Here is a 70,951-nt window from a genome sequence, read left to right as displayed (position 1 = left end):
AAGAACTAATGTGAAAAAGCCTTTGCCCTCAGAATCTCACAGTACAGAAAGAGATGGACACGTATAACTTACCATAATACAAGACAAAATACAATAAAGTTGTTAACAGAGGAGACATACAAGCTGCACGGAAATTTGCTTTGGCTCAATCATAAAAGTGAATACTTCTTTCCCCTTTAGAGGGAAACTTCAAATTTCTCTTCTTTTTTTCAGATTCTCAGGTCAAGACAAAGCACAAACTATCAAGTCCCAGGGAAAAATCTTCTGAAGAAGAATTACAAGGACTAACTCAGGAAATTTTCCCAAGAGGCAATCCAGAGGCGTTTGAGTTTCAACAAACTTGTGAGACTGAGAAAGGAGCAGAACGTTCGTGGAAAAAATTCACAGTAAAGGCCAGGAAGAAGTTCTTTCCCCAAAAGAGAGGTTTGGGGCAAGTGGTCAGCTCCCTGCTTAATACCAATGCAGTAGAGAAATACCAGGAATGTAACAAACTGGACAAAAGCTTGTCTCTGGGCACAAAGCCTGTTGTACCTCATAGGGACAGGCCAGGAGAGAAAGCCAGTGGGTGGAGGTTGGGTGGCCAAGGCTTTCCATGTCAGGCAGGCCTCGGTGGACCCCAGACAGGTCCCAGTGGGTTGAAGACCCCGGGATGTCATGTGTGTGGGAAGTCTTTCAGCAAGAACTCCCATCTGATTCGACATCAGAAAATTCATACTAGAGAGAAGCCGTATGTATGTATGGAATGTGGGAAAAAATTTAATCACAACTCTATCCTTTTACAACATGAGAAAGTTCACCGTGGAGAGAAACCCTATGTGTGCAATGAATGTGGCAAGGGCTTTAGGGAGACATCGAAGCTTGCTAAACATCAAAGAATTCACACTGGAGAAAAACCGTATAGGTGTAATGAGTGTGGCAAAGCCTTTAGTGGGAATTCAAATCTTACTAAACACCAACTGATACATACTGGGGAGAAGCCTTATAATTGTCATGAGTGTGGAAAAGCCTTTAATCAGAAAGCAAATCTCATTAAACATCAGAGAATTCATACAGGAGAGAAACCTTTTGAATGCAAAGAGTGTGGGAAAAGCTTCAGTCAGCCATCACATTTGATTCACCACCAAAGGATGCATTCTGGAGAGAAGCCCTACAAATGCAATGAGTGTGGAAAAGGCTTCAGTCAAACATCACACCTGGTTGATCATCAAAGAATACACACTGGAGAGAAACCTTATGTGTGCACAGTGTGCAAGAGAGGCTTTATTCAGATGTCACACTTGATTCACCACCACAGAACACATTCCGGAGAGAAGCCCCATGAATGTAGTGAATGTGGAAAATGCTTCAGCCAGAGCTCAACCCTTATTAGACATCAGGTTATCCACACTATGGAGAGTGCATATGAGTTAAACGAACGTGGGCAGGCTTTCAGTGTGAGCTAGCCTCTCAGTCACCATCTCACAAATACTACTGGAGAGGGACTCTTCAATTCATATAGGAGGGAAAATCATCCAAGAATGCAACAAAGGTAGAAAACCTTTCGTTGTGGCTCTTCATACAATGTCAGAGAGTTCCTACTAGAGAGACCACCTGTGGATGTAGTCAATGTTGAAAAAGCACTTAGTAGGGGCTCACACATTATTCACTATGAGATGATTCATATGGGATGTAATGGATGTAAAGGCTTTGGTGCATTGGGCAGAAGGTGGAACTCTGGGTCCCTGCTGTTGTCAAACTGCCCCTGTCGTTTCTCACCCACGATAGTCAGGCTCTGTAGGCAATCTGTTGCTTTACACTGGGGTTGTGAGATGGAGACAAAGACAACCTTATTCCTGGCTGGGAATGCCAGGGGAGGCCAGTGATCTATGATGTGGCCAAACCCAGAGAGAAGCAGATAAATGAGTCCCCAAAGTGGATGCACAGAAAAAGGCAAAACTGCTAGAGTTTGTGTCAGCCCTGGAGCTGCTTTTTTATCCTGAACTGTGTGACTCAAGGTCTTCATGAAACCAAACAGAGAATAGCTGAAATAGCTTCCTACACCTCTGTACTAAATTTTTAAAACCTGAAAGTATGTAGGATGGGTGTCAGCTGCTACCCCCTGATATGTACGTTCATGTTTTTCATCAGAAAGTGATCCAGTGGGGGCATTGGTTCTAGTGAAAGCTTCATTCTATAAATCAAGGATGTGTTAAAGATGGTTTATTTCTAGTTCATACCTCCCCAAAATGATTTCGATTAAAATAATGATATATACAATAAGGTCATTAAAGTAGAAATAGAAAATAAATGATTATAAAGCCATTGAGGGCAAGAACAATTGATTTTGTGAACTTCATACATATAACTGAACAGTTGGTTGTTTGCACAAAATGGCTGTTGCAAAGTTTCCAATTAGATTTTCCCTCTAGGTATAATCCAAAGGGAAAGCGGAAAAGTGTGGAGAACAACGTGCTGTGAGATGCATCTGTCCTTATCTCCTTCCCACCAAACAGGTGCACAAACCGAGCCAAGCATCACCCTCTGTCTTCAGGGCCTGAAGTGCAGATGAGGGCCCCACACCTAGGCCTGGGCGAAAGAAGCAAGCTGTTGCCTCACACGTGTTAAAATGAAGGGGGTGGGGGAGGGCAAATTTCTCAGTCTTGTCCACAATTCTGCGGTCCTCACTTGGAACACATTCACATGCGAAAGAAAATGGATGATCTATTTGGGGTTTCTAGAAGTTGTTAGGCCCAAGGAAGGTTAGCTTTGGAGATTGAGTCATGGAGCTTGACCTCTTGTTTTTCTTCTTAGTAAGTAAAAAATTTTGATTTGACCTCTTAATTCTGACCTCTTTTTTTTTTTTTTTTTTTTTGACAGAATCTTGTTCTGTCGCTCTGGCTAGAGTGCAGTGGTGTCATCATAGCTCACTGCAACCTCAAACTCCTGTGCTCAAGTGGTCCTCCTGCCTCCGCCTCCTGAGTAGCTGGGACTACAGGCATGCACCAATATGCCTGGCTAATTTTTCTATTTTTTGTAGAGATGGGGTTTTGCTGTTGCTCAGGGTGGTCTAGAACTCCTGACCTCAAGTGATCCTCCTGCCTCAGCCTCCAAGAGTGCTAGGATTATAGGTGTGAACCACTACACCTGGCCAGTATCTGCAAATTTCCAGGTCTTTGTTTCCGTTTTCTCTCCTCTAAGGCTTAGAGTCTAAGCTGATGTCAGTTTCCTCAGTCTTTCTCTAATGAATGATTAGGTTTCTGCTCACAAAATTCAAATCCCATTCTCTTGCTCTCACAGGCACTAAGCTTAGGGTTCATGGAAGTTTAGAGTGACTCCCAACTATTCAGCAACATATTTACAGTCTCTTGTTCTGTCCCCATGGATGTTCAACCATATGAGAGTCTGTGGGTGGAGTAAAAAGAACATGGGTTTTTAGGGTGGGACAAACAGATCTGGATTCACATTTTATGTGATCATGCACAATTTGTTTAGTCCTTCAACCTCAGTTTTCTTATGTGTAAAATGGTGATGTTAATATCCACCTGGCCCATGTAGGGTACTTGGCACAACCTGGCACATAGCAGGTGCTCAATGAACGGTAGCCACCATGACCATCACAGTGGGGTTTACCAGGTTAATACTCAAAGGGGAACGTTATCTTTGAGGATTCTTTTTTTTTTTTTTTTATTTGAGACAGAGTCTCACTCTGTTGCCCAGGCTAGAGTGAGTGCCGTGGCTTCAGCCTAGCTCACAGCAACCTCAAACTCCTGAGCTCAAGCGATCCTCCTGTCTCAGCCTCCCAAGTAGCTGGGACTACAGGCATGCACCACCATGCCCGGCTAATTTTTTCTATATATATTTTTAGCTGTCCATATAATTTCTTTCTATTTTTAGTAGAGATGGGGTCTCGCTCTTGCTCAGGCTGGTCTCGAACTCCTGAGCTCAAACGATCCACCCACCTCGGCCTCCCAGAGTGCTAGGATTACAGGCGTGAGCCACCGCGCCCGGCCGATTCTTAATGTTTAGGAGATAAATGTTTCCTTAAATTTGTGACAAGACCCAGGTTTGGTTTTTTTTTTTTTTTTTTTGAGACAGAGTCTCACTCTGTTGCCCAGGCTAGAGTGAGTGCCGTGGCATCAGCCCAGCTCACAGCAACCTCAAACTCCTGAGCTCAAGGGATCCTCCTGTCTCAGCCTCCCGAGTAGTTGGGACTACAGGCATGCACCACCATGCCCGGCTAATTTTTTCTATATATATTTTTAGCTGTCCATATAATTTCTTTCTATTTTTAGTAGAGATGGGGTCTCGCTCTTGCTCAGGCTGGTCTCGAACTCCTGAGCTCAAACGATCCGCCCACCTCGGCCTCCCAGAGTGCTAGGATTACAGGCGTGAGCCACCGCGCCCGGCCAAGACCCAGGTTTTAACATGTTGCTTCTGGGCTCATGCAGCAGATATTATCATTAACCACAGCCTACCTAGAAGTACTTTGAAGATATCTACTTTTCCTACAGAGAAGTAAGGTTATTTTCCTACAGAGAAGTAAGGTTCTTTTTCCTACTTTCATTCCTTGGTTCTCATTCTCATGGACCCCAACAGTGCTCTGCAACATAGGGGCCCCAGTAGCCTCATCCCATGAGGGACCCCAAGTAACCCAGCCCCTCAGGCCTCTTGCAGTCCTCATCACCAAGGCACCCCGGCAGTCCTCATACCTCAGGATGCCTCTTCCCTCTTCCACTACTGCAAGGGCACCTCATCCGTCTCTTCAGGTGACCTCATGTTCTCCACTGGTATCTGCAACCATCAGTATGCCCAAATTTGTATCCACAACCCAGACTCTCCTGCCTCCTGTAGGTCCTGTCTTCACCAGGGATGTTCCACAGGAATTTCACACTGAGAACTGAACTCTCCTCCCTTCGGCACCGACGCCAGGCCCAGAGCTCTTCCTCAGAACCATCAGGCCCAAGTTGTTAGGTCAGAACACCTGAAGACTTACCTGACTTCTGTCTCCCGCCTCAGCAACCAATAGCTGAGTCCTACCCCTGCTGCCCGTCAACATCTCCATCATCCTCCCACTTTGCATCTCCTCTGCTCCATCTCGCCGCTGCCTTCGCCCCTCGCCTGGACCTTTGCCATGGACCCGCCACAGCCACCCTGTCCTGCCGCCCTGCGGCCCCCTCCCTAGCACAGAGGCCAGAGTGAGCTTCTCGAAACCAAACCGGATCTTGTTACTGCACCGGCCTTGCCACAAGCACGTGCATCCCGCAGCCCAGCCCCCACCGCTGCTGCGTCTCTGGCCCATGACGAGGCTGAAAGCCTTACTAGGGTGACCCTGCACAACCATCGGGGCGGCCACTGTGACCACTCGGCGTCTATCTCCCTCCATTCCACCGGGCCTGGCAAAGAAAAGCCTCTCCATAAATTCTTGAAGCAAGGGTTGAAAAGAGGAATGACCGCGGGCACTCCCAGTGGCCTCACTCCCCTTGCGCAGCCGCACCTGCCGGGTAGGAGAACCACCCAGTCGGCGGTCATCCACGCATCCCAGGGAGTGACTCTAGCGCGCGCCCGCAGACCCACTTCCGGCCTGCCCCGGCGCCCTCCAGGTCCTGCCTTCCTGCGGCCCTCCCGAAAGCGCGAACTGCTTGGGGCTCTTGGAGGTCTCGGGACTAGCCCCGCTGCCTGCCAAGTGTCACCTTCCAACACAGCCCCAGGGGCCTGCATCTGTGGCCCGTCCAGAAATGGCTGTGGGTGCGGTCGTGCCCGCGTGTGGAAGGGCCGCCGTGCCCGGAGGCCTACACTTTCCGGGGAGGGGCCGGCCTCGCCCCGCTAATCCGCACAGCCTAGCCTGAGGGCGCTTCCCTGTGTCTCCAGCCAGAAGCTTTCTGCTCCTGCAGCCACAGGGTAGCCCTCTGACCAAGCAAGGAAGGTGTTGACAAGGAGCTGGGTGCATGAAGATGGCAAAGGGCCTGAAAGAGATGGTAGAGCAGCATCTGCCTACAATATGCATGGTCCCGAGAAGTCCCAAAAGAAAGCCTCAGATTGATTTGAGAATCCTGTTTCTCTAGGTGCTATGGTTTGGATATTTGACCCCTCCAAACATGTTGAAACTTGATCCCCAATGTTGGCACTGGGGCCTAATCGGAGGTGTTTGGGTCATGTGGGCGGACCCCTCATGAATGGCTTGATGCGGTCCTCCCAGTAATGAGTTCTCCAGTTTCTGTGAGAGCTGGTTATTAAACAAGACTGGCACCTCCCTCCCTTCTCTCTCTCTCTTGCCTTCTCTCTCATCATGTAATCTCTGCACATAATAGCACTCCTTCCCCTTCTGCCATGAGTGGAACAGCTTGAGGCCCTCACCAGATGCAGATGCCAGCGCCATGCTGCTTGTACGGTCTGCAGAACTGTGAGCCAAATAAACCTCTTTTCTTTATAAATTAGCCAGCCTCAGGTATTCCTTCATAGCCACCCAAGCAGACTACGACTCTAGGTTTCACTTTTTTGAGGAAGGGCCAAACTGTTTTCCAAAGCAGCTGCCCCATTTCCAAAGCAGATTCCATTCTGCATCCATTCATACAAACAGCAACACAAGAGGGCTCGAATTTCTCCACATCCTTGAAACACCTGTCATTATCTGTGGTTTTGATCATAGCCATCCTATTTGTGCAAAGTGGTATCTCATTGTGGTTCTGCTTGGCATTTCCCTGATGACTAACGATGTTGAGCATCATTTCACATGCTTAATGGTCATTTCTATGTCTTCTTTGCAGAAATGTCTATTCAAATCCTTTGCCCATTTTAAAATTGAGTTATTTGAGTTGTAATAGTTATTTCTATATTCTGGATACAGATCCTTCAGCACTCTGCTGTGGGTTGTCTTTTCACTTTCTTGATGGTATCAGCTGTAGCACAGAAGCTCTTAGTTTTGATGTGGTCAGTATTTTTATTTTGTCACTTGTGCTTTTGGTGTATTTTTCAAAGGATCTGCTTTTTATTTATCCACTTTATTATTTCCATTTTTAAAACTTTCATTTTTCTCTCCTTTATTACTTTTTATTTTTTGTAGAGTCAGGGTCTCACTATGTTGTGCAGACTGGTCTTGAACTCCTGGCCTCAAGCAATCCTCCTGCCTCAGCCTCCCAAAGTGCTGGGATTACAGGTGTGAGCCTCCTCACAATGGCCATGTCCTTTATTATTTATTTCTACTTTCTTTAGATTACTCTAATATTCTTTGTCTAGCTTAAGCTGAACATTCAACTTTTTAACATATTAATTTTTTGTTGTTGTTGTTGAGACAGAGTCTCACTTTGTTGCCCAGGCTAGAGTGAGTGCCGTGGCGTCAGCTTAGCTCACAGCAACCTCAAACTCCTGGGCTTAAGCGATCCTACTGCCTCAGCCTCCCAAGTAGCTGGGACTACAGGCATGCGCCACTATGCCCGGCTAATTTTTTCTGTATAGATTTTTAGTTGTCCATATAATGTCTTTCTATTTTTAGTAGAGACGGGGTCTCACTCTTGCTCAGGCTGGTCTCGAACTCCTGACCTCGAGCGATCCACCTGCCTCGGCCTCCCAGAGTGCTAGGATTACAGGCGTGAGCCACCGCGCCTGGCCTTAACATGTTAATTCTTGATTTATAATTCTTATTATTACATTTTAGAGATGGGGTCTCACTCTTTCACCCAGGCTGGAGTGCAGTGGCACAATCATAGCTCACTGTAACCTTGAACTCCTGGGCTCAAGGGATCCTCCTCCTTCAGTCTCCCAAATATAATAGCTGGGACTACAGGCATGCACCACCATCCCCAGCTAATTAAAAAAAAATTTTTTTTTAATAGAGACAGGGTCTTACTACATTGCCCAGGCTGCCTCAAACTCCTGAGCTCAAGTGATCCTCCCACCTCAGCCTCCCAAAGTGCTGGGATTACATGCATGAGCCACTTCATCCAGCCTCTTATCTTTAGATCACATAGACTTAAGAGAGGATACTTGTTTTTGTTTATTTTAAAGCTTTTTTATTTAAACTATTTTAAAATTGTTAATTTTTTAAAATTGATAATAATTGTATCTACCTTGTATAACATGTTTTGAAATATGTATATACTGTGGATTGGCTAAGTTGAGCTAATTAACATATGTATTATCTCACATATCTTTTTTTGTGGTGAGAACACTTAAAATCTCTCTTAGCAATTTTCAGGAATATAATACGTTAACTATAGTCACCATGTTGTACAATAAATCTCTTGAACTTATGGCTCCTAACTGAAATTTTGTATCCTTTAACCAACATCTCTTTAAACTTTTTATTTTGAAATAATTTCAAACTTAAAAGTTGCAATAATGCAGAGAACTCCCAAATAACCTTAACTCAGACTCACCAATTCTTAATTTTTGCTATATTTATTTTACCATTTCTCTTTCATTTTTTCTTGAACCATTTTGAAGTAGGTTGAATATATGGCTTGAAAGGGTAGTTTTGTCTGTAATTTCCTTCGTATATTCCATCTCTCCCTGCATTTCTTCCTGTTCTTTGTCTTGGGAGGCAGGATGGGATGGGACATTTTTCTTTCTTTTCTTTCCCTCCCTCCCTTCCTTCCTTCCCTCTCTTTCTTCTTTCTCTTTCCTTCCTTCCTTTTCTTTCTCTTTCCTTGTTTCTTTTCTTTCCTTCCTTCCTTCCATCCTTCCTTTCCTTTCTTTTTTCTTTTCTTTTCCCTTCCTTCCTTCTTTTCTTTTTCTTTCTTTCTTTCTTTCTTTCTTTTTTTAGATGGAGTCTTGCTCTGTTACACAGGCTGGAGTGCCCTGGGTAACTCCACAGTAGTTGGAACCTCCGCCCCTGTCAAAAGCTGAAGCCCTAAAGGGCTGTAGCCCTTGTTTGATGGCAGACTAGAAAAAAAACCCACCAGCTGCACAAAGAGATGCTCAGTAGTGTCCATAAATTTAAGAGATGGAGCTGAGGCCGGGCGCGGTGGCTCACGCCTGTAATCCTAGCACTCTGGGAGGCCGAGGTGGGCGGATCGTTTGAGCTCAGGAGTTCGAGACCAGCCTGAGCAAGAGTGAGACCCCATCTCTACTAAAAATAGAAAGAAATTATATGGACAGCTAAAAATATATATAGAAAAAATTAGCCGGGCATGGTGGTGCATGCCTGTAGTCCCAACTACTCGGGAGGCTGAGACAGGAGGATCCCTTGAGCTCAGGAGTTTGAGGTTGCTGTGAGCTAGGCTGACGCCATGGCACTCACTCTAGCCTGGGCAACAAAGTGAGACTCTGTCTCAAAAAAAAAAAAAAAAAAAAAAAAAAGAGATGGAGCTGAGAGTCCTAGGAAGCCAAGGGAACAGAAGAAAACTGTAACACCCAAAACTAAAGTAAATATCCTCAAACAAGCACATGGAGATATTAAAAACATCTAGACAGATCTTTCAAAACTAAGAACAAAAACATCCCATCCCAACCCAGCCATGCTGGTGCACGCCTGTAGTCCCAACTACTTGGGAGACTGAGGCAGGAGGATCACTTGAGCCCAGGAGCTCAAGGCTGCAAGGAGCTATGACTGTGACACTACACTCCAGCCTGGGAGGCAGGGCCAGATACCATCCCAATAAAAAAAACCAAAGAAAGAAAGAGTAAAATAAAATGAGTGGATATGGTGAGGATATGATGTTGTGCTGTGGGATACAAGAATAGGAGTTATTCTCTTTCTGAAGGATACACTCTAAGTGGGGCAAATATTTTTATCCCCACTTTAGAGATGGGGAAAAAGAGATGCAGGAAGATCTGATTCTTTCCCTGAGGTCAGAATGAATCCATGTCAGAGGTGGGCAGCACCCTCTCCATGAACCTGTGCTCTCCACTCCCTCTTCTGTGCACATGCAGACCCATCCACATGGACCACATAGGGCTGACATTTCCCACACTCAGAAGGGGTTCTGTGTATAAGAATTTCAATAATGTAACAAGGGAGATAGAACATGAATGGGGGAATAAGTGCAGCAAGTCACAGGATGAAGGTCAGACCAGATGCAAAAGCAACCCCAAATTCTCTAAGAAAACACAGTGAAAATGGAAGGAGAGATTAACTAAGAAAGGCTCCTTAAAGGGGCTAATATTGGGCTGAGAGGGAATCAAAAGTGGATTGGAAAGAAGATTCTTCCAGGTGGAGTCTCAGAATTGAAAATCAGGATTCCAGAGGTAGTGATATCAGCCATTAAAGATTAACTACTCCAGTGTTTTTCAGACTTCCCGGTGAAATCCTTTAAATAGATGCATACTGATCAAACTACAGTCAATACGGAAAGCAAAGTAAAACCATGGATCCCACTACATCACCACTGAAATGGCTGGAAGAAAAAAACCTGACAATACCAGATATGGTGAGGATTCAAAGCAACTAAATTCTCATACGTTGTCAGTGGGAATGTATAACTGACTTTGGAAAACAATTTCTTAACAAGTTAAACATAAGCTGGCCATGTGACCCACCAATCCCACTCCTTGCTATTTTCCCAAGAAAACTGAAAAGTCAGGTTCACAAACAGCGTGTAGTTAAATGTTATAGCTGATTTATTCATAGTTGTCCCTTACTGAAAATACCCAAATATCTTTTAATGGGTGAATGGATAAACAAACTGCTCCATTCATACAATGGAATGCTACTCAGCAATAACAAAGAATGAACTATTGATATACACAATATAGAGGAGCCTCCAATGCATTATGTTAAGTGCAAGAAGACAGATTCTAAAGACTACACACAGTATGATTCTGGAAATGGTGAGGTTATAGGACAGAAAACCAGTGGTTTCCAGGGACTAGGAGTGAGGAATGGCTGATCACAGGCACGCACAAAAGGAATTCTGGGTTGTGACAGGAATGTTCTGTCTTGACTGGGGTGGTTGCTACACAACCCATAGAACTATACACTAAAAAGAGTGAACTTATTATATACAAATTATACAACAATAAACCTACCTTTAAAAAAATCTTATCAGTAATTAAGTTTTCAAAAGTGGAGCTACTTGGCAGCCCCCTGTTTTACTGGCCCCTGAGGTCCCTCCTCTGATGAACTGGACAATTCCTTAAAACTAAAAAATAAAACAACTTTCATTTTACAAATGTAAAAACTGGGGCTCCAAATGAGGAAGGAACTCCACCTGCAGTGACTCTGTAGGTTTGTGGGGGAGATGGGCCAGACCATCCTGATGGAATAACACTTGAGTCTGCCTGGCCTGCCAAAGTTCTCTGCACCACACCTGGAGGCAGGTGTGCAGGACTGAAACTGGATATACTCAGGTACAAGCCTGGGCTTAGATAGGAAAGAAGAGATAAGACTGGAGGGAAATCAGGTGGACTCACTTTTCATGCCCTCCACTCATATTTGAATGTAGCACTACATGGCTCACCTCCTGAGGAGAACAGCAACCTTAACACAGACAGCCTTATTTTCCAGAATGAATTCTCTCATGTTTACTTTCAAACAAAATGACTTTAATAGTCATCTGAAGTGTTTATTTTGCTTTGACAGTAATATTTAGACCTCATTTAACTTTCATTATGCCATCCTATCCAACATAAAATGAACAATTGCAAAATTGTTTTCCACATTTATCATATCAAAAATGTGATTCTTAGAAAATCTTTTTGATATGAATAAAGTATCTTTCAGATCCATCATTTAAAGGAGGTTTCTCTTCAACATGAGTTCGCTGATTTGGTGTGAGTTGCAAACTCTGGATGAAGGCTTTCCTACACACAGGGTGATAGGGTTTCTCATCAGTATGAGTTACCTGATGTTGAATAAGGGTAGAACCCCCACCCAAGGCTTTTCCACATTCTTGATATTTGTAGTGTTTTTCCTCAGCCTGGATTTTCTGATCTTCAAAGGGTTGTGAGGTGGGACTGAAATTTTTTCCACATTCCTTACATCCAAAGGATTTCTCACCAGTGTGAATTATCCAGTGCAGAACAAGGTTTGGACCATGGTTGAAGGCTCTGCCACATTTCTCTCCAGGGAGAATCTGTCCATCTGGTATAAGGCCAGAGCCAGGAACAAAAGCTGGACCACATTTTCTGCATTTACGAGGGTTCTCTCCATTGTGAATTCTCTCATGCTGAGTGAGGGTTGACCTCCGGCTAAAGGCCTTCCCACAGTCACCACATTTGTAGGGTTTCTCTCCAGTGTGAACTCGCTGGTGTAGGGTGAGCTGGGAGCTCTGGCTGAAGGCCTTCCCACATTCAACACACTGATAAGGCTTCTCCCCGGTGTGAACTCTTCGATGCTGAACAAGAGTAGAACTCCGACTAAAGGCTTTGCCACACTCATTACAAACATAGGGTTTTTCTCCAGTGTGAATCCTTACATGTTCCGTAAGGTGAGAGTTAAAACCAAAGGCTCTGCCACATTCATTACATACATAGGGTTTCTCTCCAGTATGAACCCTATGATGGAGAAAAAGGCTTGAGCTTTGACTGAAGGCTTTCCCACATTGATTGCATTTATGGGGCTTCTCTCCAGTATGAATTCTCTGATGCTGAATAAGGCTTGAACTCCGACTAAAGGCCTTCCCACATTGATTGCACTCATGGGGCCTCTCTCCAGTGTGAATTCTCTGATGCTGAGTTAACTGGGGGCTCTGGGTGAAGGCTTTTCCACATTCATTGCATTTGTAAGGTTTCTCTCCTGTGTGAATTATACGATGTTGAATAAGAGTTGAGCTTCGACTGAAGGCCTTCCCACATTCACTACACCCAAAAGGTTTCTCTCCAGTGTGAATTCTCTGATGGAGAAGGAGGTGGGAATTGAGCCCGAAAGTCTTCCCACATTCATCACATTTAAAAGGTTTACTTCCAGTGTGAACTCGATGGTGCAGAATAAGGCTTGAGTTGTGAGTAAAGGCTCGGCCACATCGGCCACATTCATAAGGCTTTTCCCCAGTGTGACTTCTCTGATGCCTATTTAGGTCTGAATTGTATTTGAAGATTTTGTTGCATATGTCACATTTAAAGATTCTCTCTCCTCTTTTATTTCTTTGACGTCTAACAACACTTTGGTTCAGATTCAAATTTCTATCAAATGCACTATACTCCTGGTTTTTTTCTCCTGGAGAGCTTTCCCTATCCACGACAGCTTCTTTTATAAAAACTCTTTTATAAAGATGGGGTTTCTTCAAACTCTGCCCAACAGTATTTGCCAGGTGCTCTTCTAGTTTATGCTCCTGGTCCCAAGCTTCCTGAAAATCAGGTGCCTGTGGATTACCCCTTACGAATCTTCTTGGTATAAATTCTGGGGTTTTTACTTCTTCAGAACATTTCTGGTTTAGAATGGACAGTTCCTTCTCCGTCCCAATCTCAGAATCTGTTACATAAAAACATAAATGAATTACTAGAGAAAACCATCCATCAGGGATTATATCCATAATGTGTTAAAAGCTCCGATAAATCATTATGCAAAACATAAATACTCCAATAGAAAAATACGTGACAGGCAGAATCCAGAACTAAAGATGGCCAATCAACAGCATAAAAATATTCAAGTCCATTGGTTACCAAAGAAATGGAAATTAAAACAAATTATACTTTTTCACCTATAAAATTGGCAAATTCATTCATTCAACAAATATTTAGAAAGCCAGCCATGTTCTAGGTAAGGAATATAATAGGAAAACAAATAGTGTCTGATTTCATGAAGCTTATGTTCCATTCAGGTAGATAATTAAGCAAGTAAATTTTTAAGAATGATAAACCATGTGATATGGAAACTATTTAGAAATGTGTAGAAATGCATCATGGCCCCGAACCTAGTCTATATGGTCAGAGAAGATTCCAGGAGGAAATGAAGTTCAAACTGAAGCCTAACAAGGACAAGTTAGCTGGGGCAGGCAAAATAATCACATTTAAGAACTAAAGAGCCTCATGATAGCTCAAGCAAGAAGTTTGAGGGGGAGAGTGGGGCAGCAGGAGCCAGGGAACAGACATGGAAGGCACTGTAAAAAAAGTGGAGAAGTTTGGACTTTATGCTAAAGACTTAAAAAAATAATAATAATACCCAGCACTGAAGAGAACTGAAGAAACAATCACCTCCATATACTGTTGGTGGAACTATAAATATATATGACTTTTAAAAGAGAAAGATGAGGGGTAGAGGGTTAGGAAACTAAAAATAAAAAAATAAAAGGGAAACTTGGCAATATGTACCAAAAAAATTGATATATTACACACTGTTTGTCTCTAAAATTATTCTTCTAGGAATTTACCCTAAATGGATAGTCAAATGTACAAAGAAATGACTACTATGAGCAGATGAAGAGCTCCTTATAATTTGTAGGGAGACAAAGAACACAAATGTCCAAAAATAGGGGGTAGTTTAAACCAATTATAGAATACTCACATAATGGAATACCATTCTGCCATTATAATTATATAACAGAAGGATATATATTAATTAAATGAAAAGTCTATGATATATTATAAAGTGAAAAATCGGGTTTTAAAATTATATGTACAGCATAAACCAACTTCTATTGCAAGTGTAAGTAAGATAGCTGCTATTTCTTTGTTAAATGTTTGGTACGAGTTGGTGAAGCCATCTGGGCTTCACATTTATTTTAAGGAAGGATTTTAAATCATGAGTCAATTTCTTTCTTTCTTTTTTATTATTATTATTATTATTTTGGAGACAGAGTCTCTCTCTGTTGCCTGGGCTAGAGTGCCATGGCATCAGCCTAGCTCACAGCAACCTCAAACTCCTGGGCTTAAGCAATCTTTCTGCCTCAGCCTCCCAAGTAGCTGGGACTGTAGGCATGTGCCACCATGCCCAGCTAATTTTTCTATATATTTTTAGTTGTCCAGCTAATTTCTTTCTATTTTTTTTAGTAGAGACATGTCTCACTCTTGCTGAGGCTGATCTCTAACTCCTGATCTTGAGTGATCCTCCTGCCTTGGCCTCCCAGAGTGCTAGGATTACAGGCGTGAGCCACCGTGCCTGGCCACGAGTCAATTTCTTTAATACTTAATGAAATATGTATTAACCTTTTCTTGTGTCAACTTTGATAAATCATATTTTTCTAAGATATTCATACATTTTATCCCAATGTCCAAAATTATTGGCATAAATGTGTTCAAAGTATCTTTTTATTATAGTCTGTAGTATCTGTGTTGATGGCTCCTCTTTCATTTTGGTTATTTGTTCATTGTCTTTTATTCTTGATCAGTTACATTCAGAAAATAAAATGAGATGATACATGCCCCAACTCCTGTTGTGAGGTTAATTAAACTCTGATACCAAAACTTGACAACAGTATGAGAAAAGAAAATTTAAGGCCAATTTCATTCACAGTTATGGAAGTAAAAAAAAAAAAAAAATCCCAAATAAAACATTAACAAGCCAAATCCAGTAATTTATAACAAGGATAACACATCATAAACAAGTTGGGTTTATTCCAGGAATGCAAGTTTAGTACAGCATTAGGAAAATCAATCAGTATAACTCACCACTCTTAGAGAAAAAATTTTTGATCTCAAGAAATGCAGAAAAACCTTTTGACAAAAATTCAACCACCCGTTTCTGCTTAAAACAAACAAACAAAAACTCTTAGAGAACTAGGACCTGGAGGAAACTTCCTTAATATGAGATTGGTATCTATAAAATGTTAATGACAAACATGACACTCCAAGGAAGGGGTGAGTGTGCAAAGCCCTGCTGGACGGTGGGTCTCCCCATCATCACTGCTCCAATCAACACTACACTGAGCTTAAAAGACAGTAAAAGACAACAAAAATAAATACAGCATATAAAGTTTAGGAAGGAAGAAATAAAATCATCATTCACAGAAAATAAAAATAATCTATAGGTAAATTATTAGAATTAAGAGTTTATCAAGTTAGCCAAATATCAAATCCAAGTATTAGTTATATTTCTATGTATAAAATGTAGTTAGAAATAGCTAGAAAATACAATTTAAAAAGGTATTATATAAACCCAAATAGGAAACTCCCCAAATGCTCATTAATAGCAAAATGAATGAATAAATCATGGTATAGCTACATCAGGGAAGATTATACACCAATGCATGAACCACAACTACACACAGCAGCATGGATAAATCTCATAAACATAATTCTGAGTAAAAGAACCCACACGTGAAAGAGTATATGCCACACAATCCCACCTATAAAAAGTTCTAAACCAAGTGAACTCAGTGGTTACCCTTGGGGCAGTCCTGCTTCTTGGTGCAGATGATGTTTTGTTTCTTAATCGGTGCTGGTTACATGGCTGGGTCTGACTTGTGAACATTCAGTAAGCGATACAATTGGTATACTTTTATGTGTGTATATTTCAATAAAAAGCATTTTTAAAGAAAAAATTAACATAATGCCCTGGCTATAATATGAAGGATAAATAAAAATAATTTACTGGAAAAATAAGGACAAAAAGACCATCTAAGATTAGCATCGAAAAAATACCAAACACCTAGGAATAAATCTAACCAAAGAGATAAAAGACCTCTTTGCATAAAATTATAACACATTATTGAGTGAAATTCAGACCTAAAAAAATGAAGGGATATAGCATGTTCATGACTGAAATATTCAGATTGTAAAGATATCCACTACTCCTCAAATTGATTTAACGCAACTCCAATCAAAATACCAGCTTTTTTCTTCTTCTAAACTAATATGGAAATGCAAAAGGTCAAAAATAGGCAAGATACCACTGAAGACAGACAGCAAGATGGGGTGACTTGCTCTATTGCATACCAAGACTTATAAATCTACCCCATTGCCAACAGTGACCAAGCACAAATAGACAATGGGAGAGAAATTATATACAAGTGTGTGTGTGTTTGTATACATGCACATGGGATATGTATGTGCCTGAAAAGGAAAATGTGGACCCTCCTCTCTTCACAGACCAGGGGTATTGACTCCCTTCTCCAGGACTGGCTAAACAGAGTGATCCCTAGGGGTTCTACCCTCAAGTTCACAGGGAGGCCTGGCCACGCTGGGTCAGGACACCCATGTTCTCCTACAAGAGGGTGTAGTGTGGCTGGTTAAAAACGAGGACTTGGCCGGCTCATGCCTGTAATCCTAGCACTCTGGGAGGCCGAGGTGGGAGGATTGCTCGAGGTCAGGAGTTTGAGACCAGCTTGAGCAAGAGTGAGACCCCGTCTCTACTAAAAAAATAGAAAGAAATGATTTGGACAGCTAAGAATATATATAGAAAAAAAATTAGCCGGGCATGGTGGCGCATGCCTGTAGTCTCAGCTACTTGAGAGGCTGAGACAGAAGGATTGCTTAAGCCTAGGAGTTTGAGGTTGCTGTGAGCCAGGCTGACGCCATGGCACTCTAGCCCGGGCAACAGAGTGAGACTCTGTCTCAAAAACAAACAAACAAACAAAAAAAAACCGAGGACTACAAAGTTGGAGCTGGGCAAATTTTTATCCACTTTAAGTCAGACTTTTCTGGGAATGGATGATAATAGTTTTCTTGAAGATTTTTATGTAAATAAGATATGAAATTTTTGATATTAGATAATAAAAATTACAACAAAAGAAGATGAAAAAATTTACATTTCCTAGTTTGAAAATGTCATTATCTGAAACACCAGATTGAAATAAAGAAAATCTCCATGGAAATTTAAGTACACTTAAAAGTGACTATGTTTTTCTAGTCCATGCTAATCGAACTGTTACTAGACAATCTAGACAACAGATATGTGAAATACAGATATAGCACATTTTAATGCATGGGTAGACCTGGCCTTTTCAAACCAAACAGCTAAAGCTGCTTATATTTCTTAAATTGGGTTTAATAATAAAGTGACCCTTATCTAAACTGGGATTTAATGCATGAATATGCAACATGAACATGAGTTACTACTAAAATGCGATAAAATTTTTAAAAAATGGTGCCCTTTATACATGGATTCTTATTACAAAGAAATCCCAACAATACTGTAAAATTCTGTAGACATATAAACATTGTCTACGTAGTCTTTCTGAGTACAATTAAAGATTTATATAATTTTTAAAAATTAATGTCTCTAAGGATTTTTAATATTAATTTTTTAAACATTACAGCTTCTGAGGAATTTAATGTTAATTTTACATTATATTTTGCTAGTAATGTGGTTACTTTTTCTGTCATTCGTAAATGATTCAGAGATATTAAGACTATTTCAAAACTGAGGTAATAAATACAGGCACACTTCAAAGACATTGCTGATTTGGTTCCAAATCACTATAATAAAGTGAATAATAATCACAATACAGCAAGTCATGCAAATTTTTTGGTTTCCCAGTACATATAAAAGTTATGTTTAAACTATAATGTAGGGCCGGGCGCGGTGGTTCATGCCTATAATCCTAGCACTCTGGGAGGCCGAAGCAGGAGGATCTCTTGAGCTCAGGAGTTCGAGACCAGCCTGAGCAGGAGCGAGACCCTGTCTCTACTAAAAATAGAAAAAATTAGCCGGGTGTGGTGGTGTGCCCTTCTGGTTGGAGCAGCCCATTGGGAACCCATCCACCTGCCACTTCCAGTATAGATGGTAAGCACCTCTCAGTATCACTTAAGGAACCGCTGGTCTTTGCCTAGTAACTAAAGACTTGCTAAAGCCCAAGGTTATAAAACTATCTCCCCCTTTCATAGCCCAGTCTGGCCTGTACTCAAACTCGCTACCAAAGTGCCAAAGAGTGGCGCTTTACCATTGATTACGGAGACTGAAATGCCCAAGTTTCTCCAATAAAGGCCCCTATACCTAATATAATAGAAATGACTGAAGATATTCAAATGGCCCCAGGCACCCACTTTGCAGTCCTCAATTTGGCCAATACAGCCAATGTGTTTTACTCTATATCCACTGACGAGACGTCTCAACTACAATTTGCCTTCACTTTCAAAGCAACACAATACACCTTCACTCGGCTTCCAAGGGGGTACCTGAGTAGCCCAGCCACTGCCCACAATCTCTGCATACAAACCCTAGATGAGGTGTATGGCCATCTCTTACACATGGCCATTTATGGTATTCTATCAGTGATCTCTTGTTAAAGGTTCCTCTGAAGAAGCCATTCACATTTACATATCATTATGGCCTATCCTCAAAATAAGGGTTAGGCAATCACCCCACACAAAGGACAGGGGCCAGTGCTTTCAGTAAAATTCATGGGCACTCTCTGATCTGTCAGGGGGCAGGAGAGCCCATTCGGTGTGAAACATAAACTACTGCCACTGACACCACCCACAGCTCTTAGGCGCAACATTCACGTGAATCCTTCATGTTTTGGAGACAACACTCCACACTTCACTCGAATACTCACGCCATAACCCATAAAGCGCCTACCTTTCATTGGGCGAGGCTCAAAATACAGCCCTTCACCCAGCCCAACAAGCAGTCTGATGAGCCTCACCTCTGGTGTCCCTGTCGTGGGGAAGCTCTGGTGACACTCCACTATGTCTCACAGACCCTATGGACCAAACGTGGTCCATGGGGTTTTGGACTAAATATCTGCCTCAAACAGCAGCTGGATGTACCCTCCAGAAAAGCAAATCCTATCTGCCTATTGGGTGCTACTAGAGACTGACAGCCCCTCACAGGATCAGAACGAGAGCTCCCAAGGGCTCAGATCCCTGCCAGGCCACAGGCACGAGACAGCCCAGCAGAGGCTCAGAACAGTAAACAGAAATGTCACCTCCAGGACCAGGCCTTCAACCTGACACAGAGGGTCTTTCCAAACTCCAGGAGGATGTGGCTTCCCCCATGCCTGGTCCCTTGCCCACAGTGTTAGAGGAACTGGCTGAGCTGGCAGCATTCACCTATCACTGCAACATGCCTGAAGTCCAAACTGATGTTGGTCCACAGATTTACAGTCTCCTAGGCCGTGGCCAGGGGTCTGGCCGAATGGTCAGGCAAATGGAAATAGATGGCTTCTCACTCAAGGCAAACCCTTACAGGGAGCCCCTGTTCAGAAAAAACTTGCCTCCTCAGACTGCCCCTCAGTCTGTGAGTGACCACACTTCCCCACACACTGATATTCACTTAGAGGAATCTAGTGCTATGACACTGCAGACGCCTGCAAACATGCATACCACAGTGGGGCACTCTCCCCTAGACACAGATGTTCCTGAGTTCTCCTGTCCTCTGGAGAAAGGGCACATTTGAGGACATGGGGGTGCCGCAGCCCTAGGTCAATGCTAGGGCTCACAGACAGGCATTCCCTGAACTCCTAATATGGCTAAGACAGTAATACAAAACTTTACTTCCTATGCTAAAATGCGACAGTGGAAAATGCCCAGGGGGGCCCGTGCCCTGTGCCCAGGGGAGATAGGCAGATTGGTTTCGCTGGTCCCCTACCCCTTCTTTGGGTGCCACTAGAGTGCCACCTGGGTGCTTTGGAGGTCCAGGGACAACTCTTGAGGAAGCGATCCAACAAGAATGGGAGGCCTGATCACAAGGAAGGCAACCTAGCCACAAACCAACATCCACAAGGCATCCCCTGGAAAGAAACCACCAGCATTGTAAGGTGCTGTTGTTCTAAATGATTGGGGCTTATTTGTTGCTTACCTGCTGGATGTAAGCAGGTAATGTTGGATTCACAGGGCTTAATAACCTGATTCCTGCTGGAATCGCAGTGAAATGGTCTGAAACTGCACCCCAGGGTGGAGTACAGGAGCTTGCACTGGGCCTGGATGCTCCCCACTCATTGCATAATAAACCAGTCTCGGTATCATCCCTGCATGATTAAAAACAGCGTAACAACCGGAAGATGGCCCGTGGGATGCCCAGCTTTAAAGCCAGGGTGGCTGAGTGCCCTTCGCGCTAATGACCCAACATGCATCTTCACAGGGCAAAGCCCAGATTGCAGGGAAATTTAGATAAAGTCATCTTAAACTAAGGTCATTTTTGTGCCCAAAGGTGGTATGCTTATGGGTAAACTACTCAGGCGGCACAGATATGGAAACTCCCCAATCCTTCACTAACTGTGTCCCAGTAGACCCCACAGCAGCCCCTAGATCTATGCACGACCAACAGTTTGGCCAATAAATGCAGCGCAATTATTAATACATCAAACAGCATCAGAAATGTGAAGAGGCTCCTGGTGAACTGCAAAGCCTTCCTGATGGGGACAGCCCACTGGGAAGAACATCCTCCACCCAGATGGCTCCCATCTTGTGGAAGACGGCATTGCCCAACTTCATCAAAATCATCACCAAAGACATAGATTCCTCCCCAGACTCCAGTGACTATTCCACGCACCTAAACTAGGATTAAAAGAACTGCCTCTGGCTGGGCGTGGTGACGCACGCCTGTAGCCCCAGCTACTGGGGATGCTGAGCGGGGAGGATCACCTGAGCCCAGGCACTGGAGACCAGCCAGGGCAACAGACTAAGACTCTGTCTCTATTTAAAAAAAAAAAAAAAAGAAGAAGAAGAAAAAAATAATTGCCTCTACCCTAAATATGGACTTGGACTTAGACTCCAACCTACAGGGCTGTCTATAAAATACAGACCCCAGGAACCCTACTGAATTTTATTTTGCTGAAATAGCCTATTGCTTGACATACGAACCACACTTGTATAAAAATGTTGCCAACTGTTGAGTACATTCCCTGCCATCTGTGTGGCAGCACAAAATTATACCTACCCACACCAGCAACCTGAACAATGCACAAGAATACCTCCCTCTCCATGATGTCCCGCTAGAGTGCACACAGTACCCCTGCCCTTCACTCCCCATCCTATGCAGCCCACTTAAAACCCTCAGCTAGTAGTAGTTTCCTGGGGGGCTGCTCCCTTCACACTTCCAACCACAAACCATCCTGCACCCACCCGTGTTGCCTCTACTACCAGAGGGGAATCACCCTAATTACCTCACCATGTCCTTCACCATATCCCCTACCAACCATGGCCAATTCATAAATAGAAATAACATTTTTATTAAGTGGGCAGAGGCTGGGGCAAGAGCTGTGGATCAGGCAACACTAGTTCTGCTTCCTCCTTGCATCTAAAGGCCTCTCTCAGCTCGTTCCTATCAACTACATAAGAGTGTCTCTCCAGGCCTACTCTCTCCTGTCCCTACAACTCAACTGCAGCCACCTGGGCCATTTTTGCATAATTTATGTAGTTCACTATTCCAACTGCATCAGGGGACATGACATATTACACATCTGCCCTGGGGTGAACGCACATGGACTCACACAGCCCCATCACTTTACCCACTCAACACTTGGCTGACATTTCCCAAAACACAGCAGGGAAGCACAGCAGACCTACCCCCATGGGAACATCCACAGGTAAATCACTTTGCTTTCCCAGCCCTCTTCATGTCCCCACTACCCCAGGAAATGCACACTGGTGTCCCCTGGCCTGCGACTACATTGTGATTTCTACCCTCCCCTCTGCCACACCCCTAAATATCAGAACAAAGGCACTATACTCCTACCCATCACATTGGGCACAGCCTTAGCCTCAGGACTGGTAGGAAAATGATAAGCATTCCACAACAAGCAAATTCAGGCTGACACCCCACCTATCTGCCATTCACACACATTCAAAACGTACACAGTGCTCTCTCTGACGCAAACTCCCTGGATCTCCAGCTCAGATGGCTCAGGTGGTGATTGCCTAGAGGAAGGGGCTGTGCCATCTGAGGCACCTCCTGTTGCATGTGTATTAACAACTCTGCCCAGCATAGGACCATCTCCAACATACATCTCAAGACATCCAGTTGTTTAATAAGACCCATGTAGTCAACTGCATTCCCAACTTCAGGAAGAACCACACTTTTCTCATGGCCAGACCCTTTCACATGGGGAAATGGCTTGACATGGGGTTTCAAACCATAATTTGTGCTTTAGCTAGAATTTTTCCTGTATTTTCTCTCATAAAATGAACATCAAATTGGTTGGGACAGAACCCCCGCCCCAACCTTTCATGTACCCACTGCCCAGGTCACATGAAGCTAAGCACCTCACCCTGTGTCCCTTTTCCTCATGCAGACCGATTTCCATGGCCTTCAAGTATACTACGTACCCCAGGCCCTGTGAGTAACAAAATCTTTATTTTCTATCTTGTATCTCTTCTGATTACTATTCTCCATAGGAGAAGAAAAAAAAAAAAAAAGAAAAAACCCTAGAACAAAGGGAAATTGTGGAGAAAGGCAGGTAGATCCCTCTCCTCACCCCAACTTAGAAGGAAACATAAAATCATAAATTGGAATTTTACCATCTTGTCCCAGTGGGAACAAATTTTTTTTCTGAATCTTCTCACATCTTCAGGATACCACAACAAGAATAGAATACAAAGAAAATAAACTTTCTGGAAAAAAAAAAACTACATTTTCAGTGAAAACACGAGGTAGTAGTCTCTGGAAACTGAGTTCTGTGGACGTGCTGGCAAAGGCAATGCCAATAGGAAAAACTGTCCCCAAAAGTTGTGAAGATGCCACAAGAAAACTGAGGCTCTCAAAAGTGTCCAGCAAATATTCCCATCCATAAGGAGCTAGCACCAGCCTGGGAAAGAACATCTGTGAGCAGGACCAATGTTCACAACGGCAGACCCCTAGGAGGTGCCGACACACAAGTCTCAGAAAGGGTGTGGATAATGCCAGCCAAATATAACTTGTAAAAGCACGTGCACCTGACCAACCGTACATGCTGATACACACACTCACACACAAACACTCACATATACACACTCTCATGCACATATATATACACACACAAATATACACACATATAAACAAATATACATCTACACAGATGCACAGACACACACATATAGAATCCAGAATCTCCATGCCAAAATTAGGAAACATACAAAGAACCAAGAAAAGGAAGTGCATTTCATGAGAAAAGAAAATCAATCATCTGCAATGAACTAGAAGTTGTAAATAACAGACGAGGATTTAAAAACCACTATTTTAGTTTCCCCCAGTGAAGTAAACCAAACATCAAAATCTCAGGGAGGTGGGAAGTTTCAGCAGATAAACAGAAATAATAGAAGAGAGCAAAATGGACATTCTGGAACTGAAAACCACAGTTTCTAAAATAAAAAATTCATTGATGGACTTAACAGCTGAATGAACACAACCAAGGAAAGAGTAAGTAAACTTGAATCTAGAGGAATAGAAATCATCCGAAGTGAAGGATAGAGATAATGAGATTTTAAGAATGAACAGAAACTTAGAGATCTATTAGATGATTCACATGGTCACTTACAAGTGGAATCTCAAGAGACCACAGAAAGAATGGTACAGAAAGAAATTTGAAGACATAATGGCCAAAAATTTTCCCAATTTGATGAAGGACAGAAATCTGCAGGATGAAGACACAAAAGGAACACCAAGCAGAACACACACAAGGAAGCCCATGCTGAAGTGCATCTCGGTCAAAGCACTGGGAACCAAACCCACAGAGCAGGAGAACAACCCATTGCCTACAGGGAACCAATGGTCTAGTTAATTGTTGAGTCCTCATCACAAATTATGAAGGCCAGAAAATGGTGAAACATCTTTAAAGGCTGAATAAAAAAAAGAAAGAAAAGAAAGAAAAATAAAGGTACTTTCAAGTGAAAGAAAACTAAGAGAACTGGTACAGCAGACTGCAGCACAAGAATAGTAAAAGTTCTTCAGGCTGACGGGAAGTGACACCAGGTGGAAACGCAGGACATGAGCAGGGAACAACAGCAGTGGAGATGAAAGTACTGGGGAAAGACAAAAGACTTTAAAAATTAAACTTTATTTTTTAAAGAAGTTTTAGGTTCACAGCAATATTGAGCAAAAAAGAGAGGGAGTTCCCACTTACCCCATCCCCACCTATGCACAACCTCCCCACTACCTACTTCCACACAGAGCGGTGCAACAACAAGGCCTCCACTGACACGGTGTCATCAGCCACAGTCTGAGAGTTCATGTTATAGCTCACTCTTCGTTCCACACTTTCCATAGGTTTTGACAAATGTAACTGACACGTGTCCACCACAGTAGTATCACAGTGTGGCTTCCTTCACTGCCCTAAAGTCCTCTGTGTTCCACTGCTCATCCCTCCTCCCTTCCCTAGTCCCTGGCAACCACTGATCTTTGTGCCTTCCCCACAGTTTTGTCTTTCCCAGGATGTCATACAGTTGGAATTATACAGTCATCCCTTGGTATATGTGGAGGATTGGTTCCAGGATCCCCCCCACACGTACCCAGATCCAAGCATACTCAAGTCCTGCAGTCAGCCCCGTGGAATGTGCTTATATGAAAAGTCAGTCCTCTGTATACATGAGTTTCACATCCCAATAATAATACTGTATTTTCAGTCTGTTTGGTTGCAAAAAATCCAAGTATAAGTGGACCCTCACAGTTCAACCCATGTTGTTCAAGGTTCAACAGCACAGCCTTTTCAGGTTGGCTTCTTTCACTCAGTGATACGCATTTCAGATTCCTCCATGGCTTTTTATGGCTTGGTAGCTCATTTTTTTAGTCCTGAATCAATATTCCATTGTCTGGATGTACCACAGTTTTATTTATCCATTCATCTACTGACGAACATCTTGGGTGCTTCTAAGATTTGGCAATTATGAAAAAAGCTGCTACATACACCTATGTGCAGGTTTGTGTGCACACACAAATTTTCAATTCATTTGGATAAATACCAAGGGACACAACTGCTGGACTGTATGGTAAGGGTATGTTTGGTTTGGTAAGACAGTCAAACTGTCTTCCAAAGTGGCAATACCATTTGGCATTCCCACCAGCAATGAGTGAGAGTTCCTGTCGCTCCACATCCTGGCCAGCACTAGGTACTGTTCACTGTTGTGGGTTTTGGCCATTCTAACAGGTGTGTGATGGCATCACATTGTTTTAATTTGCAATTCCTTAATGACATACGACACTGAACAACTTTTCATATGCCCACTTGTCACCTGTATATCTTTTTTGGTTAGGTGTCTGTTCAGGTCTTTTACCCATTTTTTAACAAGGTTGATCACTTTCATACTATTGAGTTTTAAGGGGTTTCTTTTCTTAATATTATATTTTGGGTAATAGTCATTTATCAGATGTGCTTTTTGCAGATATTTTCTCCTAATCTATGGACTATCTTCTCATTCTCTTAATGTTGTCTTTTGCAGAACAGAAAATTTTTATTTTAATGAAGGGCAGCTTGTCAACTATTTCTTTCATGGATCATGCCTTTCGTGTTGTATCTAAATTGATTATAAAACACAAGGTCACCTAGATTTTCTCCTATCTTGGAGTTTTATATTTTTGCATTTAGGTTTATGATCCATTTTGCTATAGACAAAAGTGTGTTCCCCCTCAACCCCCTGTTCATATATTGAAGCCCTAATCCCCAATGTAATGGTATTTGGAGATGGGGCCTTTGAGAGGTAATTAGGGTTAGATGAGGTCATGAGGGTGGGGCCCTCATGATGGGATTAGTGTTCTTATTAAGAAGAGATACCAGGCTGGGTGCAGTGGCTCATGCCTGTAATCCCAACACGTTGGGAGGCTGAGCAGGAGGATTGCTTGAGACCCAGGAGTTTGAGACCAGCCTGAGCAACACGGCAAGACCCAATCTCCACAAAAAAAAATTTTTAAATCAGCAGGCATGGTGGCACATGACCATAGTCCCAGCTATTTAAGAGGCTGAGGCAGTAGGATTGCTTCAGCCTGGGAGCTGGAGGTTGCAGTGAGCTCTGATTGTGCCACTGCACTCCAGCCTCAGTGACAGAGTGAGATCCTGTCTCAAGAAAAGAAAGGAAAGGAAGGAAAGAAAGAAAAGAAAAGAAAAGAAAAGAGATAGATTACCAGACAACTAACTTGCTCTCTCTCCACCATGTGAGGACACAGTGAGAAGGCAGCCATCTGTTTTACACCAGGAAGAAAGCCCTCACCAGAAACTGACCATGCTGGCACCCTGATCTCAGGCTTCCCGCCTCAAGAACTGTGAGAAAACGAATGTCTGTTGTTTAAGCATTCTGTCAATATCTACAAAATAACCTGTTGAGATATTGATCGAGATTGTGTTGAATCTACAAATCATGTTGAAAACTGACAATATTGACTCTTTTAATTTTTTTTGTTGGCCGGGCGCAGTGGCTCATGCCTGTAATCCTAGCACTCTGGAAGGCTGAGGTGGGCAGATCACTTGAGCTCAGGAGTCAGAGACCAGCCTGAGCAAGAGGGAGACCCCATCTTTTTTTTAAAAATAAAATAAAATAATTTTTTTTGCTACCATAGCAGTTGAATTCCAAATATTGACTCTTCTTATCCATGAAGACAGAATATCTCTTCATTTCTTGAGTTCTCCTTTGATAGCTTTTCATCAGTTTTGTATTTTTCCTCATATAGATTTATATATTTTGTTAGATTTATACCTATTTTGTTTTTGCTGGTGCTAATGTAAACTACAATATATTTTTTATTTCAAATTCCACGTGTTCATTGCTGGTATAAAGACAGTGACTGACTTTTGTATATTAACCTTATATCCTGCAGCCTTGCTAAAATCACTTATTAGGCTGGGCGCAGTGGCTCACACCTGTAATCCTAGCACTCTGGAAGGCTGAGGAGGGACGATTGCTTGAGGCTAGGAGTTCAAGACCTAGTTCCAGGAGTCTTTTTGTTGATTCATTCAGATTTCCACACAGATGATCATGTCGTCTATGAACAAAGACAGTTTTACTTCTTCCTTCTCAATATCTATACCTTTTATTTCCTTTTTATGTCTTATTGCATCAGCTAGGACCTCTAGTACAAAGCAGTGGTGAGAGGGCACATTCTTACCTTGTTCCTAATCTTGGAAGGAAAGCTTCAAGTTTCTTACTGTTAATTATTAGGTTATTAAGTATGAAATGTCCAATTTCCTTAAGTACTAAGTTTGACAGTTGGTATCTCTGTTATTTCACTTTGACTCTTGTTTTATTTTTATTGTGAAGGTACATCCTCAGTCTTTTAAATGCACATTTTGGCTTGTGATTATCTTTCACATTTTTTTAGGGCAATTTTTGTGAAACCATGGATAAGTCAAAAATTGGTGTTATTTTTTAATACGAGTTCTGTTATAAAACCAATGCAGCACAGACAGCTCGAAATATCAATGAAGCACTTTGGAAGGATGTGGCTAATGAACGCGCAGTACAACAATGGTTTGAGAAGTTCCATTCTGGTGATTTTTAATCTTGAGAATGAGCCTGGTGGGCAATCTGAGACCAAGGTAAACAATGATGAGCTGAAAACTGTACTGGAAGCGAATCCATCTCAACCTTCACGTGAATTAGCAGCAAGGTTTGGTGTTACTATTCCAACAATACTGGACCATCTGAAACAAATTGGCAAAATAAAGAAGCTGGATAGATGGGTTCCACATGAATTAATGTCAGAAGAGAAATTGCCACAAAGCTTGCCTTTCGCTGCTGTTATAACATAAAGGAGAACCTTTTCTATACTGTATTGTTACATGTGATGAAAAATGGATTCTTTTTGACAATGGCAAGCATTTGGCACAATGGTTGGATTAAGGTGAAATGCCAAAACAAAGTCCAAAACCGAATATTCTTCAGAAAAAGCTAATGGTATCTGGTGGTCCAGTGCTGGTATCATCCACTATGGCTTCATGAAAGCTGGTCAATTGATTACAGATGTTTACTGCAACCAACTGGACAAAATTGTGAGGATGCTTGTGATTAAGCAGACGAGACTGATCAATAAGAGACAGGCCAATCCTCTCAAGCTCAACCACATGTCCCACAAACAACACTGCTCAAACTACAGAAGCTAGACTTGGAAACTCTCTTGCCATCCACCATATTCACCAGATCTTGCATCAACCGACTACCACTTTTTCCAGGCTTTGGACCACTTCTTGCAAGAAAAAATATTCAATTCTCAACAAGCTCTGGAAAACGCCTTTTGTGATTTCATCACTACTTGCTATCCAGGCCTCTTTGTTTTTTTTTTTTTAAGACAGAGTCTCGCTCTGTTGCCCGAGCTAGAGTGAGTGCCCCTGGTGTCAGCCTAGCTCACAGCAACCTCAAACTCCTGGGCTTAAGCGATCCTACTGCCTCAGCCTCCCAAGTAGCTGGGACTACAGGCATGCGCCACCATGCCCGGCTAATTTTTTCTATATATATTTTTAGTTGGCCAGATAATTTCTTTCTATTTTTAGTAGAGACGGGGTCACACTCTTGCTCAAGCTGGTCTCAAACTCCTGACCTCGAGCGATCCACCTGCCTCGGCTTCCCAGAGTGCTAGGATTACAGGCATGAGCCACCGCGCCCGGCCCAGGCCTCCTTGTTAATGGCATAAACAAGATACCATTAAGATGGCAAAACTGTGTCACTAGCTTAGGCACATACTTTGATTAATTGTACTGCTTCTTGTTTGAGATATAATAAAGTTTTGATTGAAAATCTGGGCCGGGCGCGGTGGCTCACGCCTGTAATCCTAGCTATCTGGGAGGCCGAGGTGGGCGGATCGTTTGAGCTCAAGAGTTCGAGACCAGCCTGAGCAAGAGCGAGACCCCATCTCTACTAAAAAAATAGAAGGAAATTATATGGACAGCTAAAAATATATATAGAAACAATTAGCCGGGCATGGTGGTGCATGCCTGTAGTCCCAGCTACTCGGGAGGCTGAGACAGGAGGATCGCTTGAGCCCAGGAGTTTGAGGTTGCTGTGAGCTGGGCTGACGCCATGGCACTCACTCTAGCCCGGGCAACAGAGTGAGACTCTGTCTCAAAAAACAAAAAAAAAAAAAAAAAAAAGAAAATCTGACATTTCATATTTAATGATCTAATATGCTGTTAGCTACAGATTTTGTAGGTGCTTTTTAAAAAGTTGAGTAAGTTCCCTTGTACTCCTAGTTTGTTGAGTTTTTATCATGAATGGATGTTGGGTTTTGTCATATGCTTTTTCTGTATCCCTTGATATAATCATGTGATTTTTCTTCTTTAGTCTGTTGATGTGGTGGATTACATTGATTTTCTGATGTTGAACCATTCTTGCATACCTGGATAAATTTTACTTGGTCATGCTGTATAATTCTGTGTATGCATTGTTGGATTTGATTTGCTAATACTGATCGAGGATTTCTGTATCTATGTTCATAAGAGATAATTGTCTAAAGTTCTCTTTACTTGTAATGTCTTTGGTTTTGGTGTTTGGGTAATGTTGGCTCCATACAATGAAATCAGGAAGTATTCCCTTTGTTTGTATCTTCTAGAAGAGATCATAGAGAAATGGTGTAATTTCTTCTTTGAATGTTTGGTAGAATTAGTAAGTGAACCCACTTGAGCTTGGTGGATTGTTTTCAAAGGTTATTAACTACTGATTCAATTTCGTTAATAGATATAGACCTGGCCAGGCACGGTGGCTCACGCCTGTAATCCTAGCACTCTGGGAGGCCGAGGTGGGCGGATCGTTTGAGCTCAGGAGTTCGACACCAGCCTGAGCAAGAGCGAGACCCCATCTCTACTAAAAATAGAAAAGAAATTATATGGACAGCTAAAAATATATATAGAAAAAAATTAGCCGGGCATGGTGGTGCATGCCTGTAGTCCCAGCTACTCGGGAGGCTGAGACAGAAGGATCGCTTGAGCTCAGGAGTTTGAGGTTGCTGTGAGCTAGGCTGACGCCACGGCACTCACTCTAGCCTGGGCAACAGAGTGAGACTCTGTCTCAAAAAAAAAAAAAAAAAAAAAAAAAAAATAGATATAGACCTATTCAGATGACCTATTTCTTCTTATGTTTGAGAGATTGTGCAATTCAAGCAATTGGTTCACTTCATCTAAGTTATCAAATTTCTGGGCACAGAGTTGTTCATAATATTATTTATTATCCTTTAAATGTCCATGGGACATCTCTGTAGAGATGTTCCCTCTTTCATTTCCGAGATTAGTTATCTGTGTCCTCTCTCTCTTTTTCTCAGTTTAGCTAGACACTTATCAATTTTACTGATCTTTTCAAACAACCATCTTTTGGTTTTGTTGATTTTGTCTGTTGATTTCCTACTTTCAACTTCATTGACTTCTGCTCTAATTTTTATTATTTCTTTTCTTGTGCAAATTAAACTCCAGGTTTAATTTCTTCTTCTTTTCTAGTTTCCTGATATGGAGTGTAGATTATTGATTTTAGATCGTTCCCCTTTTCTAATATATGTAATGCTATGAATTCCTAATTATTGTTTTCACCACATCCTGCAAATTTTGATAAGTTAGATTTTCATTTAATTCAAAATATTTTAAAATTTCTCTTCAGATTTCTTCTGAAGACTCATGTGATATTTACAAGTATGTTGTTTACTGACCAAGTATTTTGGAATTTTCCAGCTATCTTTCTGGTATTGATTTCTAATTTAATGTCACTGTTGTCTGAGAGCAAACTCTGTATGATTTCTAATCTTTTAAATATGTTAAAATGTGTTTGATGGCCCAGAATGTGGTATATCTTGGTGAATGTTCCATGTGAACTCAAGAAGAATGGATATTCTGCCATGGTTGAATAAAGTAGTCTATAGTTGTCAATTACTTCTAGTTAATTGATGGTGATGTTGAGTTCCATTATGTCCTTCCTGACTCTCTACCTTTTGGATATATTTATGATAGAGAAATGTTGGAATCTCCAACTATAGTAGTAGATTCATCTATTTCTCCTTGCAGTTCTATCAGGGTTTTTTTTCTTTTTTGTTTGTTTATTTGGTTTTTGAGACAGAGTCTCACTCTGTCGCCCCGGCTACAGTGCAGCAGCATCATCACAGCTCACTGCAACCTTCAACTCCTGGGCTCAAGTGATCCTCCTGCCTCAGCCTCCTGAGTAGGTGGGACTACAGGTGTGCACCACCACGCCTAGCTATGTGGTGACATCTTGATAATGAGTAAGTATCCCGTGCCTCATCCACCTTTAGAAACGAAAGGCTTCATACAACCAATTATGAATCTGCACACATTTGGGATATATTATTTACAAGAGCCTTTCTGAAAAAATTGCTAGAAGACAAGCTTCTGCCAACCAAGAAATGATAAAGAAATTCTTGGTAAAAGGACTGGGGTAAATAATTAATACACTTAACTGCATATATAAGACAATAACAAAGATGGTGATATGAGTGATGAAGTGTTGTATGCTTTGACAGTGTAGAAACAATATAATCAACAAAAAATGGGAGAAGAATGAGGAGGAAAAGGTAGAAAAGTAGAACAAGCCTACTGATTGTAGCTGGAAGTCAAAGATAATACTTAGAGCTGATAAATCAAGTAGCAGAAGTATATTTAACGAATCAAAGGTAAACATTTAAAAAAGAATACTGGCCAGGTGAGGTGGCTCACACCTCTAACCCTAGCACTCTGGGAGGCCAAGGCGAGAGGACAGCTTGAGCTTAGGAGTTCAAGACCAGCCTGAGCAAGAGCGAGACCCCATCTCTACTGAAAATAGAAAAATCAGCCAGGCACTGTGGCACGCGCCTATAGTCCCAGCTACTTGAGAGGCTAAAGCAGGAAGATCACGTGAACCCAGGAGTTTGACGTTGCAGGGAAATATGATGATGCCACTGCACTCTAGCACAGGGTGACAGAGCAAGACTTTGTCTTAAAAAAAAAAATTAAATAAAAAAGAATACTATTGACTAAAATTGGGGGATGGAAGAAAGAATGGGATAAAGGAGAAAAGGACATGGCAGGGAACCAATAACTATTATCAAAAAAAAGAGGGAAAGAAATGTATTATATAAACAAGGGAATGAAAGTGTTATAAAAGTAATTGCTAAAACAAAAATATGATCTGATTGGAAGAACTATACATGTTTTTAAAGCAAAGTAAACAGACCAGCAAGACAAAGCCTTTTCAAGTATGTGCATGTGCTCACACGGGTATGGGGGCTGTGTCTGTCTGAGACTGCCCTAGGTGGAGGCCATGGACGTGCATACCATCACCCAGGTGGCCCCTCACTCGGAGCCTCTGAAGGCAGGATTGGGACAGCATGCCTGGGACTGGCTACCCGTCCACTCTCACCTTTCTGGCAGCTTCTCAAGACCTCTGGTTCCTTAGCTCCCAAAAGATCCACGACCCATAGCTCCTCCCCTTGCTCCAGCTGGGAGATCAGCTCCGGCTTAGGGACAGGGAATCCTGTTGAGAGTGAGGACACTGGGTGAGCCAATGTGGCCTCTAGGCCAGGTGAGTAAAGATGTGCCGTGTGTGTGTGTGTGTCTGTGTGTGTGTGTGTGTTGGTCAGGGGAGCCCATGTGCTGAAAGTGAGTGAAGGAAAATCCACTCATTAGTTCTCCTGCCCCTGGAGACACCAATGGGGCTACTGGCAACAGGAATGAAGTCCCTAGAATTAGGGAGCAAGGCAGAACCTCCCAGGGGGAATGTTCCTTCTGCAGAGATGAGACTGGTACCTGGGGACAAGTGGCAAGACCCTCTTTGGGATCCAAAGCAGCCTCCCAAGCTCCTTAGAGGCCCCCCACTGCAAACCAAGGAGGCCAGGCACAGAGAGCCTCACCCAGAGAGGCCACGTTCCCGTAGTTCTCCAGCATCACATCCCTGTACAGCGCCCGCTGCTGGGGGCCCAGCTGCTGCCCCTCCGCCTGAGAGAAGTACACGGCCACATCCTGGAAGGTCAGCGGCATCTGCTCCTGGAACAACACATCGTCGCTGCCCCGGGCCACACCCACTGGGTCGTAGACTGTGCTACGGGGGCCTTGGCCTAGTGGAGCCCCACCACCCAGAGCCCTGCTGCAGTCGGTATGAACCTTGTACTAGCAGGTCCCTGAAGAGAGCTAAGGACTAACTGACTTCAGCCATGAGGACCCAGCTGAACTCAGAGCTCCTCTCCCTGGGGGAGGCTGTGAGTCTACACCTCAGAACCCTTTCCTTGGGGGTGCTAGACTACCTGGCTTTACCAGCTGCTGAGCTTACAGCTCCAGAAGAGAGCAGCTTCTGACTGGGGGATGGGATGAAGATGTTGGAGGGGGAGGGTAGGCAGGAAGCTTAACTCACCTGAGGCCCTAGAAGCTGCCATCTTGGGCACAGTGGCCACTGTGGGATCTGAAGGAAGATAAGAGGCTGCCCTGGCCTGAGGTCCCCCCACAACTTATCCTCTGCAGGGAGGGAAAACCAGAATCAGCCCCAATCAGCAAGTGATGTGGACGGGTGGCCAGGAGGTAGAAATTGATTCCTAATGTGGCCTCCCTGGTGGTGAAAAAAGTTACTTATGTAAGTTATAAAAGGCAGGTCATTACAGAACATGAGCCAACATGTGCCCTATTGCCCAGCTATTCCCGAAATCCTGGGACTGCGGGAGCGAGAGCCCCAGTGAGGTCCAGTGACTCCCTGCTAAGGAGTGAAACCTGGCAGCTTCAGTGGTCCACACCAGCTGAGGGCCCTGGAATTAGGAAACAGGATAATTCTAGCTTCCTGGACCAACCTGTGGCAAACAGCGACATGAAGGTAGAAGGTTGTGCAGCCCCCACCCAACGGGGCTGAGGATGAGGGAGGACGGCAGGTGGGGTGAGCTACTGAGGGTCCCTGGCTCTAGGTGAAGACAGAAGCCTGCTGTCATTCTCAGTCTGTCCTCTCAGCCTCTTAGGTCGGCCTAAGCTGTGATCACCTACCTCCGCATTCTCCCAACAGCCTCCTCCTCCCGGCCTCTCCAGTTGGTCGGTGGCTCCCCAAGGCACCGAGGACTAAAGCCCCTCCTGGACAAGGCCGCCAGCCTCCCCGCGCCCCGGGCACTTTTGCACGGCTGCCCCTTCCTCCAGTGCCCCCAGCATGACCCAGGGACTTGAGCTGAGGCTCCCCAAGGTTCCCTGCGGCGACCCACCTGCGTGCGGGCCCCTTCCCTGCCCGCCCATCAAACCCGCCCTCTCGGCCCTGGATGTCTACGGTCAGACGCCATCCCACCTGCACGTTCGGGCCCCGGCCGCCCACAGCCGACCCGGTCTGCAGGCGGAGCCGCGGGGAGCCTCGCCTCCGGTCCCGGGCCCACCAACAGGGAGAGCTCTGCAAGCGCTGCGCAGCCAGGCTGAGCCGAGCTCGTATACCAGCAGCTCCACAGTACCCGGCCGGACCACAGCGGGCGAGCCTAAGCGTAAAGGGGCGGGGCGGGCGCCCTAGCCTGCGCCGGCGTGTCGCCCTCCAGGACTGTCGCCGGAAACGGGCTGAGGCACCGCCCCCACGCTTCCGGGGCTGCTCTAGGATAACGAGAGGCCACACTGTGTATGGTCGGCGGATTGTGGCGGCGGGGGTGCGCGAGATGGGAGGTGGGGAGGTGGGGAGGAGGGGAGGGAGAGCCGAGGAGTGGAGGACGGGAATCGGGGAGGAAGAGAAGGAGAGAGAGGGAAGGGTGGGATGGAGGGGAGGGAAGGCCGGCAGGGAGGAGGGGTGAGGAAGAGAGAGAGAGAGCGGGTCAGGGTTAGGGAGGAGTAGGGGGAAGGAAGGGAAGGAGGAGAGGAAAAAGGGTGGGGAAGGGGGAGGGTGGGGTTGCGGACATAAGGTGGGGAGGAGGAGAGGGAAGGGAAGGAGAGGGGAGGGGTTGGGGTGGGCTGGGGGGAGGAAAGTAGGAGGGAAGAGACGGAGGAAGAAAGGAAGAACTAGGTGGGGGGGAGGGAGGGAATGAGGCGGGGGAAAGGGTGGGGTAGGGGGAGTCAAGGAGGGAGGAGGGGAAGGACAGAGGGTGGGGGAGGGAGGGCCAGGCCATGGCGTCTGTAGTCCAAGCCTCTTGCATGCCTCTCGCTGGGCTCCAGCCTCTGTCCAGTCTGTCCGCCACACATCATATATATTCCTCTTCATCATAACAGCAAAAAAGTTGCACATGAAAATGTTTTAGTAGAGCGTGATTTTTAAAATAGCACTTGGTAAAGTTTAGGAGGCAGCGACTGTGGTGGTCGAATAAGGGAACGAAGCTAACGGAGATTTTCTCCCATACGCTGTAGACTGCGAGAATCAAGCCTCAAATTTTAGGTCTGAGCTTAAGGTAGTGAAGATGGAGACTGTCTAAAAGTCTAAAATAAGCACCATGCAAATTCAACACATGATTAAAAAGCTACCATACATCATTAATATTCAGTGCTGGGGAGGAGATGGTGGGAGTGTGATTAGTACAATCTTGAAAATCACTCAAGCTGTATATAAAGATCACTTGAACACATAAAGTAATCTAGGAATCAACCCCAAGGAAATAACAAAAGTTATATACGAGAGTGACCATCTCAGAGTTGTTTTGTTTTGTTTTGTTTTAGAGACAGGGTCTTGCTCTGTTGCCCAGGCTGGAGTGCACTGGTGTCTTGGGAGGTGGGGAGGAGGCTCACTGCAGCCTCCAACTCCAGGGCTGGAGCAATCCTCCTGCTTCAGCCTCCCAAATAGCTGGGACTACAGGCGTGCATCCCAGCCCAAGAGTTTTTTCCTTTTTAATAATGGGGAGAATTTGGAAAATATTTATAGAGGGGGAAACTTGGGAAATACTTTTCTACAGTAGAGGAATAGATAAGTCAATTGTCTTTTGTACCCTCAGTTGACAGTTGTACAGCCATTGTATGTGGGGGTGTTTTTGTTTTTGTTTTTCTATTTGAGACAGAGTCTCACTCTTCCCCTGGCTAGAGTACTGTGGCATCAGCCCAGCTCACGGCGACGTCAAACTCCTGGGCTCAAGCAATCCTGCCTCAGCCTCCTGTTTAGCTGGGACTACAGGCACACTCCACAACGCCCAGCTAATTTTTGTATTTTTAGTAGAGACAGGGTCTCGCTCTTGCTCAGACTGGTCTCAAACTCCTGAGCTCAAGCGGTCCTCCTGCCTGGGCCTCCAGAGTGCTAGAATTACAGGCGTGAGCCACCGTGCCCAGCCAACATGTGGTTTTTAAAGAACTTTTATTGGCAAAGGTAATGCTTATGCGATAGAATGTGATACATAGAATGCAAAGTCATATGTATGATAAGTCCTTAATTGTATATGTGGGTATGTAAGCTAGTTAGAAAGAAGGTTTTGACCAGGTGCAGTGGCTCACACCTGTAATCCCAGCACTTGTGGAGGATCCCTTGCACCCAGGAGTTCAAAACCAGTCTGGGCAACACAGTGAGACCCTGTCTCTACAAAAAAAAATTTTTTTTAATTAGCTGGGTGTTGTGGCATGAGCCTGTAGTCCCAGCTACTCGGGAGGCTGAGGCACGGGGATCACTTGAGGTCAGGAGTTGGAGGTTGAAAAGTCAAATCAGGGTTAGGGTTAGTACTCTGGGAGGCCGAGGCAGGTGGATCGCTCAAGGTCAGGAGTTCGAGACCAGCCTGAGCAAGAGCGAGACCCCGTCTCTACTAAAAATAGAAATTATCTGGCCAACTAAAATATATATAGAAACAATTAGCCGGGCATGGTGGCGCATGCCTGTAATCCCAGCTACCCGGGAGGCTGAGGCAGTAGGATCGCTTAAGCCCAGGAGTTTGAGGTTGCTGTGAGCTAGGCTGATGCCTCGGCACTCACTCTAGCCCGGGCAACAAAGCGAGACTGTGTCTCAAAAAAAAAGAAAGAAAAGTCAAATCAAATAAAGGAGGGAAAGCAAATCCTAAAATTGAACACATAGAAATAAATGAGCTTAACTATATATAAAGTTGATAACCATACAGACAAAAAGAATTGTTTCAACTAAGTTTTTAACACAGTGCCTCGACTATGCATGCATAGTAGCCTGTATCCTAAGGATAAAACTATAGGGGAGAAATAAACTGTTCTGTGAGGAATCCTCAGATATACGAAGAGCTGACCACTTGGTGGCTTTTTATAGACAGTATCATGGAAATAGAAATTATCAAAAAGTGAGGGAGGTCTGTTTCAGATTAAAAAGTTTTAGAACAACCAGATGATGCATGGACTATGGTTGTCGATCCTAGCCTGGAAAAAAAAAAAACTTTACTAGATGTTTTCGGGACATTGGGGAATTTTGAATTAGGGCTGACTATTAAAAGAGGTTACAGAATTACCATTAATTTTTTCAGATGTGGTTATGTGAGGTGGTGGTCTTATTCTTAAGAGATGCCCATTCTGGTATTTAGGGAGAGGTGGCGTGACAGCTGCAAGTCACTTTCAAGTGATTCAGCCAAAATAAGTGCATGTAAAGAGCAGTTCAGAGAATAGGACAAAATATTAGCAGTTGTTGAATCCAGGTGGATAAGTGGTTTTTACTATTCTTTCAATTTTTCTCCGCATTGAAAGTTATTCTTTTTTTTTTTTTTTGAGACAGCGTCTCACTCTGTTGCCCAGGCTAGAGTGCCGTGGCGTCAGCCTCGCTCACAGCAACCTCCAACTCCTGGGCTCAAGCGATCCTCCTGCCTCAGCCTCCCGAGTAGCTGGGACTACAGGCATGCGCCACCATGCCCGGCTAATTTTTTCTGTATATATTTTTAGTTGTCCATATAATTTCTTTCTATTTTTAGTAGAGACGGGGTCTCGCTCTTGCTCAGGCTGGTCTTGAACTCCTGAGCTCAAACGATCCACCCGCCTCGGCCTCCCAGAGTGCTAGGATTACAGGCGTGAGCCACCGCGCCCGGCCTGAAAGTTATTCTTAATAAAAAGTTGGGGGAAAAAAAAAGTGGTAGGAAGCAGGGTGAACTCTGCAGAAGCCAACTGCACTGCACCAGAGGGGCCGGAAGGCCAGCCAGGCCTGAGCTGCTGCAGCAGTGGTGGTTTGATACCTGGCATTCCAGAGGAATGGTCAAAAACCATTATCTCAGAAATGGCAGGAAGAAGCCTGGAGGGTTTTCTCTAGAAAAAGGCATTCCCACCAGCTGGCCTTCCATCTATGAGCTGGGACAGGGGACTCTGGGTTTAGCACGTTGCTCCCAGGCCTCTTCTCAAGTTCCAGGTTTACATAGGAGGCCTCATGGACACCTGTCCGGTCAACAGGACCTGAAACTTGGTTTGCTTTCCCGTGGTTTGGGGTGTTACAGGGTTGGGTGATCTGGTCAGTCCATCACAGCTGGAGGTGAATTAACCTGGCTTGGGTGGTGTAGTCAGGGAACAGCAGTTTTGTTCTTCTATCTGGGATTTGGAGGCAGTCGAGGTAGGTGTAGAATGTCAGCACTAAAGTTGTGATTGTGTCTGCCCTCAATGATTCTCATTACTCATCTTGACCTCAGTTACAATTTAAACTCCTACCACTTATTGAGGGCCATGAATCCTATAGGTTTATTTCTTTGGTACGTAATGTAGTTCTTTTTGTTTTACTTAAATTGACCTCGAGCAGTGCCTTTTAATTTTACAATGCAGGACCTGCCTTTTAACAGTGTCACAGAGTAACCATTCCCATCCTTTGGAGGTGTCACAGCTGTGTTAGTCCTTGTAAGAGAACTGTCCAGGGGAGCCAGCACCCTTTTCTGCGGTCATCTTTAGTCCATATGCCCTCTGACCACCTCTTTTAGTGCTTACGCATCCACAGCTGGACAGAACTCCCTCCTTATCCACTTCCAAGACAACATGCAGGTGGCTCTTGGCTGCCATCAAACAGAGGGTCCTTAGGGCAGCAGGGACATATTTTTTCAGGGGTTAATGACATTTGAACATTTGGCCATGTGTTACACAAGGAAGGAATGGATGTGTCTAGCTCTTCACCAAAGGGATCCGGACAAGGATGTGAATTATGGGAACTTGATGTGGCTGGGTAGGTACTATTCCCCCCTCCACACACCTCTGGGCTTTCAGAGTGCTTGGGTTGTTCAGAGCTGTGGAGATTCCATATGCTTTCTAGACCTAGAAACAGGATCCTTTCTCCAGGTAATAGGCCCAAGCTCCACAGAAAGGAAGGAGGCTGGGCCTGAGGCAGCCCCTCTTTCTGAGTTCCCTAATGATTTTGTACCAATCAATGTTTGGAAGCCAGCTCTGGAGAGGAAGGCAGAGCTGGGGATACATTAGAAGGCATCATCTGAAAGAATAGAGAACTGTGAGGACCAACAGATGGGAGAGAACAAGGGAAGGGAGGAAATCAGGGTCCCAAGGGTGGGGCCTACATAGAACACAAAGGATGTCCCTGAGAAGCCAGTACTGTGCCTTTGAGAGGGCAGGGTGGGAGCTGGGAAGCATTCTGACAATGGCCAGGCCACAGCCTGCAAGTGAATGCTCCAGTGAGTGCTCGATGGGGAGGGCCTGACCAGGAGCTGGAAGGGGAGGTAGGTGCTTTGTGTTTTCTGAGTCACTGGGGTGGGCCCAATGGGAACTTCTGAACCACTCTTCCACACTTTTAGCAGTTATTCTACTTGAGCCTTTCTCAGGCCCTCACAACCTTCACTCTTCTTTTCTCTCCCATTTCCCTGTCTCTTTTAGTTCTGAAAACTTCAGCTTGTCTCTACCACTTCTCTTAGTTAAATCCTGCCCCTCCACCCATTCCCATACCTTTTCTTCTTGGCATTTTCTCCACCTTAATCACTACTTCTCCCTATCATCCTCTATGGAGATCAGAAATCATTTTTGCTGCTTAAATATTACTGTTAAGTGATGGTCCTTGTCCAATGCCTGCACAGTCATGTTTACATTTTCTTTTCCTTTTTTTTCCTTCCAGATTCCTTAGTGGGGAGTAGAGAGAATGAACAATTCTTTAAAAAAGATTTCTGACATAGCCACACATGGAATATTAGAAACACTACTTCAGGATTTCCCAAGATCTGAGGCCAATGAGGATGACAGACAACCATCAGGAAAATGCTTTGAGGAAGTCTCTAACTTAGGAGAAAGGTTTTGGTGAAATGACCATATGCCAGGAGGAAATGCTGACCTGGAAGAGTGACTGGCAATGTAATGAATTTGGAGAAAACTTGAGTTGGAAGTCAAATCTAAATAGAAACAAAAAAGGCCCAGGGAACCAGGCGGCAGGACAAACCGTAGGCGGAGCCTGGGACCTGCTGCGGCCGCCAGGTTCCCAAGGTGCAAGCAGCTTGGTCAGGGCGGGGCCCGGCGGGGCGGGGATAGGGCCTGGAGGGCGGGACCGAGGCCGGGCGGTGTCAGGGAGCACCAGGGCTGGGCTCGGCGCCGCCTCCGCTCAGCCACTCTGGCTCGCGGACCACAGAGGGGCAGGTGGGCGGGCCCTCCCGTTTTCCTAGAGCGACCCGGAAGTGACTCTGGGGCGCTTCCGGGGACTAGGCACCGTTTCCGGCGGGCGCCGTGTAGCTGCTTTTGGCTGGTGCTGTTCCTGACCCCTTTCAGCAGGTGGGTGGGCGGTTACACGCGGCGTGGTTGTGTTGGCGTGGAGTGGGGCGGGGGATGGCGGACCAGGACTCGGCCCCTTCGCCACCACGTCCAGGGAGCTCTGGAGACTGCCGAGCTTTTTCGCGGGCGGAGCGCGTGCCGGAAGGTTGACCTGAGTTGCGGGCGGGGGCAGACGGCTGCCGAGCGCAGACCTCGACTCCCTTGCGCTGGTGCCCCGACGCCCCAGAACGGTGGTGCCGCAACCCTTTTAGAGCCGAGGGGACGGCGTCTGGATGCGAGCCCAGCCTGCCTCCAGGCCGCCGTGTGACCGGAAGAGGGGCAGCGCGAAGGCCGTTTTCGTGGGAGGCCAGACCTTCCACGAACAGGACTGGAGCGACAGGACACCTGATACTGGCGAGGCAATGAAGGAGTTGGCAGTAGATGCTCCTTAACTGCCAGGGTAAAGGAGTCCAGCCTTCCCGGCAGAATAGGGGGCAGTGAAACCCGTGGAGAGCTCTCTGTGCTTCCATGGCTCCATCAGCGCTCCACGCGCCCCAGTCCCTCTGTGCTATGGGTATTCTGGGCGTGACAAGTGCCTTGGGGACAGGAGCTGTGCTCTGTTGATCTCTTCTCCAGCACCTGGTGGCATTGAGGTGAGCAGGTGCACTCTCCTCCCGCATAAGCAGGTGCCCAAGATGTTCGTTCAGGTAATGTCACAAGCCTCTTCTTTAGACGCTGCACATACTTCTGTTGCCACCCCTTGCTCAGCCCCTCTTGCCAAGGGAGTGGGGCTGTGTGTGGATCCCAATTCTGTGGTGAGGCCTTCTCAATAGACAGGTCTAGCCAGGTTCTAGTCCTTGACTTTGGCAGTTGTGTGTGGAGTCTTGATTTCCTCATCTGTGAGGTGTGAATAATATTGGTTCTTGCAGAGCTATTGTGAGAATTTAAGGTTGAGTGGTTAAATGGTCTCAGTGTGGTCAGTGGTGGCAGCTGCTGTATTTCTCTGCTCCCTGGAGCTTTCTCCTAGTTCATTTTTTCATCTGTTATTTATTTGGAGAACTTACGTGCTTCTGTTTCCTTGTCGTCCTCCCCTGTTCCCCTACTCTGCCAACTCCTGCTTGTCCTTCATGTCTCAGATATCACTTCCTATGGGAGGCTATCACTTCCTATTGGGACTGACGTGGTCCCCTCTGCCACCTGCTCTCAGGGACACTGTCCCAGCACCCATAACATTGACTGCCATTGATAGTTCACACTGTCAGCATCCTAAGGACAAAGACCACATCAATGCTCATTCATTGACCCAAAGGACATGGGAGTCACTGGTCTTCTCTCCCCACCCCCAGGCACCTGCATTTTGGACCTCCTTTCTGGGCTGACTGATCAAGGAGGAGGAAGCAGCAATGTCTGCCGTGGGGGTTGCAGCTTCCTACCTGCATCATCTTGGTGACAGTCACAGTGGCCAGGTGAATTTTCTGGGGGCCCAGCTCCCTCCAGTGGTGGCAGCAATGGCACGGCTCCTGGAGGACCTGGACAGGAGCACGTTCAAAAAGCTGCTGAAGCTTGTGGTCAGCAGTCTGCAGGGGGAGGACTGCCGGGAGGCAGTACAGCATCTTGGGGCCAGTGCTAACCTGCCAGAGGAGCGGCTGAGCACCCTGCTTGCGGGTTTGCACACTCTGCTCCAGCAAGCCCTCCGGCTGCCTCCCGCCAGCCTAAAGCCCGAAGCCTTCAAGGATCAGCTCCAGGAGCTCTCTATCCCCCAAGACCTGGTTGGGGAGTTGACCAGCGTGGTATTTGGGAGCCAGCGGCCCCTCCTTGACTTTGTGGCCCAGCAGCAGGGGACCTGGCTGCCCCACATGGCTGACTTTCGGTGGAGGGTGGATGTGGCAATCTCCACCAGCACCCTAGCTCGCTCCTTGCAGCCAAGTGTCCTCATGCAGCTGAAGCTTTCAGATGGGTCTGCACACCGCTTTGAAGTCCCCACAGCCAAGTTCCAGGAGCTACGGTACAGTGTGGCCCTGGTCCTGAAAGAGATGGCGGATCTGGAGAAGAGGTGTGAGCGCAAACTACAGGACTGAACCCTTACTTGGCCAGTCCTATTCAGGTCAGCTGGGGAGGACAGGCTTGGACAGGTGCCTCAGATGGTGCCAAAGTGCAGAAAAAGACAGCTGTGCCTTTCATTTTTTGGAAGTAAAGCAAGTATAAAAAACATGTGTCTCTAGGTGGGTTTTAAACTGCACACCATCCCCTGGCCATTGGTCTTTGTTGCTGGGTGTGGTCCTGAGTGGCCAGGTCAAGGTCTGGGGTCCAGGTCAAGGCCTTTTGTGGACACCATGAAGTTTCTCAGCCTGGCCCCTTGTACCATTTGAGCTTTTCTGCTCATTTGTTTTTGTGAATGCTGTTTTAGGGTGGGCATTTTCATTCATTCTCCTGTACTGAGTCCTTGCCCTCATGGAGCTGACATTCCAGTGGGGGCAGGGAATATTTATTTTTACATATCATTATTACAAAATGCATAATAAAAACCTAGTATAGCTTGTCAGAGGATGATGGGCAATGCTGTAAATAGAAGAGACTCTAGGTGATGGAGTGGCCTTCCTTGAAGGTATGACATCTGAACAAAGACTCCAAGGAGGCAAGGGAGGGCAGGTCAGGCAGGGGATGGCTAATGTACAGGCCACCAGTGGGGGGAGGCCTGACGTGGAAGGCCAAGTGGCTGCAGCCAAGTAGGAAGAAGTCTTTGGAGGGAGGTGAAATTGGAGAGGGTCAGGGCCTGAGGGCCTTTGTAAGGGCTTTGGCTCTATTCTCAATGAAATGGGGAGCCCTTTGAGAGTTTTCAGCAGAGAATAGACATAATCTGGTGATTGTTTAAAAGGATAACACTGGTTGCTGGGTGCGGTAGCTCACGCCTGTAATTACAGCACTCTGGGAGGCTTAGGCAAGAGGATCGCTTGAAGTCAGGAGTTTGAAACCAGCCTGAGCAAGAGTGAGACCCTGTCTTTACCAAAAATAGAACACATTAGCCAGGCATGGTGGTGCCCTCCTTATAGTCCCAGCTACTCAGGAGGCTGAGGCAGGAGGATTGCTTGAGCCCTGGAGTTTGAAGTTGCAGTGAGCTATGATGATGCCACTGCACTCCAGCCAGGGTGACAGGGTGAGACTCTGTCTCCATAAAAACAAACCAAACAAGGATAACACTGGCTGCTGTGTTGAGAACAGCATGTAGGGGCACAGGAAGAGGTTGGGAGCCCAGGGGAGAGACTGTTGCCAGGGTGGAGTAGTTGGGTGCCAGGGACTTCTCCCAGGGATCGTGACCAGCTCTGCAGCCTCCAGTATAACTGTGCTCCTGGTAGGGACCTGGGGGTTTTGCTCCCTGCAGAGCTGTTTGCTGAGTGCTGTGTTCCCTTTGGCAGTATCCCTGCCTCCATGGAGCATTTCTCTGGTCCACTTGTGGTCTGCTCTCTGCTGGGAAACCAGGTCCTGAGTCTCAAGGAAGTCAGTAGACCTGAAGTGCAGGAACTTCCTCTGAAAACAGTTAACAAGGTTTGGCGCCTGCCCTGTCTATCTTGGAACCCCACCCCTTCCCACCTCTGGGCTCCAGGCCAGGCCCTGTTGCCTACCCAGGTTGTTTACAGAATGCTTGGGCTCCCACCATCTCAATTAAGGCCTTTTCCCTTTAAATGAGGGCCATGGCAATTGAGGTGTGGCCAAGGGCAGGGAAAGGAGGAGTCTGCCCTTCAATTGCTGAATACAAGGAGGAGAGCTGCCCAGGGATGCCACTGCAGGGCTCAGAGACTGGGCCCAAGGGTGGGGCCGAGGCATGGCCAAGCCTCCTTCAGCCTCAGCCAGAGTCCTCAGGTCCTGCTTCCTGGAGAACAGAAGCTAGACTGGACCATCCAAGCTGTCCGTGAACCCACCCAAGAGGGAGTAAGGAGACAGATCTGAAAAAAGGACGTGCGCAAGTAAAGTGTGTGCCATGAGGGAGCTCTCTATGTTACATATTTCAGTTCTCAACCTTCAGGATATTCAGGAATTTCGAACTCATTATGACACATTTGGGAAAACCCAAAAAACTAAAAACAAAAGTTTTTGTAAAAACTAAAAAAATCTCTTTGCCCATAGGCAGCTGTGAAACATCTTGACGTATCTCTTTCCGGTCTTTATACTTACACTATATGTCTATTTTCATGTGTTAACACAGCTCTGTTCATTTAACTTTTCTTGTGTATGACAGTCATGTTTCATGGTTGCAAAACATACACCCTGGTGGGTGTGCTACACTTAGTCATTCCTTTATTAGTGGGCTTCTGTTTTTTTCTATTAAAAATCAGAGTGATGTAACTGGTCAAAGCATGCTCTATATTAAAACTCTTTAAAGTAAAAACAGCTGAGTGTGGTGGCACATGCCTGTAGTCCCAAGTACTCATGGAGCCAAGGCAGGAGGATTGCTTGAGCTCAAGAGTTCAAGACCAGCCTGGGCAACATAGTGAGACGCCGTTTCTACAAGAAATAAAAAAAAATTAACGGGGTGTGATAGCACGCACCTGTAGTCGCAGCTACTGGGGCGGCTGAAGGAGGAGGATCGCTTGATCCCAGGAGTTCAAGACTGCAATGAGGTATGATCATGCCACTGGACTCCCGCCTGGGCACTACCGCAAGAACTGGTCTCTAAAAAAAAAAAGTTAAAAGTAGGAACAGGGGAGGTAGTGTGAACATTTTAAAACCTGTGTTGCTAAGCTTTCATACCTCAGTAGGTACTTTTCCAGTGCCTCCTATGGGCCAGGCCCTGGCAGTGCTGCTCTGAGCACAAACAAGTTACAGGTTTAAACAGAGACAAGCTCATGCTGGGCACTAGTCTAAGCACTTCACGAATGTCAGCCCACTAACTCCCAGTAAGGTGACAGGTTCCTCCTTCACAGAGAAGCACAGGGAGCCTGCCCAACATCACACAGCTGATGGGAGAGTTGATGTTAGTGTTCATCTTCCTGCCTCACCTGGGCAGGGCTTCCCACTGACTCGGTTCATGGCCCGTGTCTTAAGACCGTGGAATGTGCCATCCTCAGGGGAGGCCTCAAGCCCTGAGAGAGGAGACATGGGAGCCAAGCCAAAGTTGAAACCTGCCCTCAGACCTGGATCTAGGAACACATTTGGGGATGAAAACTACCAAGACTGGGAAGCTTCTGTTGTGCAGGATTATTGCATCAAAATCTGGCCAGTGCGACCCGAAAGTGGAGACTTGAAGACCAGCTTGGTGGCCCTTCTCACCCACTTCCTCTCAGGAGTCAGCAAACTTCCTGCGAAGGGCCAGAGAGTAAATATTTTAGGCTCTATAGGCTATAAGGATTCTGTCAGCTCCACCATGGCTCAAAAGCAGCCAGACAATAAAATGAATGGGTGTGGCTATGTTCAAATAAAGGGTTTTCTAACCATTTAAAAACCATTCTTAGCTCCAGGCCTGAACAAAAGCAGGTGGCAGGTGGGTGGTGGCTCTGCTGTGCCTCCCTCAGCCCAGCTATTGGGGTGAGGCTAAGCCTGTGAGCCTGCAAGACTCCCCCATACAGAGCAACTGTCCATTCCCATCTGAGGTCAGTCTCCACCACCAGGCCCGGACTCCTGGCACTGTCCACCTTTGCCCCAGGGCCTGTACAAGGCCTTGGACAGAGAACAGATGTCTGTGTCTGGGGAAATCACTCCTTTGGTTTTGTTGGCCTTATTTAGTTCTCCATGGAAACATTTTCCTGGTGGATTTCCCCTTCCATGGGTCTCTAATGTCCTGAGCTTGAAGCCCGGATGCTCCCCCAAATGCAGCAAACATTCCTGGCCTCTGGGTGGGGGCCACCTGTACTGACTGGGACAAGGGATTTGTGACCTGACTGGGCCTTGCCCCTCACTCTGTCCCATTTTGTTTTTGAAGCTTCCAGAAAGCTCAAGAGTTCCAATTCAATGTCATAAATCAGAGATTACTCTGATAATTGATATCAAAAGCAATTCCAGGTCAAACTTAGGGGTTTATTTTAATTTATTAGCTGTCTCCAAAATAGAAATCCAAAGTGTTTTTATATCTATTCTGAAATACAGTTCTAGAAATTCTTTTTTTTTTTTTTTGAGACAGAGTCTCACTCTGTTGCCCAGGCTAGAGTGAGTGCCGTGGCGTCAGCCTAGCTCACAGCAACCTCAAACTCCTGAGCTCAAGCGATCCTCCTGTCTCAGCCTCCCGAGTAGCTGGGACTACAGGCATGTGCCACCATGCCCGGCTAATTTTTTCTATATATATTTTTAGCTGTCCATATAATTTCTTTCTATTTTTAGTAGAGATGGGGTCTCGCTCTTGCTCAGGCTGGTCTCGAACTCCTGAGCTCAAACGATCCGCTCACCTCGGCCTCCCAGAGTGCTAGGATTACAGGCGTGAGCCACCGCGCCCGGCCTAGAAATTCTTAAAATCGGTTTACTGTTACATTTACTGAAGGCCAAACTGGGATAGATACCTTGAAAGGATAAAAGAATATTCCACCATGTGCACTACCCCATGAGCTGCCCTCTACGGGTCTTGCCCTTCTTTCCCTCTCAGCAAAAGAACCACCAGCCCACATGCCAGCCAGGTGGGGGTGAATGTTTTCCATGTCTTAGATCTCAAATCCAAACAGTAGCTTCAATTTAACATGTGTACTCAAACACCCTTGCCTCAGGGCAGGACCACAACTATCATGTGTCTTTTTCACATGATGAAGCTAAAAAAGGACTCCTCATCCTTATGAAGGAAGAATAAAATCTTGGATCCCCCAAAACTCATGTCAAAAGGGATACTGAGCCTGAGAACTGAATCATGCAGCACTGCCATCCTTACCCCAAAAGAAATAGTGTTTTCCACATAAGCCGGGTTCCCACAACAAAGGTCCTTTGCCTTTCCAGATGGCTCTTCACAGATTGAGTACAGGGAGTTGCCTAGTTAGTCCTAAATTTTTTAGGGTATATGGCCCCTATAAAACATACACATGCCAATTATAAACTTGGAGCTACAACCCAAATAAATCCTTGGACCTGAATTCTGTTAAGTTTCACACTGACAATGTCAATTGCCAGTTTCTCCACAGATGTGAGTCAAAAACAGATGAGATTGGCCACTCCTCTGCCTGCTCTGAAGCAGACAACATAATTGACTTTTCCCTACTCCCTTTTTGAACATTTAACTTACGTAAAATATAGATTTACTGAGCACTAGAGCTTCACAAGTATGTAATCATTTGCCATACTGCCTACCCCCCCCCCCCATCTCCTTTCTTTTCATATAGCCTTCTCCGTTAAATACGCTGTTCCCAAATCCCTGGATGGAGAGCCCAAGCCGCAGCAGGGAGTCAGCTAGTGTGAGACACCTTGCTGCTACAGAAAGAGTGGGCGTGGCCGAGTCTCAGAGACACTTTGCCCACTGAAAGTAGGTTTTAATGTAATTTTCAAATGTCACAAAATAGTCTTCTTTTGTTTGTTTATCTATTTATTTATATGTATGAATGAATGAATGAATGACAGGTTCTTGCTCAGCTGCCAGGCTGCAGCGCAGTGGCACCATCATAGCTCACTGCAACCTCAAGCTCCTGGGCTAAAGTGATCCTCCTGCCCCAGCCTCCTCAGTAGCTGGGACTACAGGTGTGCAGCACCACACCCGGCTAATTTTTAGAACTTTTTGTAGAGACGAGGACTTGCTGTGTGGCCCAGGCTGGTCCCCAACCCCTGAGCTCAAATGATCCTCCTTCCTCAGCCTCCCAAAGTGCTGGGATCACAGGCATGAGTCATCGTGCCTGGCCTACTAACTATTCTTGGAACAGTTTGGGGAACAGTTATTTAAAGGAAGTTTTTGCCTTTTAGAGTTGGAAAGGACATTAGAGATTATCAGATCCAACCCCTTTAATTTACCCATTAGGAGCTAAAATCCAGAGACAAGGAGGGATTTGTCCAAAGTCTCACAGCTTGAAAAGTCTAGGTCTGACTCTTCCTTGGTGCTTCACCATCCTACCTTAGCAGTCCTTCCCAACCATTTAGAAATGTAAAAACCACTCTTAGCTCTTAGACCATAGAAAGCAGGCAGCAAAGCCCTAGTTTGCTGGACTTTGATCTACGACCATGTTCCTCTATGGGCAGGTCTATGCAAACCTACCCCCAAGTCTGAGGAAGCTGAGAAGCTGAAGAACATGGCTGGCTTATCCAGTTTCTCAGAAAGAAACATTTAATAGGGACTTATGGACAGAGGCCATGTCAGGGGCCTCCGTGAGATGGTGGATCCATGCCAGGACTTAACACCCATAAGGAGGGGTTACGTATGACAATTGAAGTCAATCTCTCAGGGAAAGGCAATAATGCTACCTGAGTCTGCCCAAGGGCAGGATTATGGTCAAGGTTGTTTGGGGGCAGAATTTACAGTAAGAGTAGATAAGTAGAAATCTCAGAGGCATTCCTGAACAGGGATTAATCAGAAGTCAACATGGTGAACAAACCTCCAGAAACCATGTCAGTCCAAATAGAGAATCCAGGTGCTGAAGCAGAATGAAGTTTGAATCTCCTGCCCCTTTTTGGCTACCTGATCTTAAAGAAAAGAAAGAAGCATCATGCTCAGGGCACAATCTGGGATTTTCAGAACTTCTCCAAATAACCTACCACTTTTGTACTGATCATGAACCAGGAAGTTGCCTCGCAAAGGACCGAAAAGAGGCCGGGGAGGTAGAGTCAGATTGTTAATGAGCAGCATTTTGGAGAGGCCAGTACCAGGTGTTGCGGGTAGTGGGGATTGTGTCACATTCACTGGGTACCTTGACTCTTGTCCTGTTACTGGGTGGCCCACAAAGCCTTAAACTCTTACAGCCCATTACCGAAAAAGTCTGCCGAATCCTGTGTTAGATATGAAGGGGACCTGAGTGCATTATCTGCCAAGAACCTCAGCAGTAGCCCACAGGCCAAAGCAGGGACATCAGGTATGTACTCCACAGTGTGCAAGCAGAAGGCAGCTAGGGAAGGGGCACAGTCACAGCAACTGAAGTGGATGCTGACTTTCTGCCCAAGGAGAGCCACCATCCTGGCACACTGGGAGCAACCCCCAACGATGCAGGTGTCGGTGAGGGGACAATGATTAGAGTTTTACCCCTGGGACTAACACTGCAGCCTGGGCACACACTCATGGCATGCCCAAGTTCAGCAGTAGAGGCTGGTGATCACTCAGACCCCCATCCACAGGCTGTAAAGACAGAAACTCATGTGGACACAACCATCCTGGACTCTGCTGTGCCCCCTGCCACCAACGAAAGCCCCCAAACCTGGAAACACATAGACCAAAATAACCTGTTTCAATCTGATACAAATTTATAAGTTGCTCTTAGGTAATGCCACGCATAGTGATTGAGCCCATGGCTTCTCAGTGGCCCTGCCTGGTGTTTTTTGCGGTGTTTTGTTGTTTTTTTTTTTTTTTTAGGCAGAGTCTCACTCTGTTGCCCAGGCTAGAGTGCCGTGGCGTCAGCCTAGCTCACAGCAACCTCAAACTCCTGGGCTTAAGCGATCCTACTGCCTCAGCCTCCCGAGTAGCTGGGACTACAGGCATGCACCACCATGCCCGGCTAATTTTTCTATATATATTTTTAGTTGTCCATATGATTTCTTTCTGTTTTTTTTTTTTTTTTTTTTTTTTTAGCAGAGATGGGGTCTCGCTCTTGCTCAGGCTGGTCTCGAACTCCTGAGCTCAAGCAATCCGCCCACCTCGGCCTCCCAGAGTGCTAGGATTACAGGTGTGAGCCACCACGCCCGGGCTTGCCATGGTGTTTAACCTAACAACATGACCTGTGTCACTCTGGGCTACACATTAGTATATGGGAGAATAGGGCCACAAAGTATCTGTTAAGGAATGGTGTCTTTCAGGCCCAAATATTTCTCTGTAATTACTGGCAGACACCAAAGATCAGCAGGTCTTCTATGAGTCATAACAGGTGGCAGACTGTCTGAAATAAGGCCTACCAGTCCCCTTGCAACTGGCTGACAGCTGAATGACCAGGACTTTGCGGGTAGGGCTGAGGTCAGCACTGTCCTTGGCCTCTTGCTGCTGCATGGGGCTTGTGGATAGTGGCTTTAATTAGATGCTCTCTGAGAGGATCAAATGGATATAGTAGTCCCAGCTGCTCTTAGGTTAAAGGTGTGGCTGATGGAGTTGCAGATTTGTGCCAGAATTCAATTTTAGCCAACAAAGCATTAGGCCTTGAGCAGATCACTGAGAGAAGTGATCTGCCGTCAGCCAGGCTTCCCTACATGTTCTTACTGTGTGCAACATGAAGGCCTTACCATGCTTCACCTGGGCCATTTCTCAAGGCTGTGTTGGCAGAAAATCCAAGGGATGAGGCAATGGCCCTTAGCTCCCAACAGAGCAGGTTTACTCACAACCTGTGAGTTTCTCCACTGACACACACTCTGTGTATGTACCTGCAGGGGCTCTCTGCATCACCCAGTGGGACGTTGCAGGTGAGGGGAGTGGATGTGGCCCTGACCACCACTGTGAGTAACCCATCAGCCATCTCCTGCCAGATGAAACAACAGGATTTTATTAGCCTGTAGAAAGGATAAAATTTCAGACCCTCATAGTTCTTGACAGCTTGTGTTTTAGGCTTAAGAATTTTGGGGATGGCCGGGCGCGGTGGCTCACGCCTGTAATCCTAGCACTCTGGGAGGCCGAGGTGAGCGGATCGTTTGAGCTCAGGAGTTCGAGACCAGCCTGAGCAAGAACGAGACCCCATCTCTACTAAAAATAGAAAGAAATTATATGGACAGCTAAAAATATATATAGAAAAAATTAGCCGGGCATGGTGGTGCATGCCTGTAGTCCCAGCTACTCGGGAGGCTGAGACAGGAGGATCGCTCGAGCTCAGGAGTTTGAGGTTGCTGTGAGCTAGGCTGATGCCACGGCACTCACTCTAGCCTGGGCAACAGAGTGAGACTCTGTCTCAAAAAAAAAAAAAAAAGAATTTTGGGGAAATTTGTTATAGAGCATAAACAATACACATCCTGACCTCTCTGGGTGGCTTCCTCTGTATAGTGGGGTGACAAGACCAATAAGACAGCCATCCAGCCTGAAGGTCTGGGTCCCTGTGCTGGGGTGTGGCTGGAGATGCTGGCGCAGACTGGGGGGTGCTTGAATTCATTCAAGTGATCATTCTCTGCCAGACACACTTAAAGCAGCATTCCTGTATATGGTTTAATTCTTATCACTACCGTGTAACAGTGCGTATTTTCAGATAAGCAAATAGGCTTTGAGTTCCAGTGAGGGCAGTGATGTCCTTGAGCAACATAGCAAGACCCAGGTATGACTTCAAAATCATTGCCATGACACCAGAATGGTTTCTGTGCCTAGCACTGATCTGTGCACAAGGAACACCAAACATACCAACAATGATGGCATGTATTTATTTGCTCACCTGGCCTACCTCTCTGAAGAGAATGGGTCTGGGACCCTTTGGTCCTGGTTGATGAGTTTTAAGAAAAGGAGTTAGGTGAAGAAGTTAGAAGGGAATTCTAGGCACTCCTCTTTTGGTCTTCCTCTAACATGAGCTAATACATCTCCTTATTGTTGAAGACAGTGTGAGCAACTGATCATTGAGGGAAAACATTTTGGGTAACTTCTAACTTATTCAGCCTGACAGAGCCCATAGGGCCTTCCTTGTGGCTCTTCCATATCCACAGGGACCTGGGGTCTCCCCTCTGTGAACTCAAAACTCTGCACATTACACCCTGAGTGCAAGGGACACAGGCTTTATTGAACAGGTTAAGGTCACACATTCCAGCAAATAAACACATTTTGCATGAATTTGGATACTCTTTCTTAAGAGAGGAATTCTGAATCATTCCCACCCAATATTGTAAATTTTTGTCAGTATAAATGAACACATATAAAATAAGTTAAGGCTATAGGTTTATTCACATTTATACAGGTAAATGGTCTATCCCATGTGGATTTTCTGATGCTGAGTAAGCCTAGAGCTCCGATTAAAAGCTTTGCCACAGTCATTACATTTATAAGGCTTCTCTCCGGTGTGAATTCTCTGATGTATAATTAGATGTGAGCGCCACCTGAATATTTTCTCACAGTCATCACATTGATGCAGTTTCTTTATAGTATTAACTTTTTTCCGGCTCACAAAGTTGGAACCTTCCAGAGTATTCCCATATTCATAATACCACTGGGCTCTAGTGTGTATACGCTGGTGTTCAATAAGATATGAGCTCCGACTAAAGGCTTTTCCACATTCACTACACTCATAGGGCTTCACACCTGCATGAATTATCTGGTGTTGGAAAAGGGTGGAGTTTTGGCTGAAGGCTTTCCCACATTCATTACATTTGTAGGGCCTCTCTCCGGTGTGCACCCTTTGGTGTATTGTAAGTTGTGTGCTCATACTGAAAGCTTTTCCACACTGGAGGCATTCATAGGGCTTCTCTCCCTTATGAATTCTCTGATGGTAAATAAGGCTGGAGCTCTGGCTAAAGGCTTTTCCACAGTCATTACACACGTAAGGTTTCTCTCCAGTATGGATTCGCTGATGCTGAATAAGGTGTGAGCCCTGAACAAAGCCTTTTCCACACTCATCACACTTAAACGGTTTTTCTCCAGTGTGAGTTCTCTGATGGCGAATAAGCCGGGAGCTACACCCAAAAGCTTTTGTACACTTGTTGCATTTATAGGGTTTTTCCCCAGTGTGAATCAGCTGATGCTGACTAAGACGAGAGATCCACCTAAAAGCTTTCCCACACTCATCACACTTAAACGGTTTCTCTACAGCATGAATTCTCTGATGTGCAACAAGGCCTGAGCTATCTGAGGCTCGGGGGATTTGAGATTTCTCCCCAGCGTGCATCCTCTGATGCTGAGCGAGAGTTGAACTCTGGCTGAAGGCCTTCCCACATTCTTTGCACGAGTAGGGCCTCTCTCCAGTGTGAGTTCTCTGGTGTCTGACCAGCTGTGACTGCTGACTGAAAGCTTTCCCACACTCACGACAACCATAGGGCCTCTCTCCTGTATGGATTCTCTGATGGTGGATGAGGCTTGAGCTCTGACCAAAAGCTTTCCCACACTCCTCACATCTATATGGCTTCTCTCCAGTATGAATTCTTTGATGTTGAATAAGTTTTGAGCTCAAGCGGAAGGCTTTTCCACACTCAACGCATTTAAATGGCTTCTCTCCAGTGTGGATTCTCTGATGCTGATTAAGCTGTGAGCATAGCCTGAAGACTTTCCCACACTCCACACATTCATACGGCTTTTCCCAATGGCAGTTACTTGGACTCAAGCAGTCAGGTAATCTTTTTTGGCATTCATGACATCTGTTACGTTTCTTCTGAGTATTAATTTCCCAATGCAAAGTCGTATCTGAAGTGGACTTGAAACCTTTGCCACAAACCTCACATCTCTGGAGAGTTCCTTCTGTTCTCTCTCTCTGAGTTTTTTCAGACTGGCAATCCAGGCCACTGGCCCCCAGCTCCTTATGTCCCTGGACACTGTCCTTGGTGAGGGTCTTATGAGCCACAGTCTGCTCATTCAAACAGTTTTTCTGGAAGACAGAGCCCATCACTCTCACCCCAGGACTGCTGAGATGACTCTCTGACCAGAACTCAGAATCAGAAATGTCTCCAAAGCCAGGAGTCTGAGGAAAATCCTGGGGGTGGCTTTTGACCATCTTCCTGGGGGATTCTGATTTTAGAATGTCCATGTCCTCACAGGCCTGTTCACTGCCAGTCCTAATTATATAATCTGAAATAAATGGGAAATAGAGAGCTCTTATGTCCTGTGCTCAGAGAAAGGACAAAGACTACCGGGTATGGGGGTCAGGGGTCATCATTTCCCAGGACAGACTGCATCGAGCACTACCATACACCCCAAGTGGAAAACACTAGGAGGTAAAATGCCTCTGGCAGTTCTCAAATTTTGGTTTCATTTATACTTTTTATTTTGTTCATTCATTCAACAATGAAGTGCTCATTATGTACTAGACAGAGTGCTGAGAGCTACGCCCTAAATGGGTACATGAGCAACGAAGTCCATCCTATGGGGAACTGGCGTGAGGCAAAGTCTGTGAAGCAACAGAGTGAGACTAGACAAACCAAGCCTGAGAGGATGGGACACTTAACAACAGGGGACCACAGGCTCCCAGCATCCTCCCGGTTGAGGGAGGAGGACAGAGGGAGTCTGAACTGTGAACAGAGGGGATGGGCAGGGGTCAGAAAGACGGAGGCCAAACACCTGCCAAGGGGCTTACCTGGGTGAACCCAGAAGGGAGCTGGGTACTCAGGCTGTTCATGGCTCTTCACTGGGGTGGGCTTCTCTGAGCAGGACTCTAGAGCCCTCGGCTTCCTCTAGCTGCCTCCAAGCCTCTCTCATCAACTCGTACCTGACCACATCCCTTGCCAGTACCTCAGCCCTAAGTGGCCAGCCCCACTAGCCCCCACTGAATTTTCCTTTCCTAGGGTTGCAAGTTTCTGGAGGAGTGCACTTATCCACACCTTCCCCCCAGGAGGCCTTCCTGAAATCTGCTTTCCTTCTTGACTCTCCAAATACATGTAGGCTTCATTCTCACTGTCCCATCACCCTGATGAGGTCAGATGTCTCCCTGATGTCCATGACCACAACCACAGTTGTATGGCCATAGCCATAACCAGTCTGAATCTACCCCACAGTGAATCCATAGCCCAGTTACAAGGCTTCAACCTCTCGGTTTCTGCCCACTCCTAATCATTTGTGGCAATTCACCAGCTTCCAGGGATTTGCGAAAGTCTTCCAGTCAGTCCTGCAGTGAGCCAAGGGCTACCACCGAATGAGCCTCTTCTGTGTACGAGGAATAGTTCCTGCTCATTCTTTAATTAATCTTCAACAACCCAATGAGGTCAGTGGAATCCCCGTACCTCAGACAAGGAGACTGGCTCAGAGGTCAAGCAGCTTGTGCAAGGCCACACAGCTAGAGAATCAGGAACAGGCTCGGGTCTGTGCGCCCAACTCAGCCCTTTCAACCTGCGGTGCGGCAGGAGTATGCATTGAGTGCTGTGAAGACACAGGACACCTACATGCCTGATCCTGACCCACTTCTCTGTCCCCTGCACATCACACAACCTTGGCAACAGTTCCCTCGACAGGGCTTGCTCAGCCTTCTTCCCGAGCCTTCCTCTACCACGGGGATGGGAAAGCAGGGCAGAGACATGCAGCAAGCACTGCTCCTCCTCTACCCCTGCCTGTGATGTGGAGGCCCCTGAGGAGAGCTGGGAGAGAGCATGGTGCAGCCCCTGGCACTGCTGAGACAGGTATTGCCCAGGGCCTCCTGCTGCATGAGAATAAAACCTCTACATGGTTAAGCAGTTTGTGGCCAAGAGCACCGAAGACCTAAAGATGAGGACATCACAAACCCACCCAACTACACTCGATTTTCCCTCCCTCTGGTTCCCTGTGACTAGATCTATAAGAAGCTTGGGTTGCATTTTAAAGTTCTCACCTCCCTGCATGATAGCAGGGCATCACCCAGCCTGCTGCAGCACCAGCCTCAGCCGCCTCTGGCTACCTGGCAGTCCACAGCCACCTGGCTCCGGGCAGCCTTGGCCTCCTGTGTGGCCTTGGCTTGCGTGGCCTGTTTCTTTCTGTCCCTACCTACCACTGACAGCTTCCCCCATGGAAGCCCCCCAGGGACCTGCAACTGAAGCCAAAGGTTCTCTCACCTTCCAGCAAGCTTTGGATAACTGCTGAGAAAATGCAAGCACTTATTAAAAAACGAAACCTCACTCTGGAAGTGGTTGTGCCTCAGAGAGGGGTGTGCATGTCTTGCCAAGGAGCAGAGGCTAAGCAGGGGCTAGGCTGACAGGCCTCCAAGGGGTGCCAAGAATCACCCACCAGGGAGTATGCTGGTGGGCAAGGGTGTGGGGAGGTCACAGCTGAGGCCCTGCCTTCTCTCTCACATTCTGGGCCAGTATCCTTGGATGTCAGATACTCGCTGCACCAGCTGGAGCAAATTACATGTCTGGGCATTTCCACTTTACTTAACACATTCTGGTTTTGTGCTACTGAATATTCTAATCTCAGAGGCTGCATTCCTGCCCTACGCTCAGGTCTGCAAGCAAGTGCTAGGGTACATCAACAGTGGCTCTCACCTCAATGAAGGTGACACTTTTTAATGTTTCTTCATCACAATAAGGACCACTTGCTACATATAAACCCACTGAACTACCTAATTCTGCCAACTGTAGCTGGCTTTTTTGCCATGGTGCCCTCTTTAAAAATTTCCCCTCCACCTTGGAAATATTTTAACAAGGGGCTGGGGTTTTCTTGTCTTTGTTTTTGAGACAGAGTCTCACTCTGTTGCCCCAGCTAGAGTGCAGTGGTGTCATCACAGCTCACTGCAACCTTCAACTCCTGGGCTCAGGGGATTCTCCTGCCTCAGCCTCCAGAATAGCTGGGACTACAGGTGTGCACCACCATGCCCAGCTGATTTGTTTCTATTTTTAGAGATGGGGGTCTTGCTCACACTCAGATTGGTGACCTTATTTAAAAACAGGGTCATAGGCCGGGCGCGGTGGCTCACGCCTGTAATCCTAGCACTCTGGGAGGCCGAGGGGGGTGGATCTCTCAAGGTCAGGAGTTCGAGACTAGCCTGAGCAAAAGTGAGACCCCGTCTCTACTAAAAATAGAAAGAAATTATATGGACAACTAAAAATATATATATACAAAAAATTAGCCGGGCATGGTGACGCATGCCTGTAGTCCCAGCTACTCGGGAGGCTGAGGCAGTAGGATCGCTTAAGCCCAGGAGTTTGAGGTTGCTGTGAGCTAGACTGATGCCACGGCACTCACTCTAGCCCGGGCAACAGAGTGAGACTCTGTCTCAAAAAAAAAAAAAAACAGGGTCATTGAAGATGTAATTAGTTACGCTGAGGTCAATATGGTGGCCCCTAATCCATGACTGGTGTCCTTATAAGGAGACAGCCATGTAAAAATAGAGACACAGGGAGAAGATGACCATGTGAAGATGGAGGTAGAATTGGAGGGATGAAGCCAAAACCCAATGAGGCCAAGGGCTGCCAGAAAACCACTAGATCCTGGAAGAAGCAAGAAAGTATCTTTCCCTAGAGCCTCCTCAGGGAACATGACCCTGCCGACACTTTGATTTCAGACTTCTGGCCTCCACAGCTGTCGGACAATAAATTTCTGTTGTTTTAAGCCTCCCAGAGTGTGGTGTGTTGTTGTGGCAGTCCCAGGAGACCTATGCACCCTGACGCCTGATCTAAGAGGCTGGGGCCACCTGGGCTCTGAGAAGTTCTGGAGGGAGCTGCATCAGAGAACATGTTTACCTGAGGAGAGACTGTCAAGAGCCAAGTTTAATGCTTCACTTGGATCCATGGGTTTGTATTTTTGCTTAACAACAGTATTGGTAAAACAGAAATTGAACAAAATGTGGTATGATTTCAAAAACACCCTTTTTTTCTGAAATGAGATATTCTGTGGCTGTTCTATGGTTTGGTCTCTCCCAAGGCAGCCCCACAATTGGTCTATATGCTTCCTCCTCTGGGCCGGCCCCCAGTTACCCAGTGGCGCTGTCAGGTAGCCCAGCATGGCCATTGGGACCCACCCCCAGCCTCCACCTGAGGTTTCTCCTTAAAGAGCTTCTCTGCAACAAGGCCTGAGCCTCACCTGTCTGAGAGGTCCTTGGTGCCTCGGTCCCCTCCACTCCCTGCAGGTCGAGGACCCACGGCTCCTGTCCCTGCTCCAGCCGGGAGATCAGCTCAGGCTTGAAGACCAGGAATCCTGCTGTGTGTGCGGCAGAGAAGGAGACAGTGTCGGTGTGGTGGGGAGCATGGCACAGGGCTCAGCCACCCCTGGTTTCCAAGCATAAAGGGGCAGGGGGCTGCGAGGGAACAGGCAGAGCCTCTGTGGGAGCGGGGGTGGAGTGGGTAAGGATCTGGGTACATAGCAGCCCTTTCTGTCCAGATCTGTCGAGCTTTTGAGGCTGGACAGCAAGAGACACCTGGACTCCCACAATCTCCAGGGGACTCTGCCAAAGAGTCTACAAAGAATGGGCTAGCTCTACCCCTGGAACTCAGGGGAGAGGGAAAGAGAAACTCTAACACAGGCCAGCACTTCACTCAGTAGAGCTGGGCTGTCTCTCAGTTCAGAAAGCAGGGATGCTCCAAGAGGTAGCAGTAGTTAAGACACAAGATTAAGAAGAACAAAAATAAACAAACAAATGAAGCAAATTTTAAATCAGAAACCTCCAAGGTCCAGTCTTCACCTGGTAGCCTCCCAGCCTTGAGTCCCTGTGCAAAGGACCCCTCAGGGCCTGCTTCCTCTCGGCAGACTAGGAAGTGGTGGAGACCTGTGGGGTGCCCACCTGGCACCCTGCCTTCACAGTGCCACCAGTCGCCATCCCCATGCTGTGGCACAGCCCCACATCCCCTCCAATCTAAGGGCTAGCCAACTACTCCAGCTGGAGGCTTCCCTCTACAAGGAGGAAAAAAGAAGGCAAAGAAATTCTAAAGGTCTACAGCCAACAAGCTCAAGTCCTCAGAGGCAGGCAGGACTCTACACTCAACAGGAAACACGTGTTCTCTCCAAGCACAGTGGAACAGAAAAACGTCCTTAGGTCAAGCCATGAAGGAAGTGGATGTACCAAAGAACAATACTGCAGAACATACACCAACCAAATGTATCATAAGGAAATTAACCACAAAAAGATAGCTTAGAAACTATTAGCTACTTAGAAACTAAATAATGAATTACTATTTTATTTATTTAGAGACAGAGTCTCACTATGCCTGGCAAAATTTTCTATTTTTAAATATGTCTACTAGAAACCAGAATTGTAAAACACAAATGAGGTAAATATTAGCCTCAATATACAACAAACCCAAATAAATAAAAAGGAAGCAAATAAGGAAGGTTAGGCAGGATTCAATGAAATATAGAACAAAGACACCTAACAACATCCTCCACTCCTACCCACCTTCATAAAAAGATCAGCAAAGCCAAAAGCCAGTTCTTTGAAAAGATTAATATGACAGTCTCATGGCAAAACTGACCAGGTCAACACAGTGAGAAGATGCTGCCAAAAAATAAAGAATAAGGGAAACAACCACAAACAGATTAAAAATGAAAGGGAAGAAAAACTAAAATAAACATACAAAAAATTTGAAAATCTAAATGAATGGATCGATTCGTAGAAAAACTAAAAATGACAAAATTAGTACAGGTGGAAATTCAAAAGCTTGTGTAGACCATTAAAGACACGTAAATGCTAGTCCAAGACTTTCCTTCTCCAATAGCCCAAGGCCCAGGTTTTACAGATGAGTTGTACTTGTATGCCAAATGCCATGTGGCAAAATGCCAAAATTATGTAAGGACAATACACAAAAAGAAATATATAAGTCCATTGTGCTTACGAACAGGAATACAAAAATTCACAAACAATATTGGCTAGCTTAGTCGAAAAGGGTATCAAAATTTATATATAAAATCAGGATTTAAAGAGAGTTTATTCCAGGAACACAGGAAAATATATCAATGTAATTTCCTTCACTAATAAAGAAAAAAAAAATCATGAGTATCTCAACTCATGCAAAGAAAGAATTTGAAATTCAATACTTATTTACGATTAAAAACAAAACTCCTTAGCCAACTTTTCCTGTGTTTATGTAGATGCATTTCCTTTAAAATCAGGAACACAACATGCATGCCCACAGGGGTCCTGTTTAACACTGGGCTGGCCCCTGCTAAGGGAGAGATGTGAAGAGAGAGGGCTGAGAAAGAAAATGCTCAAATTACCTGCACACACCCTGCTCCAGGAAAACAAAACAGAGTCACTGAACTAGCACTGACCAACACTGAACTAGCAAGGAAGCACCACAGAGTTGCCAAATATAAGATCAGCCTCCAAAACCAACAGCATTTCTGTCCAGCAGCAATCAGCTAAAAACAGAGTAACATACACTCACAAAGCAACAAAACCAAAGCTTCTAGAATGACACGAGACCACTCTGTTTCAAAACACTAATAAAGTTTGCCTTCAGGAGGGGATAGAAAAAAAAAAACACTAATAAAAACACAGAAGATAAATAGAAAAAAGGCAGACATATTCCATGGTCTTGAACAGGAACATGTGCTATCAAAAAGATGTTAATTCTCTTTATACTAGCTACAAATTCAAAGCACTCCCAGATAAAATTCTAGTGGCCCTTTTGACGAACTAAACTTATTCTAAAATTTATATGAAAGAATTATTCTATTATCAAAGAGTAGGTATATGAACCTTTAAAAAGAATGACAAGCAGCCAGGCACAGTGACTCACATCTATAATCCTAGTACTCTAGGAGGCCAAGGCAAGAAGATCACTTGAGGTCAGGAGTTCAAGACCAGCCTGAGCAAAGTGAGACCCAATCTCTACTAAAAATAGAAAAAATTAGCCAGGCACAGTGGTGTAGGCCTGTAGTTCCAGCTACTTAGGAGGCAAATGCAGAAGGATCACTTGAGCCCAGAGGTTGGAGGCTACAGTGATCTGCGATGATGCCACTGCACTCCAGCCTGGGTGACAGAGCAAGACTCTGTCTCAAAAAATAAAATAAAAATAAAAAGAATAAAAAGTGTGAGTAGGCCGGGCGCGGTGGCTCACGCCTGTAATCCTAGCACTCTGGGAGGCCGAGGTGGGCGGATCGTTTGAGCTCAGGAGTTCGAGACCAGCCTGAGCAAGAGCGAGACCCCACCTCTACTAAAAAAATAGAAAGAAATTATATGGACAGCTAAAAATATATATAGAAAAAATTAGCCGGGCATGGTGGCGCATGCCTGTAGTCCCAGCTACTCGGGAGGCTGAGACAGGAGGATCGCTTGAGCTCAGGAGTTTGAGGTTGCTGTGAGCTAGGCTGACGCCACGGCACTCACTCTAGCCTGGGCAACAGAGTGAGACTCTGTCTCAAAAAAAAAAAAAAAAAAAAAAAAAAAAGTGTGAGTTATACTATCAGGTATTAAGACGTACTAGAAAACCAAAGCAAAACGAAGCAACCAAAAACAAAGCCAAATAAAAAAGCAGTGAGCTAGCCTACAAGAGGGATTCAGGGAAGAAAACAGGGCTCAGAAACACACCATTTCATACATGAAAACGGTGGTTCCACATATCAACAGGAAAAGGACTGTTTTGTAGATGATGTCGGGGACATAGACAAAAATAAAACAGGATTTTTACTTGTATTCCAACAGAAATGTGAAGCTGTGGTATAAAAGGAAAAGATGAACTATAATATATACAAGAGAAAAAGTAGGACATCTCACTGACCTTGGAGATGAACTTTTTTTTTTTTTTAAAGAGACAATAACAGAAACATTGTGTTGTACTAGCTTGGAATGCTCAGCAACAAAATTGCTACAAAGTAGATCAAGCAAGATAACTACTGGCAAAGGAGAGGGGAAGGTGTCTCAGCACGTTCCTGCCTTGAAGCCGCTGGCTGAGACTGGGCCCTGACGGCTTTAGAGCTGCTTTGGCTGTCCTACAGTGCCCTTCAGCTAATTGTATTGTAATACTAAAATCCCCACCTAGTGGAGAATTGTAATACCATTAACATAACATGGATTGTATGACAGGGCATGATGCGGGCACTGGGCATGCGTGATTTGTCTCACTGTGAACAAGCAAAGATACAATATAAAAGCTCTGTGTCATTTACCAGGAAGAGACTTAAGGCAACACCACAGGGTGGGCAGGTGCAGACTTTGCATGCAAGAAGCTCCTGCGGAAGAAATTCCTGTGCTGCCCAGGAGCAAGCACCCTGGTAAGTAACCTCTAATAAACTCATCTAACTCATCAAGCTGGACTAGTCAGAACATTCTTTGGTCTCTTGATTCCCTCTCAGTTTGGGAGGTGGTTTTTCTATATTGTCCAGGGATTTTGCCAAAACAAACCTCAAACTCCTGGGCTCAAGCAAAGCAATCCTTTTGCCTCAGCGCCACCCACCCCCCCCCAGCAGATTGAACTACAGGTACATCCCACTACACACAGCTAATTTTTTTTTTATAGAGATAGGGTCTTGCTATGTTTCCCAGGCTGATCTCAAATTCCTGGCCTCAAGCAATCTTCCTGCCTTGGCCTCCCAAAGTGCTGGGATTGCAGGCATGAGCCACCGTTCCTGGCCAGGGAAAACTTTTAAATAAAACTTCAGAGGCACAGTCCACAGGGAAAAAACTGAACAATTTAATTACATTAAAATATGACCTAACAAAGTTAACAAACACAAGAGAAGGGGAAAAGATATTCACAATGTACAAAACCTACCTGGCATCATCATATTTGATGTATTCCAAGATAGACTTTTTATAAAACACTTTCACACCTCTAAATGAGACACATCTTGGAACTGATGTCACCAACCAGGTCGCAGCTGTGACATACCATCACTGCCTGTGCACAAATGAACTTGACCACCTGTTCAGATCCTCACTGCTGCAGTTGAGTCCTCAGCACCATTTTAAAATATATGCTTAGTTTAACTGCTCTTTACGCTGTCTTTAATGCTCTTTATGCACAGCCAATGAAGCTATCTGGTTTGTCACTGAGAGCCACACAGAAAGAATGGCTGCTATATGCCAGGTAAGAAAGCCCAACCATCAGCCTCACTGGATGGGAGAAAACCCTGACAATATTTACGATAAGCTGCATCACCCCTTGATGGCCAAGCTCACAAGTTACCATCATGTGGGAAGCACAGACACAGATATCAAGCCAGAGAGTGATTCACTTATAAGTCATGAAAAACATTAGGCGTACCCTAGCCAATTCATTCTGTGCATCTTTTCCTTTCTATTTTAGTGATACATGTAAGCCAGGTTTAAACAATTCTAAAAGCTCTTTATAAAATAAATTGAAGTGATAAGAAAAAAATGTGTTGTATAATCAGCAGCATTCTACTTTTCTTAAAATAAAGCCAAGTACATAAAATAATGATGTATTTTACAATGTATAGCACCTTAGATTTGAGGAAATCTAATACAAGAAATAACAAACACCTTCAAATCAGTAAGGCACAGCAACTCCAGTAGAAATTGGGCAAAGCCTCTGAACAGACACTTTACTGAAGAACCTAGCAGAGGAATGAGTGTGTGAAAGATGCTTGAGCTCAGCAGAAATCGGAAAAATGACAACTCAGACCACAGTCAGCTCTCACTGTACACTTATTTGACTGGCAAAATATCAGAGAGCTGTACTCTGCCACACTAGACGGGACAGAAGGATGCAGGCCAGGTTCAGCACCCCAATAAACACCTGGCCAACCAACTACGCCCTCACTTACCCTACTCCTGCCCCACGCACTCTCAAGGGTCCAGGATGCTCATGCACTGGAGATATGTGCAATGGTCCATGCTCATGTGGGGCTGGAGACAGCATGGGGCCAACCAGCAGAGGGTTTGGTAACAAGCGAGGAGCATGTTAGACACACAGCCCCTTCGCAAAGTCCCAATCTAACAACAGGACACATCGTGTGAGAACACAAATGCAAAGTCAGACATGAAGAGTGCTGGAGTAGCTGCCTGTGGTGGTGACAAGGATGGGAGAGGAAAACTGATGGCAGGATAGGAGAGGTGAGGGGACACCCTGACAGCATCCACACAGCGGCCCTGAGGGCACTGCTGCCACCCTTTGCTCTGGTTGTACAACCATGTCCTTGGCTTCCCCAAGCCAATAATTTCTTTTTTATCTAAGCTATTTCAAATTTGGATTCTATTTCTCACAAGTTAATTTACTAGCTTAGGAAAAAGAGGCTTTATTCTCTCCCAGAATTCCACCTACCCCATGGGGGCTGAACCACATGACATGCAAAGCCAGGAATGAGCCTGGCACACTCCCAGGTCCAAGGCCCATTTATCCCACAGGGGCCTGACCCCCATATCCCCAGGCTCTGCCAGAGGCCTGGCTGTGTGGGTACTGACTGATGATGATGCAGGGGAGGGAGGTAACAAGGTACAGCCTCACCTAGTCCAGCCACACTGCTGTGGTTCTCCAGCATCACCTCCCTGTAGAGGGCCCTCTGGCCAGGGTCCAGACACTGCCACTCCTCCCGAGAGAAGTGCACAGCCACATCGCCAAACGTCACCACCTCCTGAAAGGACACACACCAGCACCCCAGGGATCCCTGGGTGCCAGCCCCATTCTCTCGCCACCCCATGACATGTCTCTGGCAGGTGTACCACGGGGTTGGGTGAGATAGTGACCAGGGCTTCTCTGGCTCTAAAATCCTGGGGAGGGGCAGTCTGGGGGAGGAGGAGGGACCCACAGTCTATGATACCTGTACAACCCTCCCCCCTCAAGAGCCTCAGTCAGGCCCTGGTTTGGGCAGGGGTTTGCTTACTACCTTCAGGATGGGAACAAAGGGCCCTGCCTGAGCCTGTCGAGGGCCACAGCAAGGGCCATGGCAGGGTCTGGGCCCAGGACCAGCGGGCAGGGTAGATGCACACAGTAGGAGGTGGAGGCTTCACGAGACAAGTGAGGGAAAGGAGGCAGTGACTTCCTACCATGAGGCTTGGTGAATGGGCATCCACACGTCCTGGCTGAGAGACCTGTTGGCAATTATGAAAAGGTCAGAGGTCAGGGTGCTAGAAGCCCCTTCACTTCCAAGCTAACAGGGGGCAGTATTGTGTTCCCTGTTACTCTACCTCCAACCCCAGACATTCTCTAGCAGAGACACGGCGATGGACTAAAGCAGCCATGGCACTTGAGTGAACGAGGTGCCCTGAAGCCTCGTTCTTCTTTCAGCATACTTGTGTAGCATGTGCGGAATCACTCCATAAACACTTACGGAGTGGCTTCCACATGCCAGGGATTAAGTAATGAGATGCAGCAGTGAACACATAAGGACCCTCCCTTCATGGAGCAGTCTAGTAGAGGGAAGAATTAAATAACCACACAAATAAGCACAAAATTACAACCACGATAGTGCTGAAAAACACTATGAAAGCATTTAAACTAGAAAACTGACTTAGTCTAATGGGTCACTTCCCCAGGGACCTAGATCAAGGTGATGGAGGTGGGGAGAACACTCCAGGCAGCAGGAACAGAATGCCAAAACTGCCTGAGGCAGAAAGGAATGAGGTTGAATGAACCGGTGCAAGTGGACCAAAGGCAGCAAGGGAAGGCAGGGAGTGACTGGAGGTTGGAGCAGACAGGGATCAGAATGACAGACTGCAGGGAAGACAGGAGTGGATGCAGGAACCCCTGATCCCAGGTATATAAACTCCAGTCGCCAGCCACAGCTCACCTCTGTCACCAGCATGGCACCAACCCAAGAATGTAAGCTGATGTACCTCAATTGAACCAATGACCCCAAGCATCCCCTGGGAGGTCAGAGTGGGAAGAAGTGGGCTTCCTAGGGAAGCATCTCGCCCAGAAAGTGGTTTATGAGTTGAAGCCCCAGGCCACTGGAAGAGGCAGACTCAAGCAGCAGTGACCATTGGAGAAGGGTCCCCCACCAGGTGCCTGGAGAGGATACAGCTGCCAGTGCCGATTGCTGGGTTCTCTGTAGAAGAGAGCAGGCCCTGAGTGGCATCCAGAATTCAGAGAAGACAAACAGCCTACCCCACCCAAGGCACTGCCCTTTTTGCCACTGTCTCTAATTCTAGGCCTCCCAGGGGCGGTAAGTGAGGGGAAAAACGGGGGCCCTAGACGGAGATGATTATGCAAGGAAATAAAAGAGCACCCAGGAGCAGGCCTGGGCCTGGAGTGAAGGCCACATCTAGAGCTCGCCTTACTCGGGCCTCTGACATCGGAACTCGCGGGCGGCGAGGCTGCCACGCGGCCGAGCCTGCAAGGAGCTGCGGGACTCCGCCAAACGACTCCCGCCTCACGCCGAAGTTGGTCAGGGCTGCCGCTGATCAACCACCTCCCCCGCCAGACGCTCACAGCCTCGCCGAGCCGCCCGCGCCATCCGGGCCTCCCCGGGGACTACAGCGCCGAATGTGGGGGTACACGAGGCCCTGCCGGGGGCCACTCGGCCCCAGAACCACTAGAGTCCGCGCCCCCCAGGCCGACTCACCCGCCCTGAAGACAGCTGGAGACCAGTAAACGCGCGATGCCGCCGGAAACGGGTTTCGGACGCCCGCGCCCGCCCCTCCCCGCTGACTTCCGGTCGTTCTGGACGGCTCGGAGGCTCGGCCACCTCGGTGGTGTTCCCAGCCCCGCCTCCCGACTCTGAGGAAGCGGCGGGGCCGGCAGCCAGAGCGAGAGGAAGGCGGGGCCCGGGCATGGGGGCGTGGCTAGCGTCCAGAAGCCGGGGCGGGCCCATGTTGCGCGGCGCACCAGGTGCTGGCCCTGCAGGCAGGTGCTAGGCGGCGATTCTGGGTGTCTGGTCACCAGTCTCTGAGGCTGGATCCCAACACTGGCCCTGGCCCCAGCTCCTTCTCGGCACAGCGCATCAGCGTTTCCACAGCAGAAAGTATCTGTGGGGCACGTACCAGGCCCCGGCCCCGCGGAGACGCCTGAACCAGGCCCTGCCCCGAGGAGGGCGTGGACGGTGGCCAGCTCGAGGCCGTCAGGGGACGGCGCGGGTTGGGGGCAACAGGAGGTTGGACTCCGATGCACAGCAGCGGCGGGGGCCGGGACGCGCCCGGAACTTGCGGAAAAACGAAGCAGGACGCAAGCCCGAGGCGGAGGGGAGCGCCCCTGCTCTCTCCACTGACTGCGCCCCAGGTCAGGCCCAGCGTCTCCTCGCTGCACGCTGACCTTTCCCAGCTTCACTTGAACCCCTGGGCCATCTGTGCTGGGTGTTCTCCACGGCGCCCCCGATCCACGCTCTGCCCTGCCTTTGGGGGCTGCTCCCCCCACCCCGACCCCAGCCCGCTTCCTAGGATGGGGCAGCAGCCCGAGGCCGGGGAGAGGCGTGTCCACTCTTGCTCTGGCAGAACAGTGCCTCCCCCTTGGCCACTACGGCTCCCTGGGGTGGCCCCAGCTCCCTGCAGCCTCGGTGAGGGCGCTGCCCGCGTCCCTGGCTGCCTAAACCTCCCTGTGCTACCGTCATTGCAGCGACGAGCCCGTGGACAGCGGGACAGCAGGAAGGGCATAAAGCTGGACTCACACCTGACCAAACCCTGAAGGCCCTGACAGAGCCATAGTGAAGTGATTGGGCTCAGTCAGCTCCCCCTACCCCCAGCACGGAGTCCTAGGTGGAAAACAAATATAGGAGGTCTCGCTTCCCCAGCCACCGTCTAGGTCCCCACACGTCCTAAAACTCAACCAGGCACGTCCAAGAAGAAGCTCAGGAATGCTGGGCACACCGGTGCCACCCACCTTCCTGGTAGAGGAACCTCACACCGCACGCTCCAGATCTGGTAGGAGCCTGGCAACGCTGCACCACGTCCTGGCCTGCACCAGTTGAGGATGGCACACCCAGGATAACACAGGGAGCAGGGCAGCTGACACCTGGGTCTACAGAGAGCCTGGCCCAGAGCATTCACTTGGTGGGCACCTGCCCAGTGTCCAGGGTGCAGAGGCCCTGAGGGTCCTGTCTAGGGGGAGGGGTCTGACCCCATCCTCTGTATCCGCTGCCTCACTGAGCCTAGGCCCACTGAGTGAACAGACCTTTCATAGCAAGGAACCTGCTCAGTCCCTCACTTGGTCACAGTCCCCCTTCTCTGGGCCAGCCTGGATTGCTTCCCAGCTAGTCCCAGTCTGGGATTGAGTTTCATAGGGTCTCCCAGTCTCTTTCTGTCCTGACTGAGAAATACAGAGTGCCTTGACCATCTTTGTGACCCATCCAGCTGTATGTTTTCCCCTGCAGGCTTGAACCCAATCCAGGGTGTTCAACATTCCCAAGCACTGATAAAGTTGTTTAGGTTGTTGCTTGAAAACACTGAGAGATTAACCCTGATGCTAAACACATAGAAACTGGGCCCCACTCTGAGCCAAATCCCTTAAACCCTTATGTAAACGCGATAGCCCTACCCGCTTGTTGCATTAGTGCCTAGGTAGAACATCTCCTCTCAATATTTTTCTTGAGAAAGCTGAAGCCCATATGTAAGTTCCCCAAATAAATGCTTTCGATTGATTGCACTGGCATCTGATGCCTCTTTGGACTTTCATCTTGGGACTGTTTGGGCCAGCCCCTTGTGGGAACTCCCTTGCTGCTGCTTTTGGGATGACTCCAGCCTCAGATTTGACCAGAGAGAACAGTTCCAAGCTGTAAATGTTTCCAGGAAAAAAATCCCACCTAAACATCACTTTCAGGGAGATGCTGCGTTTCCTAGAGCATTCTAGTCGACAGATCCTAGTAGACAGCCCCAAGTGATGGTGCTGCCAAGAAGCTGGAGCAGACAGAGCCCCTCCACAGGGCTGTCACCATCTGCAGACACAAGTCTCAAGGCGACTGTCATGAGGGAACAGGGCAGGGCCCACCAGGCCACATGGAAGGACTAGAGAGTCAGGAGGAACAAAGAGGGAGAGGGCAGAGTGTGACCCAGAGGCTTTCTTGGGAGTTTCTCTGGAAGGAATAGGTGAGGCGCGGTGGGTGTACTGAATAAGTTTAGGAGCAGATGGTTTAAATAATTTTAGTGAGCTCTGGGCTACAGGGGTGGTCCTTTGTTGACTGGCACCTGGCCCTAGGTGATTTAGGGCAGGGAAAATACTGGCTTGGTGAGTGAGAATTTGATAAAGGAGATAGCTGGGCTCTGGTTTGGTTGGTTTGTGTCTCAAAGATGCACTGGAAGGGGAGTTGTTTGCTATCTCTAGGAATTAGCTAGCCCTGGAAGGGGCAGCCTCTCCAAGATTAAGGCTCCAATTGCTAGCACAACCCTGGAGAGCAGGAGTGAAGCATGGCACACGAGGCTCTGCAGTCCACACAACTGCCTGGTGCCTGGCTTGAAAATCTTAGTGGAGTGAGGTTTTACTTAACCCACTGCCAGGTACAAGCCTCCATGCAATGGGGAGGACAGTTGAGGGAGGAGCAGTGCCTGCCAGTGCACTGGGGAGGAGGGGGCCAGCCAGGCAGAGGTCTGGGCTGCTGCAGGAAGAGATGAGGTGAGCTTCAGGTGGGGGCACTGCAGGGGCCAGGGGAACCCAGAACATCCCAATGCCCAGGAAGTTGCCCTGGGCCTTCAGGACAGTCAATCCTATGCTTACCCCACACCTCACCAGAGCTAAAGTACAGAGGACACCTCTTCTCCCTGTAGTGATGTGTTGTTTGGGGCCCCATCGTGATAACCACAAGCAGAATTGGCTTTTCTCTAGTAGCCAAATCAAGGGAGGCTGGAGGCTTGTGCTGCAATTGGGTCACCCAGGCAATGACCCCACCTCAGAGTCCCCTTTCCAGGCAGAAACGACTCCGAAGCACCCTGTACCCTCTTCTGGGCCTCTCTGGAATAGGAAGCAAATGTTCTTTAACATCTTCCTATGCAGATGCATTACAAAGCTGTCCCGATGGGAAGAGGGGCTGCAGGTGACACTGTGTGCCCAGAGAAGGCCCCTCCAGTCCAGGGATGGGCAGGGGAGGAGGGGAGAGCCTCTCAGTTGGCCAGCCCTTATGCTGAGGCAGACTCCATGAACCCTGCCTCTGCCTGGTGTTACCGCCTCCTGATCCCTCGGATAAAGATCCCAGTCGTCACATAACTCCACCTACAAATAGTGCAGCACAAATCTCTGAAAGAAAGGACTCTATAAAAAAAAAAAAAAGCAGTAAGGGTGGCTCATGCCTGTTATCCTAGTACTCTGGGAGGCTGAGGCAGGAGCATCACTTGAGCTCAGGAGTTCAAGACTAGCCTAAGCACGAGTGAGACCCCATCTCTACTAAAAATAGAAAAATGAGCCAGGCATGGTGGTGCACACCAGTAGTC

General features: G+C 46.5%; 4 protein-coding genes across 5 annotated transcripts in view; 2 read left to right on the top strand and 2 right to left on the bottom strand.

The window, feature by feature from the left end:
• The window catches only part of ZNF34 (zinc finger protein 34), a 5,054-nt gene extending 2,819 nt beyond the window's left edge, over window positions 1-2,235 (top strand). Inside the window, exon 5 of the mRNA XM_069465846.1 lies at window positions 214-2,235. Coding sequence (XP_069321947.1) covers window positions 214-1,442 — 1,229 coding nt within the window. The 3' untranslated portion in view covers window positions 1,443-2,235. The remainder of the gene's footprint in view (window positions 1-213) is intronic.
• A 9,270-nt stretch (window positions 2,236-11,505) lies between these two features.
• Window positions 11,506-35,060, bottom strand: ZNF251 (zinc finger protein 251). The gene is given in 4 exon segments (XM_069466725.1): window positions 11,506-13,324; window positions 32,959-33,072; window positions 33,449-33,581; window positions 34,849-35,060. Coding segments are annotated over 3 exon segments (1,983 nt in total). The 5' UTR covers window positions 33,576-33,581; window positions 34,849-35,060; the 3' UTR covers window positions 11,506-11,582.
• A 5,448-nt stretch (window positions 35,061-40,508) lies between these two features.
• Window positions 40,509-43,527, top strand: COMMD5 (COMM domain containing 5). The gene is made up of 2 exons (XM_069465845.1): window positions 40,509-41,126; window positions 42,452-43,527. The coding sequence occupies exon 2, from the start codon at window positions 42,509-42,511 to the stop codon at window positions 43,181-43,183; it is 675 nt and encodes a 224-aa protein (XP_069321946.1). The 5' UTR covers window positions 40,509-41,126; window positions 42,452-42,508; the 3' UTR covers window positions 43,184-43,527.
• A 9,515-nt stretch (window positions 43,528-53,042) lies between these two features.
• ZNF7 (zinc finger protein 7) lies at window positions 53,043-67,217 on the bottom strand. Of its 2 annotated transcripts, XM_069466723.1 has the most exons (5): window positions 67,165-67,217; window positions 65,648-65,692; window positions 65,109-65,235; window positions 58,789-58,905; window positions 53,043-54,873 (listed from the first exon to the last, which is right to left on the bottom strand). In XM_069466723.1, the coding sequence occupies exons 2-5, from the start codon at window positions 65,648-65,650 to the stop codon at window positions 53,066-53,068; spliced, it is 2,055 nt and encodes a 684-aa protein (XP_069322824.1). In that variant the 5' UTR covers window positions 65,651-65,692; window positions 67,165-67,217; the 3' UTR covers window positions 53,043-53,065. The 2 variants fall into 2 exon arrangements, with proteins under 2 accessions (XP_069322824.1, XP_069322823.1); XM_069466722.1 differs by lacking the exons at window positions 65,648-65,692; window positions 67,165-67,217 and having other exon boundaries at window positions 65,109-65,385.
• Window positions 67,218-70,951: the final 3,734 nt, after the last annotated feature.

Source organism: Eulemur rufifrons, chromosome 3 (assembly GCF_041146395.1).
Source record: "Eulemur rufifrons isolate Redbay chromosome 3, OSU_ERuf_1, whole genome shotgun sequence".
In the NCBI taxonomy this organism is placed as follows: domain Eukaryota; kingdom Metazoa; phylum Chordata; class Mammalia; order Primates; family Lemuridae; genus Eulemur; species Eulemur rufifrons.
Note: the sequence above shows the minus strand (reverse complement) of the source record. Positions and strands in the feature narration are given on the sequence as shown.

Bases quoted from the DNA above. Each gene is read 5' to 3' on its own strand.
- COMMD5 (XM_069465845.1), top strand. From the start codon at position 42,509: ATGTCTGCCGTGGGGGTTGCAGCTTCCTACCTGCATCATCTTGGTGAC.
- ZNF7 (XM_069466722.1), bottom strand. From the start codon at position 65,301: ATGGGGTGGCGAGAGAATGGGGCTGGCACCCAGGGATCCCTGGGGTGC. The intron at 58,906-65,108 runs GTGAGGCTGTAC...CCGCACACACAG, and splicing joins CAGCAGTGTGGCTGGACTAG to CAGGATTCCTGGTCTTCAAG. The intron at 54,874-58,788 runs GTGAGGCTCAGG...CATTTATTTCAG, and splicing joins ACCAAGGACCTCTCAGACAG to ATTATATAATTAGGACTGGC.